The 72,089-nt window shown below is 44.4% G+C and overlaps 2 protein-coding genes across 4 annotated transcripts in view; both read left to right on the forward strand.

Moving 5' to 3' along the window:
• Nucleotides 1-5,100: 5,100 nt before the first annotated feature.
• gpr4 (G protein-coupled receptor 4) lies at nt 5,101-39,707 on the forward strand. Its single transcript, XM_019271432.2, has 4 exons — nt 5,101-5,329; nt 35,075-35,812; nt 37,277-37,541; nt 38,060-39,707. The coding sequence occupies exons 2-4, from the start codon at nt 35,684-35,686 to the stop codon at nt 38,779-38,781; spliced, it is 1,116 nt and encodes a 371-aa protein (XP_019126977.1). The 5' UTR covers nt 5,101-5,329; nt 35,075-35,683; the 3' UTR covers nt 38,782-39,707.
• Nucleotides 39,708-56,590: 16,883 nt separating this feature from the next.
• The window catches only part of nova2 (NOVA alternative splicing regulator 2), a 74,562-nt gene continuing 59,063 nt past the window's right edge, over nt 56,591-72,089 (forward strand). The window contains exons 1-2 of one of the 3 annotated variants that reach the window (XM_010741961.3): nt 59,112-60,172; nt 62,791-62,859. In XM_010741961.3, the coding sequence (XP_010740263.1) occupies nt 60,016-60,172; nt 62,791-62,859 (226 nt within the window). In that variant the 5' untranslated portion in view covers nt 59,112-60,015. Of the gene's footprint in view, nt 57,828-59,111; nt 60,173-62,790; nt 62,860-72,089 lie in introns of those variants that run through there. The other 2 variants (XM_019271426.2, XM_010741962.3) reach the window with 2 other exon arrangements.

Genomic DNA, 72,089 nt, shown 5'->3' on the forward strand with positions numbered 1-72,089 from the left:
AGCTGCCTGATGAGTGATAAGCTGACAAACAAACTGATCTCTGCAGAAAACATGTGTGCGTTCCTTTAAAGGTCACAATGAGGAATGAGATTCTGTATCAACAGAAGTGATACCATTTAATGCCCATTCTGATACACACTTTCTTTTTGCACTGACACTGTTTAGGTGTTGTTATTTCACACGTCTGACCTCTGGTGCTTCATAGATTTGAAGGTTTTAGGGAAGATTATGGGTTCCATTAACAAACCCTTCATTCATACATTAACACTACAGGGAATCAGTTACGTACCCACTTGAATTTGTCATTAATTCATCTCCTGTTAAATGTTTCATGAAGCTGGAAGTATCAAATCACACACAACTGTTCATCGTCTGTGCATGTGTTGCAGTTTAGCTGATACACCACAGCGTCTGCCAAGATGTCGTGTTTGGAATAATGCAAACATCGATTAATATTCCAGACACAGCTTCATAACAATATGAGGCTCAGAGAGAGAGAGAGAGAGTCAAAGAATGAATAAAATGTTTAAAGTTTAAAAAGTTTGTTTTATTAAACTGAAGTGCAGCAAATGTTCATAAAGCTGAGAAAAATGAAAAACACTTTTTATGTCTTTTATGTTTTAGCTTACTACACATATTCATTTAAAATATACTTGTAGTGTATATATATTTTACATTTCGTGGCTGTCCCCGACTTGCCTTTATTTTCAAAGTCCTCTAGCAGCTGCGGCGATGTAAAGAAAGGACGTGAGAACATCAGCGAGGGTCGGCAAACATCAGACTGTAACACAGATCACTGTGTGATCCATGTTGTACCACAGACCTCATCGTAACCACAGCGATGAAGGTCCCCTAACCTTTGACGCGGATCTAATCCACAGCGATGTCACATGGCACAAAATGACTTTCCTCTATCAAACTGAATATAATTAAATATAAATTTAATTCATATAATTTCTGTGGCCAGTTCTCATGTCGTTAAAACAACAAATCATTAGCTGTGTCATGTATTTCAGACATTTATTCAGCTGGAAGAAATAGAGAGATTATTTTTATTTGAGATAACTTTATTTGCTTTAATTGTTTTTTCCATAAAAGCACGTGTCTGTTTTTTAATAGTTTTAATTCAGGTGTGTTGAACTCTTCCTGATGCTGCTGATATTTAATCCCATGTTTCGACATTCCCATGTGACTGTGGCCCTTGGGGGGGAAGTTTGTCACCACCATTCAGCAACCATTTCATGTGAAATAAGAGGAGAAGAGGGAAGTTCAAGAAGCCGATAACAGAGAGTCTGTATGTTTAGATCTATGCTTTGAATCTGTGGGGATGCACAGTAAAACTTTGCAACTCGTTCACGGCATTATTTGGAAGAAGCAACATTCAGCCTCACCCCGTGAACTCGACCTTTATGTTATGCACGGCTGCACTGTGTGTGTGTAAAGTTTACAGATGAGCAGTATGGAGAGTGTTTTCCTGAGAAAGAGAACCGAAAAAGAAAACAAAGAGATGGAGAAAGCTGAGAGAACAAGATAAAAGAAAGAGGGAGTGGAGGAGAGGAAGAGCTCAGGGAGAAGGTCAGGAATGCAGATTGTGTCTTATGGTCTATTCTCTGGAACACCAGGGTGTCCGAGCCGCTGCCGACGGCCCGTTGAGCAACGTGTTGATGTACGGGGCGTTGCTGAATAACAGAGGTTTGTCTGCGAGCGGTCCTGCAGAGCGGAAAAAACCCACGAGAATCATTCGATGTACAGTAGGTTTCCACCGGCCATGTGAGCGACGTGGAGGGGGATGCAGCTGCAGCTGCACATCATGTTTGTGATATTTAAAGTTTATGGTCACACAGACCAAAGTCCCACACGTCAAACACAAGCAGGTGCTCTGTTAAAGGATCCAGCTGTGAAGCACGTGTTCCTCCTCGTGATGTAATGTGTTAGTCGTCTCTCTCTAATGACTTCCAGGAGGTCAGACCTCCTCAAACTTGAGCAGCGTGAACCTAAACAAACCGAAGGCAAAAATACAACAGAGTAAACTCGTCCAGTAAACTGTTTGTACCCGCGCGGCTTCACACGCCGTCGCAGAGAGCTACGCCACAGCTGTGGCACTGATTTATACAACGCCAAGAGCCCACAGACGTGTGAGCATCTCTGCCAGGCTGTGTTTAGATACGATGCATACGATACAGTGGAAATGCTGATGCTCAGCGTGTACAGTTTGAACCCAAAACACTGCTGACGGTGAGGAGTGTTAAGATGTGCAGGTATCAGGTTATGCACCAGACAAAGTGGATGTTTGACCCGATGATAGTGAAATCCATAGAAATCATTTGTTGGGAACTGTGCAACCAACCTGGATAAATGACTGAGCTCACGAACAGTCAGTCAATCTCTCCAAAGGTTCAGTCTGGACCTCCGTGGTGGACTGCACTGTGCATAAAATAGGTTGAAATGTGGGAATAAGACAGTCGTGTAGTAGCAGTCAGCAGTCCTGGGGCTGCAGACTATATGCTGCGTTTGTTCCAGGCTCACCGACCTCACAGACACTCCACCTGTTTGTCCTGAAAAGTCCTGCGTTGCAGCCCAGCAGTGAAGATGAAGCTCGATCTTTCATCTCCGCGTGGTGCTCGTTCTGTCTGTTTCACATTGGCCCCGATCCACCGAGTGTTCAGCAGACGCCACCTGTTTCAACAGAGTTTGGTTCAGGGTGATGGGCGTGGATACACGTGGACAGACACATGCTGAAGTGAGCGTACAACATATAGACTGCATGAAGACAGTAACTAATTAGACCGGAGACCAAAACACTCAACAACAGATGTTTGCAGCTGTCGAGGACGCACTTAAACTAACCGACTTGTTTTCTTCTTAAGAACTAACTAAAGAAAAAACTATTTTCAAATCTATCTATTAGATAAATCTGCTGTCTGTCTCAGAGATTCATTTCCAAGTGAAGCAGCTGCAAATGAATCCATGTTGGCTCAGTGACAAAGTTTATCAGTGATACCGAGAGTCGGGATAATGAAGATGTAGAGAGGTTATTGTCATTGTCAAAACAATTCTTCTCATGATTTATTAATGCAGGTTAGACAACACTGCCTCTGAGGTGCTAACCTAACTATTACTAAGCTTGTCAAAATACAGCTCATGTAGGTGCATCATGACTTTCTGCCTCACACAGCTGGAGCTCTCTCTTTGCCTCTCACACAGTCTGAGCCCACCCGAGCGGGGAAGTGTTTCTTCGAGGCAGTTTACCAAGAAGAGATCACATGGTTGCACACCGGACCAAACTGGAAGCAGGCAGAAAAAAACAGCAGGAAGACGAAGAACACAATGGCTGAGCAGCACCACCAGTGATCTGGCAAACAAGGGACGATGAACAGTCTATTCTATTTATAGAAGAGAGCTGATCACTGAAACTCACAGCAGAGGTGTCACTGCTAACAGAAAGTCCAGGATTCAAATGTCCCAATAAGACGTTAAAGGGTGACAGTGAAAAAAACAAGAACCTGAAGAAGCTAACTGGAATGCAGCCATCATTGTTGATATGATTTAACTAATAATGAAAAGTTATTCTTTCGTTATTTGTCTAACACATATTTAATAACTGTCATTTTTAACTGAAAACTCCAGTTTTTATATCAGCAATCCCACAGTGCAGTTTCGAGGAGGTTTGAGTGTTTTTCAGAGCATTGTTTGGTCTCAGTGCTTCCATCAGTGTCATTTTCATTGAATAAAAAAGCAATGACTGACTGTACACTGTCCGCTCTGCACCAAACAGCAGGCTGACGTAGCGAAGCATCGAGCCAGATGTTTCGCTCAGGAGCCGAGCACATCTTTTATGAAGATGAAACGTGAACCCCCTCACCTTGTTCCTGCAGGTTTAACCAAACAGATCATTTAACGGGAACACACTTAAGTTATTTAACAGGCAGACAACACACAGCAGGAAGAGTGAAGCTGCACACAGCTCATCTCTGACACCGTCGTCTCCCATGTCCAGATTCTAGACGAGCCACGCAGAGCTTCATCAACGATGAGGTGAACGCAAAGAGGCGCAGAATGAAAGATTGGATCCAGACTGGTGCAACTTTTATACGAAACACTGTTTATAGGTCTATAAAAGGAGAGCTGCAAACACTTTATCACACTCTAAATGAGCGTTAATGTCAGCTGTGAGCACTTTTACCAGCCTGTGAATTTGTTATGCTGGTCGCTCATCTTTCCAGCACAACTCAAACTCCCAGAGAGATTTCAGACTCTCATGGTTTAGTAGACACAGAACAGGCAGGTGGAGGTGAAAACAACTGCAGGAACGGAGAGATGGAGCTCGCTGGGACAAATCCAGGTGGAGGCTTGGCAGACGGTGGATGGTGAGATGAGCAGGCAGAGACACAGAGAACAGGTGGAAGTCACAGGTGGGCTGACTGACTGATGACAGGTGTGCTGATTACTGATGATGGACAGGTGAGTAGAGACCACGCCCACACCAGCACAGACATGTGGTTTTAGCTCAGTCCCAGTTTGGCAGCAGTGCATTGTTAAACTGTGTATTATGTCCAGACCAGTTATTCTAATAGAGAGGAGCTGAGTTTCCTCTTCATGAGTCTCTCATAAATTTACTCGTTAAATATTTCAGAGAAGATTTAAACAGCTGATGTCGAGCTGGCCAACAGTTACTCTTCTCTTCTCAGCTTCCTCCATCAACGTCCTCTTCAGTCTTTTTGCCTCTTGCCCAGCTCCAGTTCTGGCACGACACCAGTTCTGTTTGTTTCTGCAGCCTGGCTAACAGACTGAGCTAACAGCAGCTAACAGCAGCTACAGAGAGCTGAGGCAGGAAACATTTAAATCAGAGTGAGCAGAAGTTATTTTTAATAATCATACTGCATGTCAGTGATGATGCAAAAAGTAGATCCACATCCGCGTGAATAGAAAACACGAAGAGAGAGAGAGAAAGAGAGAGAGAGAGACAGAGAGAGAGAGAGAGACAGAGAGAGAGACAGAGAGAGAGAGAGAGACAGAGAGAGAGAGAGAGACAGAGAGAGAGAGAGACATGCAGCGTTACATGATGACGCCCTCCCTCTCTCTGTCTCTCTCTCTCTCTCTCTCTCTCTCTCTCTCTCTCTCTCTCAGTGTGTCGGCTGTTGCCGCTCGGTTCACACTGCTTTGCGCTCTGGAGCTTGTCTAACCAGACCTCCACACACATCCACCTCCACCTCCTCCACCTCCACCTTCTCCGTATATCCGTGCACTTTCTCCCGCGGAGGTCTCTCTCTGGATGGATACACTGCGCACAGTTTTCTGGAGGTGACAGCAGGAATCCGAGAAGCTGAATGTGAGTACGGCGTTACTGTGTCTGTGTGTCTGTCTGTCTGTGTGTCTGTGTCTTCACTCTGTGTGTCTGTCTGTCTGTGTGTCTGTCTGTCTGTCTGTCTGTCTGTCTGTGTCTTCACTCTGTGTGTCTGTCTGTCTGTGTGTCTGTCTGTCTGTGTGTCTGTGTCTTCACTCTGTCTGTCTGTGTGTCTGTCTGTCTGTGTGTCTGTCTGTCTGTCTGTGTGTCTGTCTGTGTGTCTGTCTGTCTGTGTGTCTGTCTGTCTGTCTGTCTGTGTCTTCACTCTGTCTGTGTGTCTGTCTGTGTGTCTGTGTCTTCACTCTCCTGTCTGTCTGTCTGTCTGTCTGTGTGTCTGTCTGTCTATGTCTTCACATGTCTTCACTCTGTCTGTCTGTCTGGACTTCAGAGCTGCATGTTGGAGATGAATAAGACACATTTTAGACTCATTTATCATCTACAACACAAAGTTTATGTGTGAAGATCTGTCTGTGTACACTCATTACACACACACACACACACACACACACACACACACACAGTAATGAGCATCATGTCCTCACTGTACATCACCGACTGTCAGAGGAGTTTTAACATGAACTCAGTCTGTACATCTGACATCACTTCCACTCTTCACACATGCTGCTTTTACTTGCAAAAGTCAAATCGCATTAGTGGAAAAGTGGAAAAGTGGAAAACGGGCTGAGCTGGAAGCGTCGATGTTACAGTGCAGTGCAGTACAGGGTGTCTGTGTGTGTGTGACTGCAGGGAATTAATAAATCATGAGGCTGAACAACAAAATCAGCCACTCGTGTCAGTGAACCTGTCCGACTGTATCTCACTGTGTGCAGAGGAGCAGAACCAGCTCAGATCGAAGTCTGTCATCTTTTCTAAGTTAAAGGACGCGGCGTGTGTCTGTCAGTTCAAACTTCTGGTTGAGATTTTGTCCATGTTAGACGTTTACCTCTGTCAGTGAAGTATGAGGAAGGTTCAGCGTTCAAGCCTCAGCCTGTCAGCTTGTCAGTATCTTTAAAACAAGCAGTGATGGCTGAAAGCTGGCAAACACATCGTCCTTTGGTGCTGATCCAGATTTCACCTGCTCGTGTTTTGGTCGGACAAAGATCCGGCGTTGAGTCTTTATGTGTTTAACAGAGATACAGTGTGAGGAGAGAGATGAACAGCTTCTGTAAAGCCACTGGGCTCTGAATTAAAAGACGTGGATGTGGGAGTAGAGTTTATAAAGTGACACGTCTCTGAGGGATTATTTCCTGGCTTCAGTTTCTTAATGTGAATGTCGGGAAGAAACCAAATCGTTCGGCACACGTCTGAAAGCTTTACGAAGGATTAATGGAGTCTAAGCAAATACTTTTATTTGCTGTCGAGGATTATCTCTCCCCGTGGAAGATGCTGCACGGTGAATGAATGGCAGCCGCTTGTTCGCTGTGAGAGAAACCACTTTCAGTGTTCAGGGTTTTTGTTTCGGGGTGTTTGCAGATGAGTAAGTTTGTAAGACTGTCGGGCCGAGCAGAGGAGACAGAGGTCTGCGGGAAAGCATCGTGAGCTGCAGGGAAATGTTCACGTCTTAATGTCTTTTTAGTAAACAGTCGGCACAATGAGTCCTCTGTTCCTCCTACAGGATTCCAACAGTTGTAATATTAAAATCAGTCTGCGCTCCCTCTCTTCTCCTCTAACTCCCTGAAGATCACGGAGTAATCTTCCGTCTCCCCTCTTCCGTTATTTTTACATCTCTCGTGCGATTGCGATCTTCAGCTTTTAACTCGTTTCCAAAACCAAATATATAAACTGGCAGAACGTCCAAACCTGGTAATGAGAAAAACATAAAGCGTGAAATCTAATTTATGATCGAATGACACGCGCCGCCGACTTTCTCTCTGTTCCGTTTTCTGTCTCATTGCATCTTTTAAAATAACTTCTGTTCTCAGTAAACCATCCCCTCGCCCTCCTCGCCCCCCTCCGCCTCCTCCATCCTTTGTACTGAACTATTTCTGACCTCCTCGGAAAGATAATCTGAGCTGTTTTAGCTCCGACCTTGAAGGCAGAAGGATGACTGTGGTCAGCTAAGAGCTCCAGCTTTACTTACCTACCAGGTCCTTTTACCAAACTGTCCGATGTCCTCCTCCCTCTCTCCCCTTCTCTGTCTCCTCCCTCCTTGTTCTCTGTGTCCCTGAGAAGTCAGACAGTGGGTTGACCTTTAAAAGAATGCGTTCACCCTTGGCTGAAGTTTCAGAGACACTCGGCTTACTTTTCAACACAGCTCAGCGTATCAGCAGTTTGTCCGAAACAACATGCGGCGCTTGAACTGTGTACTCGGGACACACAATGGGACGTTATTCAAGTGCACAGATGTGAAAATGCACCAAACAGGACATGGAGCTCGATTTCTGTAGTCACCTGTCGCTCTGCCACCGCACCGGTGAGACCGGTTGGATGTGTGGATGAATCCTAAACTCTAATAGATGGATTAGAAGAATTGGATTAGGAGATTCAAGGACAGGAGATGAGGAGAGACGACAAAAGAGGTACTAGGACGATAGAGAACATAAAGTATGAGAGGAGAGGAGGAGAGGGCAGTGGGAGGCGAAATAGAGACGAGAGAACGGTGATGGACGGGGGAGAGGACGGGAGGATAAAAAAGGAGCTTCAGAGGGAGGGAGAATGTGAAAGAGAGAGCAGTGATGGTGTAATTGCTCTCCAGAGGAGTTCTGATAAGCAGCACTTAAGAGCCTCTGTGGTTAAGTAATCACTGTGATTAAGGGCCAGGACGGCTACTGTGTTGGAGAGAGCGAGGCCTGACTGGAGGATCGCCACCCACGGCTCCACACCATCACATTATACTGTAACATCACATCGCACAGCAGCGCTGTTTAAAGGTCCAGGGAGGAATTAAATCTAATATTCATAAGTGTGTTTGCATGTTGCTTTTAAGAACTGAGGCTCTTTGTTTTGTCTGACATGAACTTCTTGTAGAAAGGCAGAAAGCACCTGCATAATCAGCGTGCACAGTATCAGCCATGCACGAGACACTCATGGGTTATTTTTGCATTGTGTGACAGAGCGTCAGATTACAGGCGGCGAAGCTGCGGTCACACAGACACATACAGAGTATAGTAGGCGCTGTCTGGGCTCTGTGGGTGTGTTGTGCTGAGCACATCATTTACACACTCTGCACGCTGCAAAATGTTTTCTGATGCAGCCTCCGCCTGGCTGGAAACACAGAGTCCCCCTCAGCACTGGTGCAGCAGAGGAGCAAACAGCTGTGAGCTCTGCATGTAAATGAGCACGTTGTGTAAAGACAAAGACACAAAGACAAAAACAATTCATACTTCATTTTGTTTGTTTTTCTCTTTTCTGACTTCTCCACTGACTTGTGATCAGTATCAGTATGTAAGTATATAATACACCACCAGCTAGTTCACTGATTTTGGTGAACCTGGATCATGGATCAAGTGTTATGCAAAGGAGCTTTGGACCGGCAGGAGGAGGGAGGAGGGAGGAGGAGGAGGGAGGAGGAGGTTTTCAGGTGCCATGCCAGGATCAGGGCTGTGCGAGTGGGCAATGTAACCGGGCTCAACAGCCTCTGAGGAAATGGCCAAGAGACGTAAGAGGATGTTTACAGAGGAGACGGGAGCCGTTCAATCTCTGACTGGGGTTTAATCGCTGGTGTGTTTCTCGCTGTTCGACTCTTTCAGGTTAGTGAGTAGCTCATTCAGCAGATTATTAATACTTAAAAGACCAGACAATGCTGAATAAACACAACAGAGTAGATCGTGAATGTTAAAGTATTAACTAACAGTAAACACACTGAGGTGACGGATGGACACACACGTTGTTTTTGTCCAGCTGAAGTGACAAAGCTGAGCCTGCAGCCTCACGCTTCACCTAATTGGATAATTGTTGCAGAGGCGCTGAGAGGTGTCACGATTCTGGTCTCCTAATTAGAGGGATGACTCATAAGCGAGTGAAGGTGACAGCGGTTTGAGTCACACACACCCATCCAACCACACACACACACACACACACACACATCCAGAATAGTCCGGTGGTGAGCGTAGAGCTGCATGTTTAATCTGCGCTCTGAGCAGAGTGTGTGTTTCTGTGTTTTATCGTGGGCGACTCGGCCACTTTTGTTTTTCACAGAGTCGAAAGCTCATTTGCATCAGCAACAGTGTCTCCGGCTAACCTCTGCTCTGTTTGTCGTCATGGTGATAAGACAGTCATTTGTTTTCTCCGATATAAGAAAAACCAACAACTAACTTTGAAACTCAGCACCATCCATCACGTGATTAACCAACCCACAGTGATACAAGCTGCTTCTGATTCATCACAGTCAAGAATTAAGGATTTAATTAGCATCATTAGATTTTCAGGTCTGAAACCAGAATTAATGTAGGCGAGCGTCAGACAGTTTCAGTGGCTCCGAAATGAATGCAAAACAATTAGTTTTTATTTATTGTGAGATGTTTTTAATTGAAAAAGTTTCTTTGTTAATCTGATTTGTGATGTGATGGCAAAGTGTTCTTCAATGACAGCGTGTAATACTGCAAACTAATCAACAAGTCCGAACTTAATTCATTTTTATAGAGTTATGGTCTCTAACAAAGATCTCTGTCATATTTTCAGACTGAAGATTTTAGACGCGTGAACAAACAGACGCAGCTGTCGCTTCTGATTTCAAATTCAAAATAAAACTTTTCTGTGTCAAAGTGAAACCACAACGCCTGAATCTCCGCTCTGATGATCAAAACGCTTACTTAATGTGGACGTACGGCCAACGTGGAGACAAAAAGATTAATTTTTTAATGAAAGCTCAAAGTTCAGTCCACAAAGATAAACAGAATATTAATTCATTCAGTTTTTCAAACTGCTGTGAGTTTGAGTTGGGTGGAGGAACTTTCCAGCTGTTGGCTCGTGGTCTTTGTTAAGTCTTTCTTGTGATCATTCATCTCGTCTTCCTCTCTCTTAACCTTGTTCTGGTGTTTGAGCACCGTTAGCTCTCACAGGAGTTAACGTCCTCGTTCATTAGTTATAGACGGATACATTCGGGTCACAGTTCACCAGAAACATGCATGTTTAATCAGCGGCGCTCCGTACTGTCACCACTCCTGACTGCACCTGAAGAGGCCGACCTGTCCTCGTCCTCTTTGGAGGCTTTGGAGTAACGTTCAGGCCAGTGTGGATGTTCTCTGTGTTACTGTTGCATTTCTTTAAATGGAAAAAAACGGGATGGTGGTATCAACAAACTGAGCGAGTGTCTGTCTCTGTGTGCCGATGAAATGATACGGCTGATGGCCTCCAGACCGAGAGGCAGATTTAAACAAAAAAGAGAGGGACGGATCAGAAGTGTGTGTGTGTGTGTGTGTGTGTGTGTGTGTGTGTGTGTGCTGATAATCTGACGCCGCCTCTAAATGCACCCATGGCGTGATGAGGTCACTGCTGTCTGTCTGTAAACACTGTTAGCCCTGTTAGACACACACACACACACACACGCACACACACACACACACACACACACACACACACACACACACACACACACACACACACACACACACAGATGTCTCCAGTGTGGAGACAGCAGCACCTGTGGCCAGCATTAGAGCAGTTTCAGAGGTCGATAACCATCTCTCTCTCTCTCTCTCTCTCTCTCTCTGTTTGTCTTCCTTCTTTTTTCCCATTAACCTCTGTATCTCTGCCCTCTCTTTTCTTTTTCTTTTCTTTTCTTTCTCCCTCTTTATTTCCCTCAAAATCAATGACTCTCCTCTCTTTTTATTCCCCGTTCTGTCTCTTTTTTTCTGCCTCTTCTCTTTCATTGACCCTTTCTCTCTCTCCCCCCCTCTCTCTTTGCCAGGGTCTAAAATTACCCTCTCTTTCTCTCTACCCATTTGGCTCTTCCCCCTTTCCATCCCTCACATCATCTCTCTTTCTCCTTCCACTTCTTTTGTCTCTCTCACTTTCAGCCTCTTTCACCCCTCGCCCCTTCACTTTGCCTTGATCAATATTTTTCCTCTTGTTGCTCCCTCCTGCGTCTCTCTTTGGTTCGTATTTGCACAGATGACACTTTGTGTTGTGAAGTTTACTTTAGTTTTTGCAGCTAGTTGTTCAGTTGTCAATAATCTGGCTGGTCCAGGTCCTGGCCGTGCACGGTTCAAGCAGACTTCTTCACTTTCTTCGCTTGCTGAGTCCAGAGGCTTCCAGCAGAAGTTGAACCAGGTTCAGCTGTTCTGCTTCAACACCTCACTGAAATGAACGAGTGTTTCTCTTTCTTGTTCTCTCTCCTCTTAGTATGCAAGCTTTGGGTCAGGAAGGCTTTAGCTCAGAATGAGATTAGCAGTCATTAATAACGTGAGCCTCGCTGTTTAAAGCTCACGCTGACATGAGAACAGAGAGTTTTATTATTTAAGCTGCTACATAAATAATTCATAATCTGCTATTTAAGTATTATAATTCAGGTGAGGCTTGATGAACGAGGTTAAAGTGTGAGGATGTCATGATGTTATAATCCTTAAAATCTTAATTAATGCACTATCTTGTTTTACTATTTTGTTTTATATTACCACAAAAAGACAACAGGCTGCACACCTCAGCAGCATAACAAACTTTACTGTGTCCTGCATGTTGTGTGAAATATATAAATCAGACCATGGTTGTGATTATTAATGACTTCTTATTAAAACAGTGAGAGTTTACTTGGCTGTGCTGTAAATAGTAGTAGTAGTTGCACATGCAGTATAGCATTAAACCGCTTTTGTCATTACCAACCTTGAACCAGGACTGAAATCTTAAGGACTTCTTCAGTACTTCAGTAATGTATATTACCAAATCTTTAATTAAGTTAGCGCACAGCAGTAACACACAGTAAGCTTCGCTTCACCTGGTTGCTTTATCTCGAGTAGCAGTGTGTAGAAGTTCGACATTGTGGTGGTGTCCCGCGGGCGGAGCAAAGCTGGTAAAACTTCAAACATCAACGAGGGAAAAGGTGAGGAGAATACAAAAGAGCACGCTCTCCCTTCAGTTGTTCTGCCTGTGACAGGGCAGCGTGTCCGCTCTTAATGTACTCTCTAAAACATAATCCATGTGGTGCATGAACGCCTCACCAAGTCAGCTTTCATTTGCTCTAACTTATATTTTCCACGATGGCAAGCTGGCAGATTTGTGAGTGCTCATAATTTAACCTCACTGCTCTTGACTGACCGCCAGCTATTGCCTCAACCAAGCTGACAGAGAAGCCTGTTTGTTTTTAATGAAATTCAAAATATAATAAATCATACTTGGAGCTTCACAGAAGCCTTTTCTCGTCTGCAGAGAGACAGGGTTAGAGGTTCCTCTTTTTTTCTGCACGTTTTATTTCCCTTGCCAGATTTTATTTTAATGCTCTCCATCATGTGACCAACTACAATTTTCAGCTTATTTTCTGGCTGTATCATGTCTGGCTGTATACAGTATGATACCGTGACGTTCAGAGCAAATAACATGATGCCGTGATTTAGATTTCTCTCTTGACAGTAAATAAACACTTTTATTTCTTTTCAGTGTTAAATGAAAGTATTTAGTATTAAAATAGAGTATTATATTAAAGATAATTATTGACCCTGTCCTGTTCAGTGACCGGACATTTCCTCTTTTAACATCATAGTTCCTCTACAGCTCAGCAGAGTTCACATTATTTATTTTTGCACTGCCATGGTGCGTAGTGTGTAGTTGATGTAGGGATTCATCTGTATCAAACAGATGGCTCTAGTCATAATTTATAAATGTTTCAGTTTTAAAGATTAGTTTATCAGATGTCATGTGTCAAACTATAAATATAACATCTGACCGTAAAATCTAAAAAATGGAGATCGTCATTAATCGTCATCAGGCGGGGAAAATAATTTGATAGTTTCCTGTGAAAACAGCCACTATAAATACTTTCAGACCAGAGCATGAATGTTAATACTACAATCAGATTTCATCACAGCTTATTCATTCTAGTATCTTTCTGATATTTGGTCGGTTGCTTGATTCATACCACACATATTTGTTCTTTAATCTTGAGACTTCTCTGTTTTGTTCTTTTTCTAGTATAAATGTATATTTTGGTTTATTTTAATCTACAGTCGTTGGTACGGGCTAGCTGTTCACCTGATTTATGTCAGATACTCGTAACCCGCTCCTGCTAGATTACGAGATTTCTGTTACATCTGTGTCCTCATGTCACTCGACACAACCAACCAGAATAGAACGAAACCGGCCAATCAGATGAGTAAAGACGAAACAGGAAGTGGCACAGGAAGCAGTTGCATCCTGGCAGCAGTCTGGCGCTGGCAAACACTCACACACACACACACACACACACACACACACACACACACACGCGTTTGTACTTGAAATCTAATGAGGACCTAACTTGACATCAAATTTCCCAGAGTTGCCACACCTCAACACGTACGTGACTAAACCCAACCGCTGCTAATTCTGACTTTAACCTCGGTTTGAGTAAAACTTGTTTTTCTTTTGATAACATCGTCGTGGATTATTATTTCAGTAGATCGGGTTTGGCCTTTACTGTTGTGTGTGGGGCTGTGTGTGTGTTTGTGTGTGTGCATATTGTTGGGTGGCCATTCTAGTTAACTCCCATCTGTCAATGCACATAGTCTCACTCATCTACACACCCACACATACCCTCGACTCGACAGAAATTCAGACAATCATATGCATGCTCCCTCTCTGTGCCTGACACACACACACACACAAACACTGAGCTCCGGTGGGATTAGTCTGGCAGGCAGCGCCTCAGAAATGAGTGGAGGTTTTCTGCAGCCTGTCATTAAAACTGCTGACACCTCCACATCCAAACCTCCACTGGAATATCATTTGTCTGAGGTGAGCAGCGAGCAGCCGAGGACACGGCATGCAAACCGCTGAGCGCTTCTAACATACACTGTGCACGCAAACAAAGAGACGGCTTCATCCTGCGAGGAAGCTGTAGTAAGTAGAAATGATAATAGAAAGAATATTCACATGAATCAAGGCACCGCTCTGTCAGGATCAGTTGTTATCTATCAGTGGAAATCAATGATCAGCTGTTTCCAATTAGAAAATAACAATGAAGAAAATTCGAAACCACTGGATCAAAAACGCCCAGAACAACATATGGTCAGAGTTTAGTGGTTGAGGACGGACTGGAAAAATGACACAACCCTCTTTTGTTCCAGTTGCGAGCAAGAAGTTCAAAGAAAACTCAGCGGTACAAACTGAGTCTGCATTTGTCAACGTACAATGCAAATGTTTGATCTGAGGAGAATAAAATCCCGAATGGAAAAAACAACAACAAATGTTGCCGTGTCATGCAGCAAGCTTTCAGGAAGACTACAGCAACACAGGTGCTCAGCTTAAAAAGTATCATACATCATGTCCTGTTTATTGGCTGCTGCAGAAAGGAAAGAAGTTAGTCATCCACACACACACACACACACACACACACACACACACAAAGTGCCTCATTCATTTCTTTCCAGACGTATAGTAACAAGCTCTGGTGATCTGATCAGAGCCAAATTAAGATTTGTCCAATAAAGCTCGATGCGGGAAACGTCACAGGAAAATGTGGCACTTTTATTAAGTCATTAATTTTCCCTGCAGGGCGCCGGGTCGAGCCTACGAGAGCTTTGAAACATGGACGGCTGCACGGCCACTCGAGCATGAAATGAACAGCCAGGATTAACTACCTGCAGCATTCGACTTCCCCTCTGTCTCTCTGCCTCGGGCACCGCGCCGCTCTTTCTCTTCCCTGTTCACCTTTTCTGTTTTCCTCGACTCACTTCTTCTCTTCCGCTTCACTCGTTTTCATTTCTGTTCCTCCTCCGTACTGATGACTAACCTCAGTTTACCAGATGGTCAGCTACAGTGTCGGCTACAAACAAGCCGAATACATCATGAGGTTAAAGGGCAGCAAATGAGCCTGCGCACGGGGCCTCTGCAGCACAGCAGAATGGAGACTGAACGGACAGCAGCGTGTGTGCTGCAGAGAAAGAAAGAGGCTGCGCTCAGTACATTCAAACCTGAGCGGACTTCTGTTGCCTCCGCCATTAGACCATAATGCACATCACATACATGAAGCTGTTTGTTCATGTTTCAGAAAGGGATGGAGAAGATGTGCTGGCAGGTTAACACCGTCCCTCCTCACATCACCTACTGATTACATAAATCTGGTGTCGCACTGAGATGTCGAATACTCGCTAATCAGTTGTTCAACAAATTGGTATTACCGTGGGAAAGATGTGGTACATGAACTCGACACTCTGCATCGCTGACAACAGAGCCATGTGTTTCGATTTTAAAATTTCACGCTAACTACAGTAATAAGCATGAAGGACTGAATCAAAACGCGATCACGCAATTAGAGGCCGACGTGGAGACGTGTTTGTGCAGAGGACACGTCTGTGCAACATGTGTGGCTCTCTAATGATCAGAGTCGGCACAGTTGTTTTAATGTGACTTTAATAATGAGCTGATAATGAAGCAGAATTTTGCTCCTCAGCTTTGTTGCTGCAGCGTTTACAGGTCACGAATGTGTGTTTGTGTTTGTGGATGAAAATGATGGACCCGCTCTGACCATTACGCCTGTGTGGGCAGTGAAATGGAAACATTTGATTCCCTCCTTGGAACAAAAAATCACACTGACACACTAAATTATTTTTTTGTATTTTGTGATTCACCAACATTTGCAGCGGTGTCACTGATGATGGAAAGCGTATCGTGTGTCTGTCATGTTCGGACTTCAAGCATTACATTCCTTGATGTGGATTGTAGTTTTATTTACAGTAATCCTTTTTTAAAAGGTGAAATGACAGACTGAAACATAGAGAAGGAAACAGTGTGGTGATATACAGTCGATGTTTCTAATGAATTGTTGGTCGATTCATTAACAAAACAGTTAGACAAAGAATCAAAGCTCCTGTTATTGTGTCCAGTCCGTCCTCGTAGAAAATCCTTTTACTCATCAGCCTCTCTTTGTTTCGGTTTATGGCTTTGTGTTACTGTAAACAGGCTGCTGCTCAGTCGAGGGGCTGCGGGTGTAAATGGAGCAGCTTGATTGAGTTTAGACTTCCCGGAGCCTGATATAGAAACAGGAAACAAGACACATGAAAGAGGCTCTGCATATACTGCACATTGTGGAGCGATATGAATTCTGCTGTGACACCGCACCTCGAATTCCTGAAATATTTCTCCAGAGTGATTCATGTGGCAAAGCAGGAAGGAAGGACATTTTTAGGCCGCGGAACAGGAATAAATCTGCAAAGTCAGGAAAAAGTTTTGGAATTTCTAACCAGTGTTTACGTTAGCGCGACTGAAGAAAGTGAAACTGAAGTCTGGAGTGTTTTCATTCCCGTCGTAACTGTTCTGCTGGAGTTCAGTGTCGGTCTGTCAGAGAGGCTTCAGCAGAAACTCTGTTATTCTCCTTCAGCATCTCGCGTCCGTGCGTTCAGTGAGTCCAACATCTTTGGAACAAGTACATTTTTTAGGACTGCCTAAATTTCCTGGAGCTGATCTGTGTTTGTGTTGGCCGGCGTCCTTCCATTGACTTTCGATACTTCCTCACTGCTTTACATTCAGTTCTACCCTTTCCTTATATAATCCTGTTTACAGCGTCCATCCCGTTTCTGTAACCGCTTATCCCCACTAGGATCACGGGAGGGGCTGGAACGTATCCCAGCTGACTTAGGGCGAGAGGCGGGGGACACAGCTCATCACAGGGCACACAGAGACGTTATGTTACAATTCTGACCTCAAATATTCAACCTCAAAACTTTCGTGTTGCCACATTTATATGCAAAACGTGCCTCTTACAGGAGCAAACAAGACGAACAAGTGTGTAGAAAAAGCTACAACAGAGCAGACACATATCTTAATATACATTTTCTAAACAAAGACATGGACTCGGTGCATGAAAGCCGAGCTGGACGCCCTGAAAAAAGACGCATCGCTCACAAAATGTCCACACAGGAAGTTTGTTTGTCGATGCTATAGCGCTGCACAGAGCTTCAAACTCAAACAGGAGGAGACACAAAGTGATTCGTCTTCCTGTGTGAACAATTGCGGTACATGTTGCAAAATCCTGTGAAGATCTCTCGCAGTGTCATAGCTGGGTGTAGTCGCTAATATCTGATTATTAGATGATATGAAAGTTTCATTTCCGTTGCCATGTGTGGCTTGTTTAAATGATGGATAAAGAAAAGTCTGTCTTGACAGACACACAGGTGAGGCAGCCTTCTGATGACAGCGCGGGTCCTCAGGCTTCAGTCTCATGACTCAGCTCAGCAGCTGATGACGGGCTGGAAACTGTTATCATGCGGTCGCTCTTGTCTTGTTGTTCTCTTGCTGCTCTCAGCAGCACCGTCATCGTGTCTAACATGCATTGTGGTGACAGGCGCCGTGTTCGGGCTGCGGCACAACAGCAACACATCCTGTCCTGATTGTTATTTTCACTGATATTGTACTTGTGTGACATGTTCGCCTACATGTGGCCATTAACCTTCACGTTGCTGGAAAAACCGACAGAGTGTGTGAGATGTAGAAAGTGAGATTGTTGTTGCACAGAGAATCCTGGTGTTGAATTCTCTGTAGATCACCTGTCACTCAAACAGTCGAGGCCGACTAGTCTCAAAGCCATTCATGCTGTTAAAATCTACAAAAATTAAAGCCTTGCGTCTCAAACTATTCACATGATTGGTGAAAAGCTGCAGTTATCAAGTCAGGTCAGGTCAAAGTACTCAAGGCGGCCTCCGAGTGCGGCTTCAGACCGCATTGAAAACAAATCTGTGCCACTTTTAGTGCTGCTGTTGTGTGGAGGTGTGTCTGTTTATTGGTTCTTTATAGTGTAACCGACGTGAAGCAAATTAGAAAATAACGTTTTGTTTTGTCCTTGCTCATGCCGCTCCCTCTCCTCATTCACTCTCAGACTCACTCAACAGTCCATAGACCTGCAGCGATGGAGATGCTATGAGTGCCTCCTTACCCCTTTGTCTGTCCTCCAGGAGTTGCCCATCAGTAAGTTTAACTGACAGAGGTTCATACTCAGAGTTTAGTGTAAGATAAAATCCTGCTGAATAGTAGACTGCTCATGTGTCTTCGGGGTGGGTGGATGTTGGACGTTCCCACAATTTTTCCTGCCAAGATTTGAGCCTTAAACTGAACCGTCAGATTTCCAAAGCAGCTGTTAAGACCTTTTTTTTAAATGTTAGCTCTATATAAAATTGCATTATATATCTCTAAAAAAAGGAGGCGTTCTCACACAGACGCCCCTAAATACTAACAGTATATTCTATATTTCTACATACACTGATGTGCAGATGATCCACGAGCCTGTCATCTTCAGATCTCCTCTTCAGTATAGAAGCGTCGTCTGGGAGTTTCACTATAAATTGATCAGGTTGGAAGCTGACACCGTCGTTTGTATGCGGAGTAAACAAAAAGGATGAACTGATCCGTCCTCAGGGAGCCGCTGGATCAGAGAGCGCTGAATTCATTTTGACCTGTTGTTTGATAAAACGTAAGATCGGGCCGGACCAACAGTTCTTAAATGTTAGTTAAAGAGGTCACAGCTTTGACGTTATGTGTGCATTGTGTTGCAGAGAGCTAAACAGCTACTTAGGCCACCAATAATGAGTCAGTCCAGCATGTAGTCCAGCTCGAGTGTGAGACGGCCGGGGCAGAGCCAAGTCACTTAAGTCAAAGGAACAGATAGACAAAAGAAATTCCTTTGCCAGGAAAGACCACCTGAAGGCTTAACCTTTGACCTGGCCCCATATCTATCCATTTAAAAGAAGTCATTATCTCATCTATACATCTGGCAGTGGCGCCAACCTGGTGGCTCTTTGGCACCCCCATTCAAATAACCTCTGACCTGGCATTGGTCAAGATAACAACCCGTGACTAAGCAAGTATCTTCAAATAAACCACATGTCTATAACAGCATCAACATTAGTATGTGACTATGCATCTATGTGCAGACACCTCAAAACCAAACTGCACATTCGAATGACTGAGTTTCTTCTCAGTCCTCTGGTGTCTCCTGATTTGCAAGAATCTTCTGTCAGCACATAAAGAGATATAAGCAGTAATTGATTCTGTGATCGTGTCCCAGTCTGTGCAGAGAAAACCTCCTCCCAGCTCCTCCGTACGGTCACTACACCGCACATTTACTGTTCTAATCACTGGTTTGCTGGGCTTAAAGACCGGGTGATAGGTGGGAAGCAGTTGATATTATGATCAATTACCAAGAGGAGGCCTCGCTCCTCCTTATTATTATGGCACCAGCTGTCTTTGATATAAACACAGATGACTCCACCTCTGGTTTGTATGAACGAGTCCAGCACATCGATGTGTGTGCACGGTTCATCCAACTTTTCAATCACAGAGCAGCGTAGACACTGTCTGGACACAAGTGGCAGGTCATAGTGGCTCACTGTGTAATTCGACAGGTTTGGTCTGCAGGTCATGTAACTCTGTCCTGCTGTGTATCAGTTGACCAGTGCTGTTGAACCTGTCAGTGAAGCCGTGCATCACCTGCTCAGAACCGGGGCAGCCCATGTGAAGGTGTACACATGCACAATAGTGACGAGCAATGAACAGAGACACCGCAAACAAATAAACAAAGCATGAGCCCTCTTCTGTGTCGTGTTTATGTAAATGATCCAGACTCTGGAAATGCACACCTGCTCGCGAAGAGATGTCATTCATCAATTTACGACAAGTTTGCTGAAACACTTAAGCAGTCCTCTGTGAAAAAAGCCGGAGAGGTGTGTGTGAGTGTGTGAGGGAAGTCTAATCCCTTCATGTGTAAACACACGTCTGGTCAGTAGAGACGTGCAGGTGACACCCAGGACAGACAGACAACATGTAACAGACATGACTGATGTCACACACACACACACACACTTTCCAGCCTGCTGCGATCAGTGCAGGTCAATATGACACAGTGTCCAACAATGTCCTGCTGAGCTTTACAAATATGACACAGGTGAGACTGTGTGACTGACACATATGTCCTGGTCTCAGCTGATGACACACTCACTGCGCTGACTCACTCTGCAGGTACATCAGAGTCAGATGCCATAGTGGTGCATTTGACTCCAAAGATATTACAGAAACTGATTACCTTGCTGGAGACTGAGCCTTTCTAATAATACAGTCTGGTTGTTTGGTCCAGATATACCCAATCATCTTGACTGTAATCTAATCTGAAGTCACTGTCTGTTGTGACTCACCTGTAAAGGGATTAGACCTTTGATGGATCGTTGTAATAACAGTAGCCCAGGGCGGCAACCGCACCGCTGGTGACAACCGACTGTCAGCACTTCCTGTGGCAGAGTAACGATTTCAACAAGGTGCACACTGTAGAAAACTCTTCTTCTGAAGAGTTACAGCTGCGCTGCTCATCTAACACGTGACCTCATTTATGGATTATTTATTCTGCTCTTCAGTGCAAGCCATGGACACATGCAAACCTCCTAAACAAAGTCTCTGCAAAGCAGTACAGCATTGTGATATATGAACCAAGTTGGCAGTCATGTTAGGATGGAGGACGGTCCTCGAATGATGAATAATTGTGAATTTCACGACCCCCTCAGCACGAGGTCAGATTGTCCAAACTGACCTCAGCTCATAACTTTCTTCCCATCATCCTCAGTTGCATTATAAACACAGCTCCTTAACATGTTATGAAAGTTCATGTTTACTTTTATTTGCTTTGGACTTATTCGATGTAGATGTAGTAAATAGTAACGAGGTAACGTAACGTGCATTTATCATGTGATATTTTCATGTGAAGTAGCGTTCAGTGTCCGTCCCGGGGCCCTGTGCTGTCTCACAGAACCTCTGGTGCATACATGGAGCGGAGCTGCACCTCGTCCTCTCATGACGAGCCCAAATATGTCCTCTAGTCAAGAGGTTTAGAAATATTCAAGAACTTGTCGCCGAGGCGGAATCAAGGCTACGTGAAGGCCGGGACCGTGCAGAGGGCGACTGACTGTGATCCAGCTGCAGAACAGCTGCAGAGTGCAGCTACTGTGCAGCCTCATCTGTCACACACAGGAAGGCCTTTTCTGTTTGTTATAATGCTGCATCACTGTCAGTATTTCTACACGAGCTCCTGCCTGGAGCGGCGTTAGCGGAGGCAGCATCAGTTCTCTGTAGGGCTGCAGCCTTTCCTATAGCATGGCTGACATGAAGTTAATGTCATTAGAAGGCTGACATGACATAAATCAGATTTGTGAAATGTTTCGCAGCGTGTTTAGGGTCTGCAGCCGGTGGCATCGTCAGCGACCCTCTGTGGCTGCAGTCCTGCCACAACCGGTCATTAGTCTGTGTAACATGAGCGCTGGTGTTACAGCTGCTGGCCTGCTCCTGTGTGACACAGCAGATATGTCTGAGCTCAGCACAGATGTTTACAGACTGTCGCAGGAATATCTCCTTTAAGGCGGTGAGCTGTCGCAGCGACACACACACAAAGTCCCTGTTTGAGGAATAATGCATGAAATGTTTGGCAGCAGCTCGGTGCTGATGATGAGCTTCCTTTAACTCTATCAGAATCATTGTTTTGTACCTGATTTAAATGGACACATTTCCATTTGTAAGCTCACCTCTCTACAGATTGACTCATATAACTGGTTTGGCAGAAGCAGCTAATCTGCAGTAGCATCACTGCGACACAGTCAGATGGCATCTCTGTCTCTCTCACGGCACAATTTATTTCATATCTGCAAGTTTAAAACAGAATTACGGCTCCACATTCGGATGGTATTGTCGTAAGGTGTCTGGGAGGACAGAGCATCTTCAGAAGAGCTCAGCTGTGAGTGTTTATTGGTGCGTTAAGTTGTTTTTTTTTTGTTGTTTATTTCTTTGCTCGGTGCTCAGGGGAATTACAGTAAGAAGTGTTGAAGCAGCGGAGACTCCCACGAGCCCTGCAGGAGCACAGTAAAATACAAACAACAAGCATCAGCCATCTGGAAGCTGCTGTGCATGAACAAACAAGTGAGCGGCGGCTCTGCGGCTTCGGGAATATTCCTTTAATCGCACCAGAAAACATGGACAGCTTTGGTCCGAGTGAAACCAGGAGTGTGGAGTGTGATGGATGTTCACAGCAGACGTCTATCTGGGTAATACATGATCTTTGTTTTCTCTCATCTTTGGTTTGTTTCCAACCTGCTTGACTTAATTTAGTGAGTTATAATAAACCGTGAATATCATTTAAGACAGAACATCTCATCCATGAGTGAATGCTGCCGAAGCATTTTTCTTTTTTAATTGCTGGAGTTCAAACTGGGTCAGACTTTCTGTGAAACGCGTCCAGTCATTTCTGTGCACGAACCTTTATTTCCTTTGTGTTTGTGTCTTGTCACGTGTGAACAAACCTCAGGTAACCTTGTTTGTCGGCTGTAACAACAACAAAAAAAAAACCCTCCGCCCGTCTCTCTCTAATCCACACACCGTCATCAGTCGTCCACCTGTACTCATTGTCTGAGTTCCTCATCCTCTATCTACATTTCATATTTCTTCATATTGACTTTTGTTCTGATTAGTGAAGAAGGATTTTCTCTTTTTTACGCACTGACTTCCTGTTTGTCTTCCTTTTTTATCCTCTTTGTCTTTCTCTTCCTCTCTGCACTGTTTCCTTTCTCTAACTGTGGTTTAGTTCCAGTTTAGACGTTGTATTACAAACCATCCATAAACCTGCAGGCCTTTAAAGAACGCCCTGCTAGTTTTCAGCAGCAGAATAACGAGAGTAAAGGTCTGTTTGATTGGATCCAGTTGTTGGTGAGACACAGTATCATTTAAATATGGTGTTATGGCGCACACACAGCTTAAGCATCGATCTCATTAACATTGAATTATAATGAGCTTAGTGTGGCTCTATTCACAGCACAAACATGCTCATGTTTGTACCTCCTTGACATGACGCCTTTCTTAGCCCCAAACGCACTAATGCCCCGTCTGCAGAAATGTCCTCCGACTCTAATTGGACCTCACAGAGACAGAAGTACAAGACGCCGAACACAAACACAGACACAGAGGCTGGATGCTCAGTTCAGCCTGACCCAGTCACTGTGTCTGCACTCTCTGTTATGGAGGCGAGAAGTCAACTTTCTCCCAACAAACATCCTCTCCTTGTTTCTCCTCTCCTCTCCTCTCCTCTCCTCTCCTCTCCTCTCCTTCTGCTGTGTTTATTGTTGCGGGGTTCGGCAGGACGATGCCGGGGCTTTTCCCACCACACTTATGGGAGCTGACACCGAGCCGTCCCCCCTCCTGTTTACAACCGATTACGACAGTCAGGCCCTCTGGGACGCCTGTCTCAATGTCTGAGCCATGAGGACAGGAGACGTAGCCCAACTGTCGTCACTGACGCTGTTGGCAATCACTGGTGATTTCTTGAAACTCAGCTCAAATCAAAACTGTGCCAACCTGCGTGAACGAGGTGGACAAAGTGTTAAACTGCATCAGGAAAGGTTACGCCTGACTGTATATGAGCCACTTCTCAGCTCAGCTGCTGCATCGAAGCTGTTGCACTGATGTTTTCATTGGAAGCTGAAGTCATACAAAGGTGGAGAGAGCCGTGCACCATCATCGAAACATGTAGGCCTACCACCCAGATACGTCCCATGAATCACAGCGACTGTAGCTGTGCTCTGTCACTTTTCTGCTTTGCAGTTTGTTACACAAACAAGTCTGGCGCCATCAGGGAGGTCCTCTGAGGAGCTGACTGTGTGGAAGCAATGCTGAAATATACAAGCACTGCGTTAGAAGCACAGATCTACCTGATCTAACAGTGAGTCCGGGTGGTTTCAGGTGGAGCGTGGTGAAATCTGACGTCATTAATCTACAATGACGGTCCGGGAACACGCAGCTGTCATAAATTTAGAACCAAGTCTACACACCAAACAAAGAGAGTGTGGCATAAATACTGGCTGACGGACAAAAAGAACGTCTTGTATTTTGTATTTGTATTTTGTAGGACACAGGACAGGACAGTGTGTCGCTCACACGTTTGATTCGCTCTGTATTTCCTACGTCGGTCACAGTGTGAGAGAGAGTGAGCGAGCGTAAAAAAAAAAAGCAAAACTGGACGTAAACTGAACCTCGACATCGATCATTTCTGATTTAATCAGGGTTTAAAAATAGCAGCAGATAAAAGTCTGAGCAACACTAGTTACTGTTGACAGGCACTGCTCAGATTTCATTGGCCAGACTGTCACAATCGGTGAGATATCCTGTTACAATCATATCAGATATGGACGGCACTGACGGCGACGCGGCAGACTCGATTTTTACACATAGTTACATGCACGGTATGTGTAACTGATTACATTTGAAGCTATTTTAGTTTGATCATAAGCAGATCCCATCCGAAGGCTATATGAACTACACAGATGACATGCCGGCTCACTAAATCAGATTTAAATTAGCAGGAAAAAATAACTTTCTCTCTATGTATACAGCGGTACATGTGTGTATATAGCTGCTGTGGAAGTGGAACTCATCCGGCTTGATCCATGATAAACAGAGAACAGACGCTGAGGGGAGTCAAACCGTCAGTGAGAACTGTGGAGGCGGCTCCGTCCTCCTGGCGGTGGCTGGCTCACACCCACATCCATCCTTTTCCTCCATGAGGCAAACTGTCCCTGTTGATCACTGCCAATATATCTGTGGACCACGAGGAACAGAACAACACTTCATCGCCTCAAAAAGCAAATTTGAGATCACTGCTGTGCACTCAAAGTTCATTGAGGCATTTTCTATATGCTTCAGTCCAAAGCGCTTCACAGTTTGTGATATATCCATGTAAACCTCATGTTCTTCTTCCTCCGACGTGAGCTTCTCATGTGAGGAACGAGCTGTAACATTTAAATGAAGTCATTCCCTCCGATGAAATGTGTAGACGAGTGTGAGAGTCGACCTGACTGTGTTTTACCATGTGCCAGTTTTTATGGAAAAATGTGTCTGCTCTGCTCTGGATACAAGTTGTGACCTAGATGTGATAATCGCTGACACGGAGCCAGATGAAGATGACACAGTGCAGCTCCCAGCCTGAAATTAAAACAGAGAATATCAGACTTTTCACATTCACCCATTCACACGCACACGTTCATACACCGATGGCTGTTCGTCAGGTTTGACTGGATTTGAGGAGTCAGTGTCAGTTCTCCCCAATTTCTGTTTTCATGGCTTCAGGATGAGAGGATCTGGGTTTGGCATGAGTCACCTCCGTTTTAACTTAATGCATCCATGTTTGCCTCCCATTCTCAATACTCAAACACACACACACCAAGCAGACCACAGTTGCCGCAATCTGCGTTGCTAGAGCTCTTCTTTGTGCAGAGGTGCGAGGCTACGCCGTACTCCTGCCGTTCACACAGCTTCAGTTTCACTTTAAAACCTTTAAAGTCGGCATCGCCAGCATCATTATGTAACAATAATACTGCCTGTCGGACCAAAGGTTTCTGGGTAGAATGGAAACATGATGCTTTGGGAGCGGCGCTCACTCTGGGATCTTTGTTTCCGCACAAAACTTTGTCCCCATTTCCTTCAGCTCCCTGCAGACCATAAAATTCATCCTCAAGTATTCCTCCAGCACATTATTCTTTTATTCTTCCCCGGGGGGAACATGCTCGTGATCAGAGGGTTGCCAGTTTGAGTCCCCAGAGCAGTTGGTGAAATCACCGTCCTCTCTGAGCATTTACCACTAAACATTTTCAGTAATAGAATATGTCTGTCCCGCTCTCTTAGGAGCGCTTCAATCACAGGGAAACATTTTGAATAGATTTCTCAGAGGACAGCAGCAGTCCCAGCTGGGTACATACAGCATATTTGAATAGACAGGATCCAAAACAAATTTAATTTAACTGTGTGAAGCATATTTGCATTATTTTCACGTGCAAAGCAAATAGCACTGCAGAGTTTTCTCACTCAGATTTCCATTTTTTAAGCCCGCAGTTTGCTTAAGTGGAGCCAACGTGGATGGAAATCTACAGTATAATCCTTTAATCTGAGATGATTTTCTCCTTCAAGAGGCAATGAAAGCATCCTTGAACCTCGAACTCTGAAGTATTAATATTCACGGTAGCTGAATATGAGAGACGATGGTCCTCTTTGCTCCGAAAAGCTTCAAATGTAAACAAGGGGAAAAGGTGCCTGTGTGGAGCTTTGTTGGGACTTCCAGCTGTAACCTGAATTGGAAGAGGACATCCTGATGGGTGGAGAAAATTCACACGTTTCTGTGTCCGACTGGAAAAGGAAGCACAGGAAGCTCGGGTTGTCATGATGATGGACAGAAAACTGTATCCTCTCATTGATGGGAATGCAGCAGTGTGTCGGTCTCTTTAGGTTTTTACTAGCTGGTGTCAGGGTCGGGGTCAGCGGCCTCTTAATTCACGTTATTCAAGTGAAGTTTTTTTGAAATCTGATAAACTGGGAACCTTAAAGACCTCCAGCTCCATGATCTGATGTTTAACTAGTCCTCAGAACAGTTTAAAACAGTTTCATTTGGTGCCGATCGAACTGAAGTGCCTTAATCTGAACATATGGGCTATTACAGAGCACTCAAAGCCATCATCTCATCGTTTGTGGACAATTAGAGTTCATGTCGCTGAGTGGATGAATAGTAGAGTGCTGCGAGGATGAGGCTTGTTTAGTTTTTTTTCCAATGAAGCCTCTTAAACTGAAAATAAATACTCCCAAAGAGATCCAGAAAGTGCTTTGAATTAAAACGTTTCATACGTCGGTCATTTGTTTAGTTGTTCAGATGAGAACATTACAGTCTCCTGCTCGTAAACAAAACTGTCTTCACAGAGATGGTTTGTTTGTCATTTGGTTTGCTTGAAATCTCAGGTACATTGACAACAACACGAGACATAGAGACATAGCAGTCAGCTGATATTAGTTACTAATCCAGCAGCAAGAAGCCCAGCTCGGTGTCTGTCTTTCCATTTCTTTTCTTTGCTTCCTCAGTTGTCCTTGGCCTCTTTGCCTCTGCCATTAGCAATATCGATAGAAGCTGCAGAGCTCCGGTTCTAGCACAACAACGGCGCCGCTCTCCGTCAGCGTTACCCCCGCCCCGATGCTCCGAGCTCCTGTGCTACCAAACGCCAAGACTCCATCGGTGCTCTGAGGACTGAGCTAACGGCAGCTACGTTTTGTAACGATTTACTTCACTGTCCATCAGGAAACTCTGTAAATCAGAGAGAGTTGAGGCGGAGCAGTAAGAGGACAGAAAACCAGAAAACACTTTCTCCATAAAATATGATCCAGTTTCACCAAAATCAGTGAAATAGTTGGTGGTGTGTGGTGGAACGAGACCTGCATAGTGCAAAGACTGAGGCAGGTCTGTTACAGGTCAGAGCAGCATCAGAATGATAGTGAAGGTAGAAAGGTTTGATAAAAACAGAAGCGGCATGTCCAACTGGAATCGGACTTGTTTGTCTCTCTGTTGCCTAAAAAACTCCAACCTGGCGCCTAACAGGTTACCAGAATTACCCCGTTAGGTTTATTAATAATCACACATTGTGGATCCAAACAAACCGAATACAAATATAGAGTGAAGGAAATGTTTCCACTGCGCTTCGTGCCAAAAGAAATGAAGTGTGGGCGTGATGACGCCGTGGGGGTCGACCCCCACATGTCACTGACGCCGTTAATGAGGCTGAAAAAATAACATCAATCGTTCAGATATCAGAGAGAGTCTGAGCTGAACGTTAATGATGGAGGCGATTTTAATGATGTACCATTCCTTCAGACTCTATGTGACTTCAGCGTCTGTAACACTGAAGATTATCATTGTTTTGGTGTGTGTGTGTGTGTGTGTGTGTGTGTGTGTGTGTGTGTGTCCTGGAAGTGACCGAGTTATGAAGTGTAAGAGGCATGTTGACATGTTTGATGGTGTAGCATTACCGTCTTCCTGCTCCCGCTGTTTGACTGTCAACAGGAATGTTTGGCAAACAGCCACACAGTAACTGCTCAAACACACACACGCGCACACACACGCACACACACACACACACACACACACACACACACACACACACACACACACATTGTGCCTGAAACTCTAACCTATAATCATTTAAACTTTGAAACCGAATCATTCCAGCTGAGTTAAAAAGTAGATCTTGTTTTCATAGTTTGGGCACTTTGTCTTGGTATCACGATGTTGACGACTGAAGGTCCTTTCACACACACACTGTGATTTACGGTACACTCCACACTCGGCCAACGTTTAACCTGGTTGGTTCCGCGCTGCGTGCCTCGCTTTGCTCGACAGAACAAAAAAAAAAAACGTTGTGACTCAGCACAAGCTATTGAAAATAATGAGCTTTGGGGCACAGCGGTGCCAACGCTGCATTGTGTTTGAAAGAGCTGTGAGACATCAGTAAAACCAAGTCCAACGGGGGAAGAAACACTTCAGGTTAAACTGTGAGACAGGTTTGCAACAAACGAGGCTTGGCGACTTTATCTGGAAGAGAAAATGAGAGAGAGATGTGGAATTATGACCTAAATGTGCGTTTACAGACAGACAGAGTCAGTATGGTCCCACCAAGACTGTGGGGCAGATAACGATACAAATATTGGGGAGTTTAAAAAATTCTGATTTCAATATGTGGGTCTAAAACTTCACTGTGAATTTAATAATTAAATAGTAACTAAACATAATTAATAGATCCAAATTAACCCAACCATCTTTTTCTGCATTGTCCTGTCCTCTAAGGCTTCACGTCGGCGGTAACATAAAGTACATACACATCCATCCATCTTTTTCCTTATCAGAGGAGTCTCTCCCATGATGGGCAGATATCCGTCGATAATAATCTCATATATATGTCAGTCAGGCTCGAGTGCGTAGTTTAGTTGTGTGCACACAGATTTCCTGTGATTCAGATAATCTGACTAAACTGTTCCTGGAATGCAGTTTTTAGAGTTATCCAGAATTTTAACCCTCAAACAGAGTCAGGATGGACCTCGCATTCCAGACGTGTCTTTACTCTCAAGGTCGGAAATTCAGTTTGGAGAGACACACACACACACACACACACACACACACACACACAGAGTCTACTTCTCTTCCTAACAGGGTAAATGACTTCATTCCTGACCCTGATGTTTCCGTTTTCAATGATACAGGTCGGGCTCTGTTTGTGTCGTCTTCCCTCCTGGCTCCGCAGTCTGAAGTGTTTCTGCAACGACACAGAACTATTTACAAAACCAGACAACTAAAGGGACAGTCTGCCAATAACCAGAGGCAGTAACTCATATTACAAAACCTGAACGTACTAAATCATCAGATTTCTCCTCCACAAAGCGTTGAAATGAGAACGACAAGGCTCAAAATAAATTTACAAATACCCCGAAATGTTCTGTGAAATGTGGATTTTATGTGTCTGTCTCAGTAGCAGAGGTATGTGATGGTCTGTCTCTCCTCTCTCCATGTGTGGAGTCGATGACGTCTCACAGATCCAAACTTGCGTCATGGTCTTGGTTTTATCTGAGGCATGTTTGTTATTATTACCGTACAGCAAAGTTACAGTAGGTTATCGTGTGGCGACGAACTCAGCTGAACCTTATCAAAACCATTAATTCTATGACGTTAACACCTCGACTTTGACTGGCAACTCTAAAACAAAATCTTTCCTGCATCTTTGTCTTGCGTATCACATCTCATATCGTTTTGTTTATTGTTCCTCTTTGCTCTGCGACGTTTAATCTATGCAGGTCAAGCTGTGATATTCAGAGTTTAGTTACCTGGATCAAAAGTTTCAACAGTGGAGTGTAGCAGGGAGAAAAGTACATCGTACTGTGTGTGTGTGTGTGTGTCCCATCGCATACCATGTGCAGAGTTTGTATATAAGGAGTGTGTGTGTGTGTGTGTGTGTGTGTGTGTGTGTGTGTGTGTGTGTGTGTGTGTGTTGACAGCCAGCATGATGTCTGCACGGCTGCCTTGACCTAATCTCCTCTGGCAGCAGATCAGACGCTGCTGTGTTGCACAGGTTGATATAGGCCTCTATTGTACACACACACACACACACACACACATATATTCCTATTACTTAATTTCTAATAAACCTTTTGAACCGCTTTCCAGCTGTGAGCGGCGGCCTCTAACCTTCAGCTGCAGTTCATCCCTGCAGTACTGTACTTTAAGCTCTTTGTACGAGTGCACAGGGAGAGCGATGGGAAGACGACAGAGGAAAAGGCCTGCATAAAAACACACTGTGAAAACGCGGACTCAGGACTCAGTGATGAACTAAGCCTTCAAAGCACAAAAACAGCCACTTGTACTGAGGGAGTGAGATTTCTAGGTTTAAGCTGACTGAAGCATGAAGAGTCACAGAGATAACAGTCCTGCAGTGAGGATTTGTATGCAGGCAGTGTGACAGGTGCGATGATGATCCATGCATTTAGTGTGTCTGGAAGCACCGAGGTGTTGAGACATGCGATTACTTTAAAGTTATAATAATAAAGCAGTGGTGAGACGGGAGGTGATAAAGGATGTCAGTGGGCAGCGGCAGCTGGAAACATCTGACTGTTCATATCAGGGTATGAAAGCGTGTCGAAGGTTCAGGGGTCGTCTATACAAAGTGCTTTAGAGAACATGGTAGCGATGTTTGCTGTGGGAACAATTAAAGGTGAGCACAGTCATCTTTGTAGGTAGGAGTCAGTGTAACGTTTCAAGGATTGGAAGATCTGGTCTTGCCTCTTTTTTACTTTCAAGGAACTGCAACAATAATCCAGACGTGATGAGATGAAAGCATGAGATAGTTGAGTATGAGTGATGAGATGTTGGAGGAAGCATGACTCTATTATCTTGGTGATCTGTTTGTCAAAGATCACACCCAAATTTCAGGTGGAGTGTTTGACGTTGGAGGACGGGTTCCTCGTGGTTTGAACTTATTGACCTGGAGGAAATTTTGTGACATGCAGAGACGTGAGAAAGTTTTTCCCGTGTCAGTACCAGTTATCAGAATATAAAGTTCCATATCGTCTGCATAACAGTGGAAATTAATGTTACACATGCGAATTATGTGACCCAGATATAAATAGAAAATAATATGGGAGGACCAAGACTTGACCCCTGGGGAACGCCATGAGAGAGCAGGAAGATGAGAACATCGTCGCTTTGAAGGATGTTTCACGAAATAATTATAAAAATCAGCAGTAGCAACAATAAATCTTGTAATAATAGTTTTAATTTATTTATGTTGTGCAGGAAGGCACTTGAGTTAAAGAGGACGAGGCGAGTGCGAGTCCATCCAACCGCTTCACTCTGCAGGTGTAACTCAACCTCTGTGACTGATTGAGTGTCATGACTCAGAAACAGGCCGAATATTTGAGCCTGTCAGCCGCTGCTAACTGACCTGGCAGTGTAAATGAACCTGCCAGGAGGACAAACACACATATTCTCACTCACACACGCACACGAAGAACAACAACCAACGCAGAGGTTGCGTGTGTGTGTGTGTGTGTGTGTGTGCAGCCGTCGCATGCAAACGCTGCGTGATAAACATCTGTGATTGACAGACGAGCCACATTTCTGGAGACAGACTGAGACAAAGATAACACAAACAAACCCATGTCACTGTGTGTGGACTGACACGACACCCCAACAACTCCCAAAAAGTGACTTTAACTCATTTTGTTCAACCCATTTCGTTCCCCAGGATCCTGCCCTACACACACACACACACACACACACACACACACACTGAGAGCTGATGTTAAGTAGCGATAAGGTTGATTGGCAATGATTTTGTCACTGGCATGTGGCCCCGCTGTTTTATCTGATGAGGAAGCGACATCGCTCCGTGTGGTGCTCATCGGTAACAGATGTGATCTCAGTAGTTTGATAGTGGAGCTCCGTGGCTGCAGGCTGACAAAGAGAGACACTCAATTTTGTTTTAATGATGTCAATTTTAGAAAATTAAAAAGGAGAAACTGAAGATAAAAAGTACTTTACTCAACTACCGTACTGATGTATGTTTCCTCGACTTCTTACTTTGCTTCTTCTCTTATTTCATAACATTTAAAACTAGAAATACGAGTAAAAGTTAACCCTTCACTCTGAGAACTTATCACACTTTAATTGGACTGGGGAATCATGATGTTGCAATGATTACTGTCACCTCACTACCTCCCCAGTCGGCTGGGGCCTTTCAGTTTGCATGTTCTCTCCGGGTACTCCAGCTTCCTCCCACAGTCCAAAGACATGAACCATAACAGGTTAATTGGTGACTCTAAATTGCCCGTAGGTGTGAACGTGAGCGTGACTGGTTTTTTGGTTCTGTGATAAACCGGCGATTTGTCCGACCCAATGTTAGCTGGAACTGTCTCCAGCCCCCATGAGGCTGATAAGGATATGCAGTTATAGCAAACGGATGGATGTTAACACAATGAATGCAGGACATGGTCTTCACATTTTCAATTTTAAATCAACAGACAGTGCCCGACCTGAACATTCAGCTTTACTGGCAGGACAAAGTGAAATGTGAAATATGGCGACTGAAACGCAAACACAACACACAGTCTTCAAACTTCCACTTGGATCAGGTCTGCTGGAGGAAGTTTCTCTGTTATGAATTTAGCAACAAACCCAAAGTACAAAAAGTAATTATGTTGAAATATTTCAGAGAATGAAGGGAAAGTCTTGCTGGTGTTCCTCAACGAGACAGCCGAGGCACTGTTTGATTGTTTCGATGTGGAATTCTAATGATGCAAACAATTTAAAGCAAAAACTGTTTACTTGACATGTACCTCCACTGAAACCATGGACGCAGTTATGTTAAATTTTAGGAAAGACAGTGAGGAATCAGTCACTCAAAGCACCAGTGTGAGGACGATTAAGCAGATGAGCCTCTTACAGTCAGATATCTGTGTGTGTGTGTGTGTGAGGTCAGATTACAGCAGAGCTGTTTCCCCTAACAAAGACAAGGTCAGCGCAGAAACGGCCTTACTTAGCCCTCTCGTGTGTGCACGTAAATGTCTGTATACAACCGGGTCAGCTGCTCTGTCCAAAGTCACTGTTCCACACCAGTGACCGTCACGTTATCACAGTTTCCTTTCAACTGTTTTGATGTGTGGTGACGGACTTTTCTAAGGCCTCTTGTGGGTAACACTGATGTGAACACTGATTGCACTGAGCTGCGTCACACGGCTCATTTTTGAAATCTTTTGAGCATCTTCGCGGTCCCCGAAGGATGATTTCTAATGTTTTTGATGAGCCAAGTGATCTTTCCTCTGGTCACTGTAAGATTGCAGGATTTATTAAGCACATTCCAGGACGTGATGATGTACGCTCACGCTCCTCAGAGAAACGAAACACTATCGTCGTCACGTTCAGGTCGCTGAACACATTGTGCTTTTCCGATGGATCTCTGTCCTTGTGTGACCTTCCATTAAGTCAAGTTATACACAAGACAACTGCTGGCCAGGTTCCCATAAAAATGTCCGTGGATGTTCTTGGAACTTTGTTGATTTTGGTGATCTTGGGGAATTTTCACTTTCACAGAGGATTCAGATGGTGAAAAACACCAACATCTGGTGGGTGTTAACGGCGGCAATAAGATTTAGCTGATAATATGATGATCTTTAATTCAAATTCAAGCTTTTCCGTGATAAATATCTCAGTGAAGCTGCCACATCCAGACTGAAAAGGCTTATTTCTAAAATCGATCAATCTAGGAGGAATGAGAAGAAGCTGAAACATAGAAAAAAACTCTGGAGGAAGGCGGGTCGCAGAGCTTAAGAACATTTTAAAGTCAAGTGATTGGAAGCATGTGTGGATTCATATCAGCCATATGCAAAAATATCAAGGCGGTCCAAGATGTATAAACAGGAGCAGAGCTCCGGGTGGAGAAGGTGGAACAGAAAGTGAGCTCCCATCCTGCCTCTCTCTCTCTCTGTGCATGCATGTTCAGGTCGTGTTCACATGGAGGCTTACATAATGCTTATCATATGTCCTGGACTTTGTTTGCACTCTATGCAAGGTCTTCCTGTGCCTGCACGGTGTGTCAGCATGTTCTGTGTTAGAAAGTCACCCAGATAGACTTCTGCTGCCTCGCTGTACTCGACGCTGCTCTCTTGTATCTCGGTCCATCTGTGCAGCCGAATATTAGAGGAAAAGGGTTCGGCTGTTCGGCTGTGTGTGTGTGTGTGTGTTGAGGGTGTGTTCCTTCCTGGCAGTTGTTAAATGGTTTGCTTTCACCGCGACAGGGATTTCATTCACTTCCCGAATAACCAAACCAAAATGCCTGAAAGCTGCAGATCTCCAGAGTGTCCCGACAAGAAATCGAAGTGCATTAAACGTAAATGAAATGAATCCAGGAAATGAGCCTGAAACACAAAGTTTGTTGCTTCACGTCTGACGAGGCGAGAGGGTGAAATGAAGTGAAGACGAGCTGCAGCCGTGACAGATTTTCTGTTTCTATTTCTGCATTTGTGGTATGAGAACTGGAGAATGTAAATTACTGCACAAAGAGTGTCATGTTGTAGTTTGAACTCATCACAAACTCTGCAGCCAGACATGATGCAGCTGATTTTAAATACGAGTTTACAGAGATACCTAGCTGCATTAATAAAGTATTTATCATCTTTACTCTGTCCTCTCTGTCTCCTGTATGTTTTATTTGTTTCCTTATTTTAGGTGTGTCATGGATGTAGATGTACTGAAACAAACACAAAAGTTATTTTCTTCTTTGTTCTGTCTTCTAGGACGTTTAGTCCGGAGAACATGGACGGTCTGTCGCCTCCCTGATGGTGAAGCTCTGTAAAGTCATTCCTGCATCCCGGAGGAGTTTTGTGTGTCATCAGCCTTGAGACACACCCACACACACATGCTGATGTTCAGCCTCTCCTTCTCACAGTGGACCTGGCAGACGTCTAATCTCTAAAAGATTGATGAGACCGTGTCCAGGCGCAAGAGGCCTGGCTCAGCGTCGATAAGGCAGCTTTCATTTCACCACGTTTTATCCCTCGCTCCTTCCTTTCTTCTCCTCTTTTCCTCGCGCTGAGGGACGCTGTGGTTGGCTTTGAAGCGTGAGAGAGGATTATGACACACCGAGCCCCTCGGGTGAGGTGTGTTTTAAACGGGAAACATGAAATGTCTCGGAAATGACAGTTCTGTTTTCTTCCGTTGCTCCATGTTAGACAGCCGTGTGGTAGCCGAGCCGGACGCCGGGGTCGGCATGTCACTGTCAAACTGCTGGAGCTGGAATATAGTGAAACTACAGAGAGACACCCAGAGCTGAGAGTAGCTGAACACGCATCACACACACACACACCTGCACACACAAACACACCCAGAGTGTTCCACACAGGACAATGTGCAACATCTCGTTCTGTAATGTGGACAGTAAGGTGGACCAGTTCTTCCAGCCCACACTCTACATCATAGTCATCGTTCTGGGGCTGCCCACTAACTGCATGGCCCTGTGGGCTGCCTACATGCAGGTGAGGAGGACGCGCACACACACACACACACACACACACACACACACACACACACTTTTCTATCAGCTGATGATTAACCATCTAATCATTTCAGTCTTGTATTTTCTGTTTGGTAGTTACAATTTTGATGAATATATCTCGTTCAGATGTACTTGACTTAAATGTTTTTGTACTGAGAGCACCTGAACCGGTCGGCACAGTCAGAAGACGTGTCGCAGTGTCCGGTTTGGTTTCTCGATTTGGTACCAAAAATATCAACAAACACACTTGATAACAAGTAACTATGGAGAGTTACAAATGTTAGTGATGTGTAGTAAATGATAAATGATAACAGGTAACGTGATTATGTTTTCACTGTGTAACGAGACACGCCTGACACGACTCGTTACATACAGTCAACAGAGCTGGGCAGATTTTCCCAGACAGCATTTCCCACAGAGCGTCCGTTTGCTTTGGCAGCGGCACGACGGATTGTTATTGACTTTTCATTCAAGCGAGTTCACTAACTCATAAAGCACAAACATGAGAAAAAGGGAGTGACAGCTGAACTTATTTTAAGTTTATTGTTTCGCCTCTTGTCTCAGCATCTACGCTCTTGTTGTGATTTTGCTGAGAGTCACTTAATGACAACACCTGAGCTGAATCCAAAGCATGGAAATACTTGGGCGTACTTTTTATAGCAGGGCAGCTCTGCCTAAATATCAAGAGTGTAATATTAAAACTGCATGAGAAGCAGAGCTGTCTCCGAGGAGCTGGGTCTCAATCCGAGGGATGACAACTCAAATTAGAAAAGCTTAACACAGTGGACGAGCTGAACTGCTTCCTCTGAAATATCTCCCCACAACATTTTGCATTTCTTCCTTGTTTTGACATCCAGCAAAGCCGAACGATTTGCATCTGATCACATCACAACATCATCGTTTGCATTGCACAGATATGGAGTCTGTAATAAATAAACAAAGAAACGCGGCTAATAAAAAGGCCGTTGGCCTCAGTTACATCTGTTCTATGCAGCTGAAGAGAGCGTGATTATCTCACAGAACAGGAAGACCCAAACACGGCCAACTTGGATAACAGTCCAGGAAAAACAGGGAATGCATTACGGAGTTGTTTTCTTGTTGGCTCCTGATGGACAGATAGCTTTACTTGTTGCTAAAGAAACTAAGTGCAGGTAATTGTAGCTGCGCGGCTCGGAGCACCAGGAGAAGGTTCTCAGGTCCAACAACCCCATGCTGGTGGTGATGAACAGTGCTGCATCCAAACTGGAGCCTGGGGAGCAGACAGCAGAATCGGGCTCAGCAGCACTCAGTGGTCAGATAGTCTGTTAGAATAAATAAAAGTATGAAATAAAAGTCACCTGATGAAAGTTTGACTTGCTGAAGTCAAACGAACAAGTTTAAATCTTCATCCCTCTCTCATCGTGCCTCACCGATTCTCTCCTCCCGTCATCATTCCTCCCTCCAGGTCCGCCAACGCAATGAGCTCGGCATCTACTTGATCAACCTGTCAGTGGCCGACCTCCTCTACATCACCACTCTTCCTCTGTGGATTGACTACTTCCTACAGCACGATGACTGGATCCACGGTCAGGAGAGCTGCAAGCTGTTCGGCTTCATCTTCTACACCAACATCTACGTCAGCATCGCCTTTCTCTGCTGTATATCACTGGACAGGTACCTGGCTGTGGCATACCCTCTGCGCTTTGCCAAGGTGCGACGCATCAAAACAGGTACGCAGGGATGTGATGATGGCTCCTTTTTCTGAAATCATCCCTATAACAGATTCATGTAAAAACAACAGGTCCCCTTTAAATGTAATCTTTGACATTGACAACATTTGTTGGGAGGAGAAGTAAGTAAGTTTCCAGTATAACAGTCAGTACTTTCAAATCTGACCTCATCCTGTTTTTGCAGGATAAATATGTTGCATTTGACGATTAGTTCCCCAAATCGTGCTGCAGCTGAGCGCAGAGAGGATGTGTGTCTTCAAATCTGACATTCCCTGACAGGACAGGAAATTCAGTTTGTGCACAGATAAGATCACTTCCATGTGAAAATATGTTTTTATAAATGACTAATTAAATGAGGAAGTCTACTAAAGTCATTACTTAAAAAAAATGCAAGATCCCAGACTAACTAAGGATGGAAACAGGATCTTCATGAACTGATACAGGCCTGCTGTTTGGGGAGTGATTGCTCAGGGTGCTATGGTGTCACTCATCCAATGTTTTTCTCTCTTTTTCTGCAGCCGTCATGGTCAGCGCCATGGTGTGGATCATCGAGATCGTAGCCAACTCCGCTCCTCTCTTCCACGATGAGCTCTTCCAGGATCGGTTCAACCACACCTTCTGTTTTGAGAAGTATCCCATGCAGGACTGGGTGGCAGGCATGAACCTCTACAGGACATTTCTGGGGTTCCTCGCTCCATGGACAGCCATGCTTGTCGCCTACCGCGGGATCCTGGCAGCGGTGCGCTGCAACGTCTCCACAGAGCGTCAGGAAAAGGCCAAAATTCAGCGCCTGGCATTGAGCCTGATCCTGATTGTCTTGCTCTGCTTTGGACCGTACCACGTCCTCCTACTGGTGCGGAGTGTCATGTTTCTAAAAAAACCATGTGACTGCAGTTCAGAGGAGACCTTGTTTGCAGCGTACCATGTGTCGCTGGCGCTGACCAGCCTCAACTGTGTCGCAGACCCCATTCTGTACTGTTTTGTCAATGAGGGAGCGAGACACGACGTCGGCCGTGCTCTCTCGGCTTTGCTGTCGGCAGCTTGCCACAGAAGTTCTTCTTCCTCACCGTCGCACGCTGACATACTCAACGCTGGTTCAGTGACGATGGAAACGCCACTGTCAGCGAAGAAACAGCCTTGTGTTTATGCCGAAGGAGGCAAGACGAGTAGCTACAAGACAGAACTGGTGGCACTAAAGGAGGAGTGTCTCCAGATGACCATCCTCAGTGTTAAGAAGTGACCTCTACCTGGTGGTCCTCAGTGGATAGAGGAAGCTCCTAACACTGGCAGGGTCTGATGTCTTCTGGCCTGGCAGGCTGAAATCAGATGATTCATGGGGCTGTAGATGCCCGGGGTAATAGCTTCCACTAAATGGCACATTACCGAGCCGGAATGGGGATGAGATTGATGAAATAAACAAGACATACCGTCTGGAGACACAGTAGCAGCCTCTCTGAGATCGAAACAAAATTGTTGGGTGAACGAAAGATAGAGAGAGAGAGAGACTGCTATTGTTAGATCCTCGACACCAGCGAGGCAGAGAATGTTAAGTTTGGCGTGACATTGGTGGTGGTCGTAAATCGTTTGTACTGTGACCATTTTAGGACGTCTCAGACTCAGTCAGGCTCAGTTCTGTGTTGCTGATTTGGTTCTACTTTCATTACTTCAAGGATTCAGCCTCAGTGGATCATGAATGTCTGTACCAAATCTGCTGCCAACCCATCCAGTAAATGTTGAGATATTTCAGCCTGGACCAAAGTGTTGGACCGACCAGCTGACATCTCTACAGTCAATAAGGATCACAACTTGGATATTTGGACAGTTTCCAACTGTTCCAGAAGTTATTCACAATGCAGACGAACACGTTCTTGAATATTTAAGTGGAGTTATTTAAACAGACAACACTCTGCATGGCTGAGTATTGTTAGTGGTCTGAGTGGAGACACCTTTGCACACACCCAGCCGGACAAAGGGCGGATGTCGGAGGTTCGACACACAGATCACCACTTTGGAATATCTAAGTAAGAGATTGTAGATTACTGGTCGAAACATTTTTAATGCTTGTTGGAAATTGTTTTATTAGATTCTTGAAGGAAACAGTGAAGCCTTATGAAGTACCTCAGCTTGTAAACTGTGATAGCAACGAGGCTTAGAAAGCAAGTGTCTCTTATGCAATGTGAGCAGAAGTTTTCATTTTTACCACAGACGGCAAAAGTAACTCCAAAGACCAATGTATGACTTATTTCAACGACATTATGTGGAGCAGAAAAGCAGTGTCATAGCACAGAGAAACAGATGAGATTAAAATTAGATTGCATGCAGTAGTTGCCAATAATTATTAAAGTACGGGGACTTGCACGCTGGAGGTCTAAAATCTGATTTTAAATGCAAAGTTTTTCTGAAACCATCTCCAAACATCTGACCTGATCCTCCTCACATTCCTAATGCAGACGCCTTCTAACTTCAACTCCCGAACTTCCTGAATGATGCAAAGTACACTGTTGTTTTTTCATCACGCGCATTGCACAACAAAGTTTTCAGATCCAACCCTCGTTTTTCCTGAAATGACAAAGAGTTGTACATCCCTCCCTGACGCAAGCGACACTACTTACTAACGTAGTTTGCCACATTAGAGACATGTCAAAAGTGTGACGAGGAGATTAAGAAACACTGGAATGAAACAAAGCAGCGACGTAACACTGATTGTTTGATTTCAAAGTCATCGGCTAAAAATGTACAGCAAGCATGCCTCTCCTTTTGTACGTGAAGATGATTGTTCTTAATGTAACTATAGCCGACAATTATAATCAGCCAATGCTGGATCAGCTGCCATATTTTGCCATATGTTCAGAACTTTCTGAAGTCATGAAATCTGAAAAAAAAACAACGTTCACATGCTGCAAACATGAGTGATCTCCTGTTTCCTACCTGGCAGCTTGTTTTTACATTAAGTCCAACACAAAGTGACCAAACAAGCTTTTTTTTTTTTTAGCATTTACAGCTGCTGACGTCACAAACTTAACAGCAGCTTGTACGACAGAGCGCTGAATGCTGTACATAAAGAATGTGTGGGCGCAGCATCTTAAACCTTTCTCTCAGTTTGCTTTTTTAAATTTTATTTTGGTCGTAACATTTCAACAAAAAGTCCATTTACATACAGAATGATCTGCTGTATGTTCACATGTATGACGACAAACTCTCCCTGGCTCTGATAAGAGATTTTTTTAGGACATGTCTCATTTCCACTGGCCAACAATTACGTGTCAAAGATGAGAAATGTTTCAGAAAGTGTGCCGGTGCAGCAACACCATTTTTTATATAGTCTTGGCATGAGACCGTTCCTCTGCTGATGTTAAGGCAGATTTTTTTCAGCTGGTTAGTGTTGCCCTTAAATGTTGCTCTGTGTACCGTTGCTGTGGTCGTGCATCTGTATGTCATTCTGAGAGACGAGGTACCGGGCTTCATAACGTGTATTTGTTCATCAACAATGTCGGTGAGAAATAAATTATGCATACGAAACTTTGCATCCACGCGTGTGTGTTTGTTTGGATGATGGTGGATCATATTCTGTATTCAAATACACTGAGATCTTAAACATAAACAATCCTGTATCTGTGAGCTGGCGTTTGTGTTGTCGACAATCCAGGTCAGGGTAACTTAAACTAAGAGCTACAAATCACAGAAGAGCTGTGCATACTCCTGCAGCTCTGCAGGTATCCTGTGGTAACACATGAGAGAACAGGTCCGGGTCGCTGCCAGCGCAAAGTCACCTTCTTCACTGTGTCCTGTTCGAGACTCTCAATGACATGAAGGACACACTGTAGGATCTGTGCATGTGTGTGTGTGTATTTGCATGTGTTTCATTGAGCGTACTTGTCCATTTATCTTTGACAATGCGTGTGTGTGTCCTTTCCATTGTACATCAGAGTGAACCTTATATTTACGACCTGTCCTGATGGGGGTAGGAACATAACCACTGTGCTGCAAGACAGGACAGTGTGTCCGTGTAGGTGTGTGGATGTATGTAAAGGTGCTGCACATGTGTGTTTTTGTACATGTGTGTGTGTGTGTGAAAGAAAAAGAGGGAAAGGCTCACGCTCTCACGTGTCTTTATGTTCTTGAGAGGAGAGGAAGGACATAACCGGCTCTCTCTGAGGGAACATTGTCTCTCGCCCTCTATGCTTCACTGGTCTCCTCTGCTATAGGTCTATATATAGCAGCTCACCAGAGGCCCTGCTGTCATTACCAAAAGCTCACCTGATTATTAGAGTGATATATTATCAGGTAAGGACACAGAAACGCCGCTGGGCCATAAGGGATGATTGTGCTGTTATTTTCATGCAATATTAAGATTTATTTCTGGCCTGTGTACGCCTCAGCATCGCACGTAAAACTGGAGCAGTTGAGCTCTGCAGTATACAGCCAGGAGAAGAGTTACAGAGGATGGAGACCAGCAGTTAGGACAACAAACGCTTCTATTTAACCTGAATTCACAGATTTTTTTTGGCCACATGGGGGCAGCAGAAACGAGCAGAAGCAAGCTTTATAAAAAAAATGTGCAAGATTTTTATGTCCAAAAGTAACAAGTCAAATTATTTCATGTTCAAAGCTACAAGTGTAACAGCAACCTGATAAAACATGCACCAAGAAGACTCATCTACATGTTTTAAAGGTATAATATGTAACATTTACACATCGAATGCCCCCTACTATCAATACATGTCCATCTTTAGGCATCTGAAACTACTAGACCTGATGTTATATGTCTGTTGAGTTACATTATCCCAAATGTTTACAACAATGTTCAAACCCAGAGAAGTCCAGCATGTCATTATTCATGCATCTTCAATCCTTTACCTCGTCCGTGAACATGATTTGTGCCTGAGTCACATCCAAGCGACGAACTCTGGAGGCGGAAGAAGCGGTACATCCAACATGCCGACGTCCAGCGGTGCATATTTTCGTCTCCAAAACAGAGCATCAAAAAGGCTCTGTCCATTCTTTATACTGTCAGTGGTCACATCATATAGACCTTCGTCAGCAGTGTGACACTAGCAGAAACAGAAATCTTCTATTTCCTACAAAATGAACACCATTTTCAGTGTTATGCAGCGCTGGTAAGCTGCTTATGCCTCCTACAACTGTGACCAATGTGACCCAGAATCCATTTTTAAGATGCATGTTTTAATCAAATTAGTAACTCATTCAGTCGTATTTCCATCCTGGCAGAGGAAGCAGGTCACCAAGCATCCAAACAGCCCAGACAAATCTACGGCACAGTAAAAATAGACCAGCATTGTTTTTGGATGCAAACCATGCATCGTGAAATGTGCAGGAGTCCAGAACAAAAGCCTGAATTCCTGACCGACAAGCATGTGTGTTTTCTAAATGTTATCATGTTTGGAGAGGCGTCCTGGATCCTTGTGGGCTTATCAGAGTCTTGTTAGTGATAAAAAAAACATGTGAACCATCAGTTTGTGTGAAACAACCAGAGTGAGAATCACACTTAGGACACTGACACAAACTGAAATCAGGTGCAGCAGGTTCAAGTTTCCATCCCATGTGCAAAACATCTGAATCTAATCCAGCATAAACAGCCTCTTGGCATCCTGCACAGCTTTCTTTCCTCCTTCCCTTTATCATATTAACTCTCATATGTTCTCTGTATTGCATGGATAGGAGCTACACGTTTAATGTCTTTAATTGTCTTTATTGCGTTTATATTATTTTATAGTTTATGTTACTTTGCAGCAGAAATAACTTGCACGTGTGGGACATTAAAGACTCGACTGATGCTGAATAAAACTAGGAAACTTGGAAAGAGTCATTACTGTGACAACATGCATCTGTGAGCTTCATTGATAAATAAAGAGTAGAGTTAGTTGTGGTTTGATGAAGGTTAGATTAGGACTTCCAGCTCTGGCCGTGATGGTTGCATTGGTTTATCCAAGTCTGAGTCAGGCTGAGCTGCATGTGCACACCGGACTCTTTTCAGGAGCTTCTCAGTAGACTCCACCATATTTATTCAAATAGTCCACACCCTCATCATTCATATCTGGAGCGGCTGCTCATTTGAAATACAAATCATGGTTGATGAATTTAGGTTCTGGGATCCGTAGTGAGGTCAAAGAGGAGACAGAGAATTGCAAATGACATTCATGAGTCGTGCACGCTGAGACCTGATCGTGCTCCTCCGTTTTTAAGGTCAAGACATTTGCATGATTGTGGCGACATTAACGTGTGAGACTTTGGCTCGCTTATCCAACACAATAACCCAGAGCAACTCAAAGCTGTTAGCATGACCCATATCCACTTATCCATACAAAACATGGACCTAGTCTCCGTCTCTGAAGAGCTGTTGTGAAGCTCAGTGTGGTGGCTTTGGTCCTGCCTCTGCCGGCTCCACCTGATCTAAAGACGTGGATCGTCGGTGGAACTGAATGAAGCCACCTGTGATGGCACCCACCTGTCAATCAAAGCATCCACACTGTTAATTATGCATGTTTATGTGTCTGCTGTGAAGCTATCTCGGGATGTAGCTGCTTTATTTACGTGCTTCAGTTCCACCGTGGCCAGAATCTGCATGTCGAAGTGTCCATGGGCAAGATACTGAACCCTGAATTGCTCCTGAAGGCTGTGCCATCCATGTGTGAATGCTTATGAATGGTTAGCTCCTAGAAACTGATGCAGCAGTTGGCACCTTGCATGGCAGCCAATGCCATCAGTGTGTGAATGGGTGAATGAGTGGAGCTTTGAGTGGAGAAGGCACAGTCGATTCTTATTGTCTAAGTTACATGTGGTACACAGTCGGTCAGTGAAGTCTTTCCCAGAACGGCTCTGGAGTCTCGGCTGTTAAACACAGTTGATGTGGTTGCTGAGGAGAGACTGGAGTTCACAAAGGAACCAAACCAGAGAGCTGCAAACTGACAAATGTGGAAATGTGGATTAGATACGGACTGTAGCAAAGATTTAAGATGGAAGGGAATGAAAACAGAATTGTTGTGGTTGCCAAACTTACCATAAACCGCATTTATTTTGAGAAAAATCTTACTTTGCCATAAGTATATTACCAACAGCTGTTCAGGATGTTGGATTAGTCACTCATCACTATGACTGTTTCACAGAGCAGCACCAAGACAATAGAAACGGCAGATATTCCTGCGTCTGCAGATATTTTTAAAGAATGGATGCTTCAACGGAAAAATCCAAAGCCTTCATATTTTCTTGCTGATTGCAGCTATAAACGGACACGCCACGTCGCGGTGGAACTGCTTCAGTGAATTACAGTTTTCTCCCTCGGTATTGAGCGGTGAGTCACCGAGCGGCTACAATCTCAGTGATTCACAGGAGGAGGTGTCATGTCCTGTGTGTGTGTGTGTGTTCCATCTTTGTGAGGACCAAGTTAGGACATTTGGTCCAGTCCTGATGTCTTTAAACGGCTGTTGATAAGGTTATGCATCATGTCGATAAACTCTTGTTTTTATAGTGGGGGAATACTCACACCAAGGCGAGCCGTGAAGGTGCTCAAGACGAAATTAAGGATGTATCATGAATGTATGAAGTCCATGACCTCGTGTGTTAGATCGTGAGTGTGTGTATGTGCATTTATCGTACCGTGTGGGAACGCAGCGTGCCCATATGCAGGCCCGTGTGTCCGTACAGGTTCTCATGTGTCACATGTTGTTATTTGATAAGATAAGAGGTGAAGGGAAATGAAACAATGGCTGTTTTTGCTTAAACTTCATGAAGTCATAATGTTCTGTAAGCCTCAACGACTCCTCCGCCGCCTCGCTGCCTCTTTAACAATGAACCTGGTTAGAAGTGTTGATGGTAGATGACAAAGTTTTTGGACAATGTGGTGAGGAAAACCAACAAAAAGCACCTCAGCAGTGAACCAGTCGACGCTCCATACTGTGCGGACCGCCCTCCGGTTCTGAAGCCTGTGGATGGAGCCAGAAGGAGTTACTCCTGGACATTTGTGACTTTGTGTCTTTTAGGGCGAGAGGCACCTGGCTGCAGACCTCCACTGTCACGCACCTACCTCCACTGTCAGGCCCGGAAGTGATGACGTTTTTTGGGGGGTGGGGAGGTGGAGAGGACATTTTGAGAGGGTCATTTTCATTTTCAGATGAAAATGATTTTCAGATGCCTCACTGAGCAGGTTGGTCCGTTGCTGCGTTACGTTAATGCGTCCGCCATATTGGATGTGGCAGATCTGCCCGTAAACTAATAACAGGAAATGGACTGAACTTCATAAAGCGCCTTTCTACAAAGTTCTTCAAGTTAATGTCTCTTATACACCCATTCACACACACACTAATATATCTGGGAAACAAACAGGCACCAAAAACAACGTATGTAACTTTTAAAGTGATGATTATAAATGTTTACTCCTTATGTAAGCACCAAACCAACGTATGTATTTTTCTAATGCTGAGTGTTTACAGCTACTAATGTGTGTAACACTGTTACTGTGATGATAAATATTGAAATATTTATATTTAACATTTAATCAGTGTCTATAATAACCAGATCCTGAAATAGTTTACTATAAAAACAATATATACAATAGACCGGGAATTGAAAGATTGTATGTCATTGTTTACTAATTAATTCATTTGTGAGGAAAACAATTCAACTGGAAGTGCATTCACAAATTCACGATTTTATTTTGAAATGTGTCCCTTGCATTTCCGGGCCTGACAGTGGAGGTGCCTGACAGTGGAGGTCTGCAGCCAGCATCTCTTGTTTAGGGCGGCAGTAGATCAGTCTGTAGGGACTTGGCTTGGGAACCATCTCTCCACATTCGCATGTCTATTAAGCCGATGTCGACCTGCTCTGTATGGAAAGTGTCATGAGGTTAATCTGCAATAAAATTGAACTTTCTTCCTTTGAACCTGTGGTTGAAACTCATTGATTTAAAAGCAATGGTTAGACTGTTTGTTTGAATGTTTCAGGTGAATATATATATATATATTTATTTATGTGTGTTTTTATGGCCATGGTATAAAATTATCATGGAGCCAAACTAGCTTTAAAAAATCTTGATTTCCATCCAAAAGTGATAAATGTGTTTAAAAAATGACAAGAGCACCTTTCTCTCGTCAGGAAAAGTCCAATAAAAGCCATCGTGTTCATAACCACATTTACTTAATTATTCAGTCTGCGAGGACTTGGCGTTTTCTCGTCCTCGTCTTCTCTGGTGAAAGAGGAAATAAAACAAACACAGATATCCTTATGTGAGTGAGAATGAATTCATTGTTTCTTAATGTTTGTGATTGGCTTCCCCGTGACATTGTTATGTCATTATCTCAAGACACCCCATGACCTGGAAAACATATTTACCATCACATGACATGTGCGATATACAAACCACTGTCTCTCTGTTGACTGTGAGGATGAGAATAATTAACCTAATAAAGGAGGATGTGTGTGTGTGTGTGTGTGTGTGTGAGGACACAAGTGCAAGTGTTACTGCATGTACAGTATAACACACTACATTAAACTGAATCAGGCACTTTAAAAGTTGAAGTATGTCATCAGCTGGAGGGAAAGTGTTTATGTGTCAGAAGTGGCTCCTTCATATGGTTCTTAAACAACTTAAACATGTTGATGTGAAAACTCAACAGCAGAGCAGGAAGTGACCAATGAAAGTGATTCAAATACTTTTTAATTATATGAAACATTCATAGATTAATTTAAAATGTTTATTAATCCACAGCAGGAAGTGAAGTTGTGTGTCACTTTAAGAACGTGAGAATTTAGACCATTCAGCCCCGCCCACCTGAAGATCATTAAATATGCAAATGAGGAGCGCGCTGCTCACCTGTGTGTGTGTTGATTAGCCTGTTAGCTCGTCCGTCATCAGCCTGGTTCTGTTCACAATCAACGTCACGGACAAACTTCTGACCAGGTATGTTACGTCACACATCACCTGTAGTGCACGAGGTGGTCACAGCTGGTTTATTGATGGGAAGAGGCTTCACTCACGATATTTTCTGTGTGTGTGCTTGACTCTGAATGTTTGAGTCAAATCAAAGTTTTCAGTCGAGCTGAGTGTCACAGAGGTCTTTCTGCTGTTTGGTAAGTGTTTTTACAGTTCATGATTCTGGTTTGACTGATTATTCATTTAAAGCAGGCATGTCCAAAGTCCGGCCTGGGGTCTAATCACGGCCTGCTCATATTCCATGTAGCTGAAGCTTCATTTTTATAATATCTTATTTATGGCCTGCTAGGATTGTCAGATACTGCATGGCTGCAAGATTCTGCTTTTTTTTTTGGTTGACATAACGAAGCATCTGAAGTGTAGATTTGTTCCCGTCTGATTGGCTTAGCTTTGGTTACATTGTTACATCCTGCTGCTGCACAACAAATTGCCCCTCGGGGGTGATAAAGATTCCTTGACATTGCCATTATGGCCCTCTTTAAAAGAAGTTTGAACATTTAAAGGATAATAATTCAGATTTATTCAAACTCAGGTCGTATAGTTTCCTGATCTCTGCACTCAACTTGTTGGTTATAATTACTCCTAATTAGACAAAGTCAAACCACTGGAAATTTTGCGTCATACTTCATCTTCTGGTGATCCCAGTTCTCATCCAGCAGCCAGCGTCTCGGCCCTTTGGACAAAATCCCACATTTTGCTTTGTCATGTCTTCGTCACACCTCATTTAGCCGAGTAAACGAACAGTTTTATTCCAATGAGAGATCAGTTGTGACTCAGATCCATGTTAACCTGTGTTTATTTCCCAGATCGACCGAAACCCCTCGGCTGTTTTTTCGACTCAGCGCGGCGATCTGTCAAAGTGACGACGCATAAACAGTCTGTTGATATTTAACGTAAACACCATAACTTCGTGACTTCCAAAGAATTTCTGCAGTTCATAGACCTGTCATTTTTTAAGAAGTGTTGTGTCAGTGTCCCTGTGATGTCAGCGGGTCAGACCAGCAGCTGTGACGCAGTCGCTTCAGTTTTCTTGAGTTTACTCGAAATGCGTCCGACGCGCTCGCTGACCCCCGCAGATGTTTCCCGACAGTCCACTGAGCTGGTGGTCTGTTCCCGACTGTGAGTCCTCCTCTGATTGGTCGGGCTGAAGAGGAAATAATAAAATTAGCCCCCGAAGCTCAAATCCAGCCCACTTCCTGTTAACAGATGGTCCCCGTGGTGGTGACAGATGAGAGTCCAGCTGTGTCAGCACAGGGTGTGTGAATTTGGGAAGAGCAGGGCTGAGATTAGACATTGGGACAGGGACGAGGACTGAGGACTGAAGACTGGACAGACTGAGACATGTGTAGAGATGGGTGGAGGGATTAAAACTGGGATTGAGTCTGGAACTGGAAGCAGGTGCATGACTGACCTGGGGTATATTGGGACTGATGATTGGACAGAGAGAATTGAACCTGGAATCAGACTAAATGGGACTGGATCTCTGTCTGCAGAATGGGAAAGAAACACTGAGATTAAGACTAATCTAGTCCTCTAAAGATTAAGGGATTGTGACTTCTATAGTCTTGAATTAATTAGCTTTGGATTTAGATCAGTGGACTGGGTTGAAACTTGGAGAGGGACTATCCCTGACTGGATTAGATCTTTTTTTACAGAGAATGGAGCAGGACGTCAGAGACGAGACAGGAACGAGGGTTTTAGACTGGGACGGGTTCCTCGAGTGGAGGCCTGTGGTCGGGAAACAAAACATTCATCATCACAGATTAAACAATCTGATGATTTCACGAGTCGAGAGAGAGAGAGAGAATGATAAATGAAGTCATTTTTCAAGCAGGAACATGAAATGTTGCAGCTTTTCTTTGTCTGTTGATAAAATCTTTGAAGGTTTTAGGTGTTGGTCTGTTCAGAGACGTCTCAGGAAATCATTTTTTAAACCGAAAGATCAAGAAGATTAATGTAGAAAACAATGTAACCGTGGCTTTTGGTGAATTTAAATGACGTACACAATCTACATTTAATAAACAAATACTAATAATCATAATTATTTAAATAATAAACAGTAGCCAGTTCTTGTAGCTGTCATATTTTCAGAGCAGTAGTTTTAAAGAAATATAACTCGGTGTCTCTGTCACTCGTAACTTTGGGCTCCGGGTCGGGAGAAGTACGTAACGCTTTACGGCACTTTAAGTCACACAGCACCAACTATTTCACTGATTCTGGTGAAACTGGATCATATTTTATGGAGAAAATGTTTTCTGGTTTTCCCTCTGATGTCCTCCGGCTGCTCCGCCTCAACTCTCTGTGATTTACAGAGTTTCCTGATGGACAGTGAAGTAAACTGCTCCACAGGTGTTTTGGTCCAACAGTGGGAAAAAATCAGGTTTTCATGCCCAGAGCGCGAGGGCGAACAATTACAGTGACCAACAAAGCTTTCCATGTGGGCACAGGAGTATTGTTTTCATTGTTTTCCCTTCCTTTAATACACACACACACACACACACACACACACACACACACACACACAAAGTAGTGCCTGGGTGTGTCGTGTTTCCGTGTTGCCAATAGAAACTCCCATATTATTGTCCGGAAACATTGCTGAGTCACAGCTCTGCTAAAAATAGGATCTGATTGACTGACTGATTTATGTGAAGATGATTTCAGAACTTTTTTTTGTGTTGGATGGAAACATCGTAACTGTCCACAGGAGCCCGTGCTGCTCTGTGTGTTCGTAAGAAAGCTGCATGTTTGAAATGTTCTGTCACTAAAAAGGAACTTTTACTTTTATTATAATTCTGCAATGAAGACAAACAACCTCTAATGAACTCCAAACCTTCTGCAAAGAGGATTTTACTTATGTCTGATCCATGTAAACAGCATGAGGATCAGGGCTCTGTATGTGAGTGCTGTCTCGACATCTATATCTATAATAAAAGTAAAGACACAGAAGAAGTTTGCTCGGTGAGGTTTGGGTTCACAGGTTTGGAGCAGCTGTCAGACAGAACCTGTAGTTAGCTGCACAAACCTTCGAGCCGGCTCTAAATATACCTGAATGTCGGGTTTCATCTGCAGCCTGAAGTGATCGATGCTCACAGTTCTGGCCTCGGTGTAATGAAGCTTGGCTGCTCGGCTTGTTGCTATTGATTTTCATCATAGGTAAGAAAGGATGATAAGCTACGTTAGATGAGCGTTTATGATGGGATTTCCCCCGAGCCTGCCTCAGATGTTTAGTCTTTTTTTCCCACAAGGCATGCAAAGACAGGAAACATTCAGCGCTGCATGTTTAAACCGGCTGAATGTAGATTCTGCTGCCGAGAATCCTGCCCGACTACAGAAATTCATGAGTCACGAATTATATTACGAGCTTCCACGCTTCCTCACGGTCCCGTCCTCTCAGCCACTTAGCACCAACAATAAGTCAGTCTCATGTCGGAGCCTTGCAGAAGCTGAGGCTGAGGTTTTCATGGATCCAAACTTTGGACACAGACGTGATTCAGGTTTCTCTTTGGAAGCCGCCAGCAGCCGTTTCTGCTGTCGGGATCTGAACCTATGATACTTCCAGTGAGGAATGGAGTGAACCGTTTCACCTCTTTTTGTTTATGAGCAGCGGGTTCAGCCTGGAACAGTGTAAACCAGTGGGCACGGAGCAGAATGTCCAAAGTAAACAGCATCCGCTTGAGAAAACAATCATCGGCGAACGAGCCGGGCAGAATCCTCCTCGTCCTAATCGCTGTTTACAAACACAAGCTCCATTTTCTGTCTGTCTGTCTGCAGCCGTGGCTCCAGATTCACTGATCACTGGTTTATTTTCTGTTCACCATCATCTAATCACTAAACCAATAACCAGGCTTCTTTCCAGCAAGTGGTAATATTATATTGTCTGGCCCACAATGCTTTACACGCTCATGTTTGTGTTACTCTGTCAGTATTCAACATTTTGAGCCCTCTGAATCCTGATTTAAGAGATTCAAATTCGGCTTTTCTTCTTAAAATGTATTAATTTCAGTTGATGCTTCAGTTATGCAAAAGTTACGTCTTTAATTAATTTAAGAATAAACAAAATACAATCAAGATTATCCCAGAATTCTTCACTAACATAAATAACTTTACGAAAGCATCATTTTTCGATGCCTGAGCAGATTCATCCTGATTCTGTACATTTATATTGTCACAGAGACTCTTGGTTAACGTTGCCTGTGAGCGGAGAGACTCTGCGCTCCGTGTAAAACAGACGAGAGTTCAGTTTCTGTGGAGCAGCAGAAGAAAGGACGTTCTCACGGTACCCAGACTGGACCGACGCTGAACAAACAAACTGGAGCGGTAAAAGAATATCATCTACGTGACCGTCATGTTTACCTTCCCTCCACAAGATGGCCGACAGGCTTCATTACAGCACTTATGTAAGGGCGCCGCACGAGTCAGATTACAGCAGAGTTATGATTGTAATCTGATTACTCTGTCAGATTACAGATACAAAAAAGAACTCAAACTACTGCTGGACGATACTCTATTGAATCGTTATTTAAAGTCAGACTTCCTCTGCTGAGCTTTGACTCTCACACAAACTCTGTATCAACACTGAAGTTCAGTGTGAATCCTCAGAGGAACATGCATGGACTCAGTGAATGAACAGAGATCTGTATCTGATGGGAGTTTTTAAGGACATCTCTTTTGTTTGATGCGTGTCAGGCGGTGCCGTGCTCCACTGTTTGGATACATGAGGCACTGAAACTTGGACAAGAGCGCCATCCAGTGTATGAAGAACCACCTCACGTTAACTCAGCACACAATCTGACTGGATACAGACAGACACAGACAGACAGACAGACAGACAGACAGACAGACACTGGCTCAGGTGGAAGTTGGGCACTGGGTGGATTCCTGCCTCCTCCAGTCCAGTTGAAGTGTCTTTGAGCAAGATATAACACGTGAGGTTGGTGTTTAAATGTTTGTGTACAGGTGAGCTTAGGATCAGTGTGAGTGCTTTGTCTAGGATGCACTGTACCTGATGAACAGCTGCTGTGGCCATCTCTGTATGAATGAATAAATGAATGAATGAAGTGTCGGTCAGTCTTCACGTGTTGGTAGGAGTGATTAGAAGATGTACAGTGTGCTGTTGATGTAGTTTCTATTTTAATGACAATATTCAGATAAAATGATCATAAACCAGCTGAAATATCAGAAATACTTCACTTTAAAATTGTTTTTCTTTTCATTATGTTAATTAATGTTTCTGCAGCTGCTAACGACTTGATGAATAACTCAAGCTTAAGAGCTGCACATGGTGTGAGAGTATAAAAACCTTTAAAAACTTTATAAAACTGACACTGTCATGCACATTTCACACTGAGGACAGCTGCCTGCTGTAATATCTGCTGTGGTCATTGCTCCAGAGTTCAAGATGTTTCTGTCTTTTTAAATTAGACAATTATAAGATCATTTGATCACGTTGGATGATGATAACGTGACTGAAAACAGCTGATTATGTTTTTGACATGGTGACAGAATCTTTCTGACTTTCGACTCTGAGATTCGGGGCCTCACGTTAATGTTCGAGAAGGTAAAAACAAAAAGAGAAATTCTCCTTTTACGTTTCTGAAATGCTGCAGAAATATATTTAGTGTTGACCTGATCATTATACTTTGCTCACACGTGCAGTGGGTAGCATCGTCTACAGTAGCAGTGTTTAGATGATGCTGATGTCAACACAGAGCCAGCTCTCATCTCCTCGCTGGTTTCTTACATTTACGTTTCCCTGATGGGTTTCCAAGGTGCGCTGCACAGCTGTGGCTGCTCAGAGAAATGTGACGTAACTCTAAAGCTTCTATCGAAATTAGATCCTGAAAGCGGCTCTAATGTCACCACGGTGTCACCGAACAAAGGCGCTGATATCAAAAACAGAGAGCAGCACTCTTGACCAGATGTGCACAACAATGACTGTGATGGCAGCTGGCCAGACACACGAGCTCCTGCTCGTCATCAGCTGCTCTCGTGGGGGCAGATGGAAAAGTCTTTTTTTTTTTTTTTTAAAAATGGAAATATGTCCTCTTCTTTCCAATTTCATTTTGAAATAGTGGCTGTTTTTACCTGCCTCTTGGCTTCCTACCACAATTAATCAAGTGAAAGAACCCAAATCTGTGGACGTCGCAGTTCACTGCGCATGTTCGCTCACATCAGGCGCTCACAGGGAGAAAGAGATTCATATTTCGGGGTTGAAAGCTCGGATGATTTATAGGAGCTGATGTGATTTATCCTTTTTTCTCCCACTGCCTCTCTCTCTCTCTCTGTTACAAACTCGCATACAGTTAAATGAGGACTAGCCCAAGAGAGACCCGAGGGCTGATGTTGGCTCCATTTCACCTGCCAGATGTTTCTGGCAGAAAAGAAAATGTAAAATAATTATTTATACTGGTTTTAGATTTAATGAGGCAAAATTATCTTTAATGCAAATTTGTGTAGAAATTGGTATTTATGTGATTTTTGTGTAATTGAGTTTGTCACTGTGGTAAATGTGTTGAGCTGTACTCGAGTATTTGTTCTGATTACATTACTAGCCAAACATCAACAAGCTCAACCACAGCAGACATAGCAACCTCTCCTCTTCTCTTTTTAGCTTCCTCTGTCGATCATTATGTCCATAGAGACTGCTGAATCTGCGTATGTTGCCTGGCTCCGGTTCTGGCATGACATCGGCTCTGTGTCCTATCACACTACCCCCCCCACGCCCAGGTCCTGAAAACCCGGTGGTACAAACACTAACCCTCCCCCGGTGCTTTGAGTCCGCACAGCCCGGCTAACAAACAGAGTAACAGCAGCTACAGCTGGAAGAAGTTTACTTCACTGTCCATCATAAACTCTGTAAATCACAGAGAGTCAGAGGGAAAACCAAAAAACATTTTCTCCATAAAGTCTGATCCAGTTTCACCAAAACACATTTGGTGGCGTGTGACTCGTGGGTGATCGTACCCTGAGCACAAAGTCACCGTTACCTGATTTGAAGTCAGTGTAGCATCAACAGGATTAAAAATTATGTTAGTTTAAAGTTACACAGTGTTGTAGGATCCTGAAATATTTATTTTTCATACTCAGGCAGAGTGACACTTGGGATCGTAGCACCATTTTCCATCTAATCAATGTTATAGGTTTTTTAGGTTTTGACATTAAGTTTCAGTTTTGGCCCTCCAGCGGAAAAAGTTTGGTCACCACAGATTTAAACACTACAATTATGTTTTAGACAACTAGAGTGGCCAATAAAAAAATAAAAAAAAAGAGCGGAGCAAGCTTCACGGTCATTAAAACATCACGTTAACCTTTTTAAGAGATCAACGGTCAGCGCGTGGAATCCCAGGAATGATCCCACAACTGTGGAGACGCACAAAGAGGAGAACCACCTCTGTCACACTGTGTGTGTGTGTGTGTGTGTGTGTGTGTGTGTGTGTGTGGAGACACAAACGGCAGCATTTTAAAGACAGCATGCAGAACAGCGTGGATTTATGTGAAAGCTCATAAACCTCCACCAGAGGTGGTGTTTTTTTCACCCAGACGACCCCCCCACCCCCCAACATCTGTCCACAATTACCAACACATGATGCACTCACGTCCAAACTTCAACAGCAATTTGTCTGCTCGGTGTTTTGTGCAGTTATGGAGTTTGTGAATGGAACTGCTGCTGTTTTTATTCTGCAGTGAAATGCACTCACCTGTGACGTTCACAGAGACCTGAGTACATAAAGTATTGGTGTGGGTAGATTTTCTAATCTGGATGAACACGGAATCATTAAGACTTATCAGATACCGGGTGATGAAGAAGAACTGCTCCTCTTTCCTGTAAAGACAGCTGCTTTGGTACAGTAGTTTCTAAAAATACATTTGCTCTGATTGGAATAGTAATTGGCTCTTTTATAAACAACATGCAGTGTAATCCTCTTTGCTCTGTGACAGTCGCGTCACGTTTGTTTCACTCATAAATCTTTGGTCGGTTGACGCGATCGAGGTCAGCGGCTCCTTCCAATCTCACAGAGTGGTCGAGCCTCCTCGTCTGCATCGACTCTTCTATTGATTCCCGGGACAAAACTGGACGAGTGTCGGGTGGGAGGACAATTATGCATAAAGGGGGAAGTGGGAGTGGACGGCCTGGGCTGTGCACTGTTAGCGATGGGTGGCAAAACAAGGACATGAACAAGATCTGAATAACAAGCTGCAAGTTTAGGAATGAATGCTCCAGAGATGCATTAATACTAAATGATACTGGGTGGATTTTTTTTAATCTTTATGTGACGGATACAGCGAGCGGCCACAGGTCGGGGTCCGACCCTGGGCCGAGCCTTCGTACATGCAGCACACGCTCTACCAGCTGAGCTAAGCAGCTCCCATCCTTTAATTTTTAATAAGAATACATAAAAATGTATTCACAAAGAATATTTTAAAATGTATATCAGCATTATAATAAAGTTTTCCTTGTGGTGGAGATCAGAGATTGGAAGTCTTGCCAAAGCAAAAACCTGTGTATGCAAATGAGTGTGTGTGTGTGTGTGTGTGTGTGTGTGTGTGTGTGTGTGACATATGTGAATAATAAGGGTCATTTGGGGGAGATGTAAATACATGAATCATTTATTAACTGATACGTAGCGTACAAATACTCCAGGTGTGGCAACACGGGGAGCCAAGTCACTACGACCAGAAGTGCAGAACCCATCGATGCCTTTTAATATTGTGGAGGAACAAAACTGTGTCAGAAGTGAATTATAGAAGAGGATGATGATGATGAGAGGAAAATTAAAAACCAGAGTAAGTTAATAGACCGTGTGCTGCTCCTCGACTAAGCTTCCAGCAGGGGGCAGCAGCGGCCCAACATCTGCGGCGCTCAGCTGATGTTACATCCTGAATATCCATTTAGCTGCAGTCAGCCTTGACCCAGTGTTAGAGAAGACTGTGCAGCACTGAACTCTGCAGGGAAAACAGGTGTGAGCTGGTCCCACCTGCCGACGATGACCTTGTTCTGATTTCTCCAGACTTTGTTTTATTGCAGGGCGCAGCGAGCGGAGCGTTTCTTTTTCAATCACGGAGCCGGTGATGACCTGATGCATCCCATCAAACGTCTGCTTAAATGTTTATCGCGGCTCTTCTGACCTCATGGGTTATCTCAGAGGTCTGAAATGTGACACTGCAGCTGGCTCGTGTCTCGGCTCTTCTTCCTTTTTCTTTTGCTTTTGAGTCACGACCAAACATTTTTTGTCACATAACTGGGAATTCCAGACTCTGGTTCCAAAACGAAAAATCCATAACTGGAAAATCTCCTCTTCCTTAACCCGACTCCATGAGAGTAAAAGTCATGTGGAACCCTGGGTAACATTCGCTGTTGGTGAAACTGAAGCGTGTGCATTCAGATTATGACACAGAGGGAAAAAATGACTTATTACTGTAACTCTGCTTCCCCCAGAAACGACACGCGTGCTGTTCAAGAGAACTCTGAGAGCTGCTTCAAGTGTTCAAGGGTCAAGGTCTGAGGCCGAACAGGAGTGTGCAGAACAAAACCTCTGAAAACTATCTCACTAACATCTGCTCAGAGCTCCAGCCTAATAAAAACTCAAGAATGCTGCGAGTCTGTGTGCTTTACTGCTTATGGGGCTACTTCACTTTTTCCATATGCTGCAGCAGCGTGGACGCTCTGGCAGTGTGGGACCCTCACGGTTCAGCTTCCAACACATTTTGTCTCCGCTCCAAATATATAAATGCACACATCCAGCCGAAACTGTGCTACACTCCACACACCATGCAGAGCAGCTCGTGCAATTAGGCGGCGGCGTGCAGGCCCTTTGTCCCTCCGAGCGCCGCCTGCTATTCGTGGTGCAGAATCTGTTTCAGGCTGCAGCTTTGGGATCCTTCTGCCTCGGATTTGCCACGTATTTCCAGAGCAGGAGACTGGGCTCACCGGTGCGTTTCTCATGGCGATGTGAAATAGTGTGAGAGAGCTCCTCTGTGTGTGTGTGTGTGTGTGTGTGTGTGTGTGTGTGTGTGTGTGTGTGTGTGTGTGTGTGTGCACAGGAAGCACAATGTCACCTTGACTACAATCTACAGGAGGCATTGAGGGCGCACCGCATCTGTACAGCACTGGACAGAGAAGCAGAGAGGGAGTAGAAGGTATTTGCGTGCGTCTCGGAGTGTGTGTGAGAGAATATGCCAAATGTGTGAGTGTGAATGTGTGTGTGAGAGAGAGAGAGAGGGAGAGGGAGAGAGAGAGAGACTGAGGCGGGTATAGCTCTCTCAGACAGCTCACAGCGCTGGAGGATCCCTCTTCAGATCCAGGCGGAGCGACGCAGAGATGTCAGGCGCAGCACACACAGGTGGGTCACACAGCAGCCGAGGGGACAGGTGAGGCAGGCCGGGCGCTCAGGTTTCACGCTTCCTGTGTCGTAGGGGCATGTTTTCACCGTTACGAACACGCAAGACTGCCAAACATGTTCAGATCTGTGCAGGGGTTGTTTTTTCTGGTGCAGGTAGAGGCTGAGCAGGCCTGCTCTGTGGCCTGAGGGTCATCAGGAGCTTTGGAGGCAACAAAAAATTTAAGATTCACTGAGAGAAAAAAAAAAAAACACAAACATTAAACTGTATTTTTATTTTCTTCTCCTTCAATAAAAACTCTCTCTTCCAACTTTGATGCACTTGCTCATTTGTGAGACTGAAACTGAAGCACTGAGCTCTCCTCCTGCAGGTCTCCAGGTGTGTGTGTGTGTGTGTGTGTGTGTGCTGACAGAAACACACGGGCCGGCTTCAGACCTCCAAACAGCCGCACCGGGACCGTCAGGCTCCCGTTCAACCATAATTGCATTTGCCGCGACTGTAACGGGAGTGAAAAAAGAATCATGCATCCTTCTCCTCTCCGTCATGTGACTCCACCGGGCGAATATTTCTGCGTCCTTTTCGTTTCGCCGGAGAAATTCAGCCTCGGCCAATCGCGTCTCGGCGGAGGCGTCGCTTTCTCTCCCGTGATGCCTTCAGGTGGCGTCGGGAATAAGAGACTCGGATCGCATGTTGACTTTAACTGCAGCCTGTGCTCGGGGTGTCTGTTGACATTGTTGGATTACAACATTCAGAGCTGTGTTTTTATTTGTGCGTAATGACCCTGGATAAAAAAATAAGAACCTTTTGAGTTAGAACGAGCGGGTCCACGTCCATGGAGTCCACCATGATGGGACAAACCAAACACTGACAAGCTCCACTTGTAGTTTCTCCTTTATCCTTGAACCTGAAAGGGAGAGGTGAGGGGTTTTCAGTTGGCTGCAATCTGAAACTTGGCCATTGGATTTTCCTAAACATGGCACAGGAGGTGTCATGATCGGTGGTTGGATCCCCGCTCTGCGTGTTGAAGGGTGCTTGGGCAGGATGCTGAACCCCAAAGTGCTGCTGTTAAATCAAAATAAAAACCTGATGCACCTTGCATGGCAGCTAATGCAATGTGCATGAATGTGCATGAATGAGATATGTCGTGCACTGGAAAACTGGACAGTCCATTTAAATTTAAATTCTGCACACTGGACCTTCAGAAGATGAACTTTGTATTTATTGGTTTGTTCTGCTGCACTTTGCTTTGACTTGCACGCCCCAGACAAAAACAAACATTTTTTTTCCAAACACTTAGCAAGTGGCGTTTACGTGACGGACGTGAAGGCATCGCGGGGCCCTGTGACGTAAGCCGCTCCCCTGCGCTCCCTCGCGCAGCCAGTCAGAGAAGGGATGCTCTGAACGCAAGACTGCAGCATCTTCACCGAGAGCACGAGCAGGAAAAAACGTCTCTTTCTCCGCGTGCCCCTCCAGCTCCGCGTCTCCGGACCCTCCTCAGACACCCCCGTCACCTCCCGGGTGTTCCTCCATGATCGGAGCCAGGACAGGATCAGAAGAAGACCAGCAAATCAAAAAACCGAACCAGTAACGCATCGGATTCTTTTTTTTTTTTTTTCTATCATCATCGCTTCACCGATCTCTCCTTTCTTTCTTCTTTCTTCTTCTCCTCTTTTTTTTTGTCTTTCGGTTTTTTTTTCTTTTTCTTTTATTTATTGCTCGCTGGCTGTTTTGCAGAGGAGCGCCACCATCCTGCACCGCCTGACATGAGTACGCTCTTTTATCCGGTTGCAGCGGAATGACATACATATCCTAGCCCGCATATCAGAAGCTTGATGGAAGATTGACGCTTCTTTTGCACGTTTTTAGTAGCCTAGATCTGTCACTCCTCCATCCGCAGAGGTTTCGGATTTTCGCTCCAGCGTCTCTTTCTTTCTTTCTTTCTTTCTTTCTTTCCGTCCCTGCGCAGCATCTCTGTACGCACGGCGCACCACGGAGAAACGCGCAGCTAACCTTCCCCCGTCCGTAAGAAACAGGCGTATTTTTTCCAATTCCTAAACGCTTTCGCCTTCTCTAAGGACTCATCTGCACGGCTACGCTGCGTAAAAACACACACACACACACACACACACAACGGGAAAAGGGGGGATTTAAACGCAAACGCAGCCCAAGCATCCAAGAGCAAGCTTGAAAATGATGGCCGGCGGAGCTGTACAGCAAAACGGGATTTTCTCAAATCCTCACCATCACAATCAACAACCACACATGGAGTCCGATCCCCCGGACTCGCGTAAAAGACCCCTGGAGACCCCGACGGAGGCCAGCAGCACCAAACGCACAAACACGGGAGGTAAGAGCCGCGATGAGGATGCGGGGAAAGCTGTTCGGGGTTTTTTTTGGTGAAATGTTGCTTCGTCCTGAAGGCAGGCTCAGAGGAAGGAGAAGCAGGTTGATCTGATTCTTGACGTACACGGCGGCATGCCACAGCCCCGGATTCAGAGATGAATGTGTGCTTCAGTTACGCAGTGATAGAAATATAGACGACACCATTTTTTAAAAACCCTCTTTCTAACGAGCGGACAGTCATTTTCCATCAGCATTAAAATAATCATGGGCCGCCGCGTCTGATGGAAAGGAAACAATGAGAGGGACGCGGGGGGATCTGGAGGGAAGCCTCCGGTTCCCCTTCGCGCACATCCTGACCGAGCCTCTTTATTATTATTATTATTATTATTATTATTATTCAGTGTTTTTATTGCGTCTTAAGATTTGCGCGCATGCAGCCACAGCGGCCATGCTGGAGCCAAAATCAGGATGTAAACAAGTGAAAGCCAGATCAGGCTGGTGCGTGATCGCAGGCTCTCATCCCGGTCGACGGATGACCTTGTGATAATCTCACACATCAGCCACCATCGCTGCTTTTGTGTACAATTACACAAGCGGATAAACAAGCGGACTCAGATTAACAGCAGGCCCGTGGCGAGCCAGAGAGAACAAGGGGAACCCAGAGCGGCGAATGCGACAGTCTGTGTGTTACTGCAGCATGTCAGCCTGAATATTTAGATCTCATGCTTTGCTGTCCTGATTTTTAATAACCTGCACTTCAGGAGGGGAGAGATTATTTATTTTCCCTCTAAATTGTCCAATCATGTTTCTTCATTATTCTGGTTGGATGAAATATGGATATGTCACCATGGCGATCACCATATTTGGTTTTTGTTTACATGCTGTCATGCGCCAAGCATTCCCATCATCCGGCATTACAACCATCAGTAGCCTCTCCTGGCCATGCACCCCTCCATCATGGACATTTGGACATATACACACTTACACTCTTAGATGTGTTACTGACACAACACACAAGTGTCCAGTGCACTCAGAGCAGAGATGATTTAATACAAGCAGCACAAGATAGAGATTATTATAATCTGTAGCTGTCATGCAGACTGTTAAATCTGACTGTCACTGTCAACATGTCATAATAAAAATAATATAGATGTGTGAGACAAAAATATTCCAGTTTAAAGTGTTTAAAAAGTCAGTATTTTTTTAAAAATGCACATTTTTAGTTGACCTGCACCTTTTAAAGTTAAGATTAGACTAATATTAATATTATTCTGCATGTAGCTGTTTAAATTTGACTCATTTTGACTCTAATGCAACATAAAAACTCTCTAAATTCATATTTACTTTCATGTCAGTGTATCTTTAAAGTCGACTGACCAGTTCCTGAATTATTAGTGACATTTGAGCATTTTAATTGCATGAATTAATGAATAAAATATGCAAATCAAATTTGATCCCACTGCAGATTTGAGCCTGCATCATGTTGGACACACTGAGGTGTCATTGTTGGCCTTGTTTTACACTGAAAGGCTCTGAGCAGTGGATGATTTAGTAAAAGTGTTGTGTAATGTTTTATAAAATCTTCCTAAATCTGCAGAGTCCGAGCAGCCTGTCTCTTTTAGTGCTCACTGACAGGTGGCACAATTTAAAGAAAAAGCTGCTTTGACCCACAGAGAGTCCCCGACGATCAATACGCTTTTATCTTTCCGGGTGTTTTCCAGCAGTGACAGAAAATTACAGGACAGTCATTTTTAACAGTTTCTGCAGCTCCCATGACAGCCGTCCTCTGGAGTGACCATCAGACAGAGTGAGTGTCCGGCTGAGGAGGGGTGAGCTGCAGGTTAGTGAGCGCTGTTTAACTGCGGATCGATGCAGCACTAAAGGCCGCTGCACGCTGTATGTAAAAACCCTGAGCTCCCCCTCAGGGGACCATCCTGCCTGCTGCCTAACAGTCAGACGGCTCGTCCATTTAGACAAATGAAAAGGTTGGGATGGTGAAGATGATGAGCACGGCCGACCAGGCTTTTACTCAGGCCGGGCCGCCGTGCCGCCAGGTCAAACACCGCCTTCCTCAGCCGGCAGCATCAGGCTGGTGATCGGGTGACGTTTGGTTGAATATGAACAAGCTGCTCTCGCACACACTTCACCACCACGGCCCCTGAAGACTAAACAGGAAGGAGGAATCAGAGCTTGGCTGCAGGTCTTCTGTGAAAACTTTGCACTGACAGTTAATTCAATTCTGTTCCTAAAGAAAAAATGTCTTTTTGTTCCAGTTACATGGTGCGATAATTTGGTCTTGATGATCTCTACTGTGACTGATATTTACAGCTTGAATTAATCAGATGACTCAGATGAGATTAGCCTAAATGATTCTTTTATTTTATCACTGATAAGATGCACAAACTGTTTTTTTATATTTCTGGCCCTTGATGCAGAAGAAGAAGAAGAAGACATTCTCTGAGATGTTTTTTAATATTCATATTTTGAAGCTGCTGCGCTCAGGCTGCAGTTTTAAAAGTTACAGAAGTCAAAGTGCTGCTAAGAGATCATGATAATGGTTGTTTCTCTGTATGATTAGTTTACGCGACACACTCCCCACCTATGTGCTTCCTCTCTCTGTAGTGGCCTTCCTGCAGCCCCTATTTGAAACTGAAGGCATTGTATTCCCTCACCAAGAAACTGAGACTCATGGTAAGAGAGACTTTGATTTTGATCTTCTACCTGTTTTTTTTATTTATTTTTTTATAATTTTTACTGTAACCTTCTTCAATGCAGGACTGATTCAGCAGCGACAACACGGACATGTTTTGTTCTGCAGAGTGAAATCTAAATTTTAGGGCTTTTATTTTTTCAAAGAGGTCTGACTGCTGCAGGGCCTGACATTTAAACAGGATTTAAAGTAACATGTAACACTTCATATTCTACTCATGATCCAGGATAATGCATGCTGATATTGTTTATATTGTGTGTTATCAATCCCATAACATCCATTTTCATGCTTTTTTATACAAATCCAGTGTTTCTTTTGCCATGATACCCAACATTACTGCACAGATAATGACCTTTGACCTCATGCTGTAGCCATATCATCAAACATTTTGGGTTTACGGCTGCCGATGTGTCGCCGAGCACAGAGAAAGTGTCATGGCTGCCGTCTGCACCGTGCAGCTGCTGCTGGGTAAAAATCACATGACTGCATTTGATCTGTTTTTTTCACAGGTAACATTCAAACTAAAAGAAAGAATCAGGAATATTTCTCTGCAGTCATGTTTTTGTTTGTTTTTTTTACCCAACAACTGCAGCTATGAAATCTGTCCAGATGTGAAGTTTGATGCAAAGTGTGTTCATGTCCGATCTGTTGGGGTGTATCGGGTTTCCAGCTGGTTTGTGTCCGGTGTGTGTGTGAGAGAGTGTGTGAGGACAATAGAGACAGAGCTGATCAGCTGTCAGACAGTAGGAACAGGGTGATATGGGACCAGTGTTGCCCCGAGGGTCATAAATCACAGCCACATCTTATAAAAAGCTGAAGGTCTTCAAGAAGAAAAGATCAATGAAGAGCTGCAGCAGCTTCTGTTCACAGTCCTCCTCCTCCACCCCACCCGCTGTTCACTCCTCCACCGACCCGATCCCATTCTTATCGCTGCACCCTCCTCCTCCTCCTCCTCCTCCTCCTCCTCCTCCCCTCTCTCTCTTTGCTCTCACCCCGAGCCAGCAGGGTTCTCCCCCCACATTAAAGGAATTCAGCCTTCCCTCTAATCATGTACATATATGATCAGAGACGTTTAACGAGCTCATTGTTAATATTTGATTTGGTTTCAGGAGTTTAAACATTTTCAAAGCTTAAAAAAAAAAAAAAAAAAAAGCTCCCAATAATTTAAGAATCTGCTGCTGTCGGCCAATCAGGGTTCAGCATTTTTATTTTATATTTTAAATGAGGTCTTTATTTGTGCAGAGACAGATGACAAACACGTCAACTTACTCACCTGCACTGCATGAATGTGTTAATAATGAAATATGAAGAATATCTAAGGCCCCAGAATGACCAAATTTACTATTTATTTTCAAAATTATTTCTGTCTCTTCTTGGTGGAAAACATCCGAACCATGCACAGCACAACTCTCCACCGTTGAGGGTGCAGCATATAAGCAGCACTGCTGATAGAAATGACTCAGATTCGGGTCCATTCAAAACAAAATGCAGCTTTCAGGGGGGGAAAAAAGTGCTTGTATAAGCCATTAAGAAGTCTTATGTAAGCGCAAACCAAATAAATTGGATGTTTTTTATTTATTTATTTATTTATTTTTTTAGATTTTCATGTAGGTGGTCAGAAAATGAACATGTGAGCAGAGACGCCTACAGGTTTACCAGTCAGGGAAATGTTTGCTGACCTGGATGTGCAGACTTTTCAGTCTTTTCATCATTCCTCTTCTCCGTTTCCCTTCTTTTTCTCTCCTCTGCTGTCTCTAAGATATAATACATTCATTTAGTAAATGGATGGACTGGCAAGCCGATGTTTGGAAGGGAGGAGGAGGAGGAGGAGGAGGAGGGGGGAGCCTTAAAATGTCCTTGCCAAGTGACATTAGGGGACTAGCAGTAGACCGGAAGAGTGTGTGTGTGTTGTCCTTGTGTTTTCTGGCTTACTTTAGCTGCAAAAAACAGAGATGAAGTTTAATGAGAGAGAAGAGGAGGTGTGTGAATGATGTATTACACTGCAGATGGACACACACACTCTCACTCACACACACACACACACACACACACACACACACATATGTGCCTGCTGTGTATTGAGCCTTGGCGGCATGAGACAGGCCCTTTGATGCTATTGATCCGAGTGTTTTCTGTGGCTCCCCGAGCTGAGCGGAGCATCTTTTTTTGGGTCGGTCCGTACAAAAGGAGAGAGAGCCGCCTTCCTCACATTGATCGGCTGTCCGGGGCCGAGGAGGAAGAAGCCCCACATTCGGCTCCCAGCTCTCAAAAATAGACACCATGCAGGCAGAGCTTCAGAGCTAAATAAGACGTGGAAATCATCTGATTTCATTCTGAGAAAATAAGTGATTGGAACGTTCAGCATCGACTGTGTTTCTGTGCGAGTTCTTCATCCTCGCCGTCTTCCGGAACACGGCGTCCTCCTCTGCGACACGCCTGTTTTGTTCACTCGCGAGCCCGAGCCTTTTCTCCTCCTCTTCCATTCTCTCCATCTTCCCTCTCCTCCTCATCCATACTAATCACGCTCTACTTCAGACCATCACAACTGCACCCTCCTCCTGTCCTCCTTCACCCTCGTCCTCCCGTCATTTCGTCCTCCACTCCACTCCACTCCTCCCTCCCCCCCTTCATCAATCGCAGGCTGCCATTGACGACGCTCGCTCGGCAACCGTTTCCGAGGCGAAGTCGATCGATTCGCAGCCGCCGTCGGGCAGGACTCTGCCAGTAGGTAGCTGCGGCTCCCCTTCTCCTCCTCCACCCTCTCCTCTTCCTCTTTTTTTTTTTTTTTTTTTAAGCCCCTGCGTCAAAGAAAAAAAAAAAAAAAAAAAAAAAAAAAAAAAAGAAAAAGAAAAGGAAGCCATTGTACAGGGTGGGGTGAAGGGGATGAGAGGTGGGAATATTCCCACAAAGGGAGGCGTGCGATTGGCAGAGCGAGACGTCGGTCACAGCTTGCTGCTCGCTGATAGGTGAGGAGGAGAGCGGGGCGGCGATGAATATGGATAAGGCAGCGATGAAAGGGCCGATGCAGCGAGGACGACTGGAAGGGCCCCCCTCCTCTGAAATAGCCTTGGTCCGTGAACAATACACACCGGTTCTCACACACACACTCTGAAGGGAGAGAAAGGAGGCGGCGGCTTCGGTTATCTTTGTTAGGGTAGCGACCGTGTCTGCTTCGATTTCTTTGCAGACGGCCTGATGATTGGGATCGTCCCAGTATGGAGGCGTCTGATTGGCTCTTCCTGAACGTCTATTCAAGCTGTAGCAGGATGTTGTTGTTCTCTCCGATCACCGTGTCAGGTTTTTATTTTCGGATAAACAGATCAATCTGTTCCACATTTCAGGTGACCCAGTCTGTAAACCATGACTCACATATCTGTAATTTCTTTTTGAAATAACAGCGGCCTCTTTATTATTATTCCGTCTGCGTGAAGAGTCGAGTGTCATTCTCAAATGGAAACGTCTTCCATTTTAAAAAACCGCCTCTAACAAAATGATGGCTGGCATGAAGACAAAACACGGCATTAGGTGGTGCTGGTGTTATGAGTCATCTCGATACCTTTAAGATGAAAACAGCTCACACTCCTCTGTGATTTTACAGATACTGACTTCAAAATTTAGCCGTTAAATCCTCCAACAGTCGCCCTGAACAGGTTTTTAGTCTGTGTGTGAGATTTCATCTCCAAATATTGTTTTTTTTAAAGGATCACAGGAGTGTTCGGGGCTTTGTGGCGGCTTCTGAATCCAGTGATTAAGTAATTGAAAGAGCTTCCTCTGCACGCTGCGAGTCACCGGCCTGAAATATCAAATCTAAATCGAATGAATGACGTGAGAAAAGTGAAACATTGAGACGCTGCAGCGGCTGCAGAGGACGATAAAGTTATATTTCTCCTGCTCGCCTTCCTCTGCGAGCTCGCGGTGTTTATGAGCGATGCCCCGGCCATCTTTCAACCGAAGACAGCTGGTCAGAGCCTCACTGCTGGAGAGCTTTACATGTTTGTGTGTGTGTGTGTGTGTGTGTGTGTGTGAATGCTACCTCCCAACAAAAGAGCAGAGGACTGGAGGGGGTGTGTTAGACAAAGCCTGCTCCCCCCTTAACTCTCCCTGCTTAGGGGAGATGAATATTTTCCAAGTCCCCAGAGGTCAGAGCCTCTGTAGCAGAGCCCCCCTTGTTCAGCCGAGACTCTCTTCACGCTGCAGACTTTCCCTGAATGTGGGACTCAAAGCTGCACCAGGTTCTAGTCTGGACTGCTTCGATACACTCGACCCAGTTTGGTTTGTAAAGACAGATTTTGGGATGCAGTGGATTTCTGGTGCTGGTCAGTAGGTTTCTAAAAGAACACGCAGGCCACCATGAAACACTAAAACTGTCCAGTGGAATTAATTTTTTATTATGATGCTCGTGTGGATTCTAAATAAACGCCTGATAAAAACGGTAACATATCCAGTTCATAGTGGGACAGCTGCTTGTTATCAGTGTACGTCGGTAAATGGATCTGTTGGAGTTCTGCAGGGTTGATGTATTTCTGTAGTTGAACCTGGAAGTTAGCGTCGCCGTGGTTACTTCTTCTTAGATTTTGGATTATTGCAGAAAATAAACTCAGAGAAAAGTCGGTGATACTTCACATGTGAACACAAAACGTCACGCTGTGAATTCACTTCATCAGTGGTGGCATTGGAGTCTCGTTAGAAACATGAAAAATCTGCTGATGTATTTTATGTCAGAGAACAAGATGTGAAAATCTCTTAAGCTCGTGTTTGTCGTAAACAAACAGACCTTGTGTCTCTTCTGTTAATACATTTCTATGTAGTACACTGTGTGCGGAGTGCGACAATTCGAATATGGACGGAAATGATTATCGCAACATTTTACTGCTGAACTTCTTTGCCGAATTGCCACCGTGCAGAGCATTAGTGCCAATATTTGACTGGCAAAATATAAACATACGTACAAATTATATTCACGTCACTGCACCGCTGCAGCAGCTTCCTCGGCCGCCAGCATCCAGCGGTCTGCACTCGCCTTTTTGACCGTTATGAGCACACCAACCACTTATGGACTCAAGATAACAAGTGTGCATGTCTAGAGGCAGAGTGTAATCTGGATTTCCACCATCCATGGTCAGGAGGAGCTCCGTACACACCGGCATGAGTTCTTTTTTTATCAGTTTTTGTTTAGAAAAAGAAAATCAGCTGTCAAACCCTGCAGGCTGCGTCTCCATTGATCAGACAACCTCAACTCTTTAAAAAGCCGGCGTACTCTGAGCTCATCCTTTGTTTCCACTGTGACTTTATGTTTGTAAGCGTGACATGCGTGAGGAAAAATAACGGAACATGAGAAAGGATTTGTGCTCTTCAGCCCCCCCACCTCGCCCCTGCAGGCCCGTGGACACCAGATCCCAGGATTTGAGCCTCCAATCCCCCAGCATGGAGAGCCTATTCTGGGCTTGGCGGGTTCGCAGGGACCTTAGCAACAGATTGGACTGTTTACTCATCCAGTTATGTCGCGTTGAAAGACCGTTTTATTATTTATTGTGGACGACCTCTACGTCTTCAAAACACCAAATCCCCCTTTCCTGATCCACACACACACACACACACACACACACACACACACACACACACACACACACACAACTTTCTGGGAGTGGTGGGTTGGCCACATTTTTCTTCACACACACACACACCCTTTACAAAACAGATCCACATACAGAGTGGCACGTTTTTTTTTTTTTTTCAAATCCTTTTGTAAAAGGAAGTGTGTGCACTTCCTGTGTGTGTGTGTGTGTGTGTGTGTGTGTGTGCTGTAACTGCAGGGATTTATCTGGGTGTGTGTTTGTGAGTGTGTTGCTTGGAGCAGTGAAAACAAAGACCCTCATCACAGCAACCAGTAGAGATCCCTGTAGTTACTCAGCTGCACACACACACACACACACACACACACACACACACACACACCATTACCAGTCGCTGATAGTTTCAAGTTGTAATCCTTCAGTTTGTTTTCATTTCTTCACTGTGTAACTCTTTCTTTGTGTTCTCCTCCATTAGCGTGTTCTTTGTTCTGAATTAAAGTCTATTATTGTTTTCTATTGTAATCCAGCTTCGAGTAAACGAATTAAAAACATGCTAATGCAGGGGTCTTCAACCAGCGGCCCGCGGCCCCTCGGAGGTCCTCCAGTTTCTGTCATAATAATTGACAGTTTTCACCAAAATAATGGTGACTGTGAGGCTGCAGATAACTGAAGAAGGCGTTTACTCTCCAATTGTCTGAAGATGTACAGCTCTTGGTGTTTAATAAACTATCAATCAAATAATTTATCAATCATAAACACATATAGGATAATAATCCAGTATATAAATTGGAAGACCACTGTATTAATGTGTAAACTAAGAAGGCGGTCCTCTCTCTCTCTCTCTCTCTCTCGCTCTCGCTCTTTCATGGCGTTCCACTTTGTTGAGTGTGAAGAACGAAATCAGAAACCTTGAGAGAAGAAGCCGGCGCCTCTGCACACTCGCAGCCTAACGAGGATGTTTGAGTCTCTTTGGGAAGATCCAGAAACCGTCGTAAGCGGGTTTTAAAGCTGTGTTTGAACCTGCTGCTCTCTGTCCGACATGAAGGTCATCGCTGTGTCCTGAAGTGATTCGCATCCTTTCAGCAGATCCTCCCTCCACGCCGTCTTGACAGCTAAAACATTAAGAAGTAATCAGTAACAATCACCACGTCTGTAATTATGGTGTTTTTCTTGTTCTTATTTGGACTGAAAGTTTACATGCTCATTATGTTGTCAGCATGAAAGAGTCGCTGCACACGGGGGGGGGGGGGGGCCGAGATGCTGGATCTTTGATGATGCTTCATATTAACGAGTGCAGAAAATAGTAGCAGAGAACAATAAGTATGACATCGTGCTGAGACATCAGGTTCTGCCACTAACTAACCAGCACGGTGTTATTTCTGTTATCCGGAGCAGGAGGCGACACGTTTGCTTAGACGTCCATGTTTCTGACCCGAGCGAGCATTTGTTGCAGATGAAGTCTGGAAAAGCGGTACTTTCCTGAGCAGCGAGAGGGGGAATAAAGCGTGGGCGACGCGTTGCGTGAACTCTATCGGATTTTGAGGTTAGCGTTGACACCGCTGGGTCAGACGTGGCCAGCAGAGCCTCCGGCTGATTATTATGCTTGGATAGATCAGCAAGTATGTCCTGAACCCCTGGGACGTGGGATGACACGCTGCAGGGATGTGGAGTATAATTACACATAATTAGAATATGTGTCCGTGACAGGTAGATAAATGATGCTTGGCTTTTCTGAAACTGAGACAAAAAAAAAAAACACATAACCCCACTGTGATCTTTGTGGGTGAGGAGGACACCAGCGACGTTAGAGGATCAAGTTAGGATTTACCTTTGTGTTCTACAATCTGTTTCATATGTTAACATGTTCACAAAAATTAAGCAAATATTTCTTTTGATTCGTGTTTCACAAATTCTGTTTAGACAGTCAAAGCTCAGACTTCATTTATGAAATATTTCAGTAAACCAGTTGTGCACAAGACATCGCGTCCTCAGAGAGCTGCCTTCAGTCCGCTAATGTGTCTTCGATGTATGAAAGGATCCTTAATGCTGCACGCTAAGAGCTTTCACTGTGAAACCAGCAGCGGCTTGATGAAGTTCAACAGAAAGACGCATCACCTCGTGGACGGCTCTGTATCAGGGGCTTTTAAAAGGAGCAGATGAACCTGATAAAAATAAAAAAAGAGGAATGTTGATAAGTCTCGCCTGTAAACAGTGTCGACCAGCGTAGTGCAGCGTGGGAGGAAAAGTGCAGCTCAGCTTCTTTATTTTAATTTTTTTTCTTTCAAATCTGGAAGTTAGTTTTATGAAAATTGAGTCATGGCAGTTATCAAACCTGCTAAAAGCTTATTTCCAAAGTGTAATTCAATCTGCGTTGCATAACCCTGTTAACAAACCCAACAGCGGAGCTCCGCGGGGCCGTTTAATGATACAGATGAGGTCTGAGATATGTTGGCATGTTGTGCATAAACATCTGCGTTGAGTTTTTTTTGTGTTTTTACACGTTTGGAGGCACACACATGTTCCTGGAACATTCTCCGTGTCCGTTAAATAATGTTCACAGGACGCGAGTCGCTGGATGAAGGAGATCATTTGAGTGTCATCCATGCTGCGTTTATAAATACGTTTTTTTTTTAATGCTCGCCATGGTAACACATTCAAGCGTTACCATGCAACAGATACAAGTGATGAACATGAGTCACTCATTACATCCTCCTATATACATGATGAGTCATGTTGCCAAGGTGTGTAGGCTTGTCGGAAATGCTGTTTGTGGAAGAGCAGTGTGTGTGTGTGTGTGTGTGTTTCGTATTTACCAATTCCCCTGCCTTATTAATACAGGCTGGTTATAATTAGCTATCCTCTATCTAAAGCAGGTCAGTCCAAGGCTCCGTAGTCAAAGTGGGTCACTGCAGCACACTGAGGAGGGAAGGGAAGGAGAAGTGGAAGGTGACTAGGACTTAGAGGAGAGGAGAGGAGGAGACGGACAGATTTAGGCCATGTGACATTTCAAAAACAAAGTGCTGCTGTGAGCGTTGTTGATATCAGAGAGAGGAACTTTATCAGCACAATAAACATGACATCATTGTTACTATTCTGCAGCTAATGAGGGGACGCCAGCTTCCCGACGGCTTCCAGAGACGAGCCTGTTGTTGTTGTTGTTGTTGTTGCCGATGGACAAGAGTTCCTCACCAAAGTCTGCTCTGAGATCAAGTCATGTGAAACTGGTTGGTGACATGCCGCAGTGCAGCGCTCGAGGCCCGGGCCCCAAAACGTGTCGCATGCATCCAAAAAAAACACAGAAGGTTTGCAGGAGAAACATGTCTGCTGCAAACAAGCTGCTAACAATAACTTCGACAAAGAGGTGACGCACGTTCCACAAGCATCCTTGAATCGCGACCAAAATGTAACTCAGCTAAACGTTCGTGTGCGCTGAGAGCAAGAGGCTGTGGAGGAAAGTCTTCTCCTTTTGTGGCATTTTATGATTTAATGATTCGATGTAATAACTCATCCGATCACTAAACTTCTCGAGTGCTTTCTGAGGAATGTTTTTAGAAACTGAAAACCTGCGTCAGGAAACGATGGAGAGAAGAAACCAGAAGTTAGATGACAGGATGATGAACAGATATGATGATAAGAAG

The sequence above is a fragment of the Larimichthys crocea genome, chromosome VII, assembly GCF_000972845.2.
Source record: "Larimichthys crocea isolate SSNF chromosome VII, L_crocea_2.0, whole genome shotgun sequence".
Taxonomy (NCBI): domain Eukaryota; kingdom Metazoa; phylum Chordata; class Actinopteri; family Sciaenidae; genus Larimichthys; species Larimichthys crocea.

Bases quoted from the DNA above. Each gene is read 5' to 3' on its own strand.
- gpr4 (XM_019271432.2), top strand. From the start codon at position 35,684: ATGTGCAACATCTCGTTCTGTAATGTGGACAGTAAGGTGGACCAGTTC. The intron at 35,813-37,276 runs GTGAGGAGGACG...TCCTCCCTCCAG, and splicing joins TGTGGGCTGCCTACATGCAG to GTCCGCCAACGCAATGAGCT. The intron at 37,542-38,059 runs GTACGCAGGGAT...CTTTTTCTGCAG, and splicing joins GGTGCGACGCATCAAAACAG to CCGTCATGGTCAGCGCCATG.